The sequence below is a fragment of the Bos indicus genome, chromosome 4 (genome assembly GCF_029378745.1).
Source record: "Bos indicus isolate NIAB-ARS_2022 breed Sahiwal x Tharparkar chromosome 4, NIAB-ARS_B.indTharparkar_mat_pri_1.0, whole genome shotgun sequence".
Taxonomy (NCBI): Eukaryota; Metazoa; Chordata; class Mammalia; order Artiodactyla; family Bovidae; genus Bos; species Bos indicus.
This window is the reverse complement of record NC_091763.1, coordinates 107426905-107498993: the sequence shown is the minus strand read 5'-3', so window position 1 is coordinate 107498993 and position 72089 is coordinate 107426905. Positions and strand designations below refer to the sequence as shown.

Sequence of the window (72089 nt, the reverse complement as noted above, 5' to 3'; positions counted from 1 at the left end):
CCTGTCCTTTTAATTTTTTTTCTACAGGCATATTTCATTTTACTGAGCTTCCCAGATACGCGTTTTTTTAATAAATTTAAGTTTTGTGGCAACCTTGCATCAAGCAAATCTATTGGCACCATTTTTCCAACACCAATTGCTCATGTTGTGTCTCTGTGTCACATTTCACTAATCTTTGTAATATTTTAAATTTTTCATTATTATTATATTTATTATGGGAATCTGTGATCAGTGATCTTTGATGTTATTACTGCAAAAAGATTATGATTCCCTGAAGACTCAGATGGTGGTTAACATCTTTTAAGCAATAAAATTTTTGAATCAAGGGCGGGAAAGCCTTTCTTCTTTGGCTTCCCAAGTGATTCAGTGGTAAAGAATCCTCCTGCCAGTACAGGAGACGCAGGTTCAGTCCTGGAGTTGGGAAGATCCCCTGAAGTAGGAAATGAAAACCCACTCTAGTATTCCTGCCTGAAAAATTCCATGGACAGAGGAGCTTGGTGGGCTACAGTCTATGATGTCTCAAAGAGTTGGACAAAACTGAGCACGTGTGCACACACACACACTTTTTTAAGACATAATGCTATTGCATACTTAATAGACCACAGTATAAGGTAAACATAACTTTTGTGTGTACTGGGAAACCAAAAAATTCATGTTTTGTTTATTTTTTATTTGAATATTCACGTCATTGTGATGGTCTGAAACTGAACATGCAATATCCCCAAGATACACCTGTATTCATTTTGAAAATTTTTGTATTTTCTGTATTTTCTCAATAGAGCAGGGATTTTTGCTTGTTCAGTAATATTTCCCTAGGGCCATAACAGTGAAAGAGTGCAAAAATTAAAACTGTATGTTGTTAGGGTGTATGTGACTGTAAAGGGTTGGAATGTGGAAGCTTTGTACTGATGGAGCAGTTCTGTATCTTGACTGTGGTGATTACACGAATATACACATGTGATAAAAAACAGCACAGAATTATATATACACACACACACAAATGAGTGAATACAGAACTGATGAAGTTGGAACAAGCTCTGTGGATTGTACCAGTGTCTGTTTCCTGGCTGTGATACTGTACTATAACTACTTAAGATATTACCAGTAGGGAAAACTAGGTGAAGAATACACAGAAACTCTCTGTAAATTTTTTTACAACTTCCTGTGAATGTACAGTTACTTCCAAAAACTTACTTTTAATAACTGATTAACTAAGTGCAATTTGCAAATATGTTTTTAAAAAGAGGAGAAGGCAGAAAAATTTTAATGTTAAGAGTAGCTTTCTTTGGATCTCATAATGAGGGAAGATTTCTTTTTATCTTTCTACCCTTAAATTCTTAATGGAAATATTTCACTTTGGGCTTTAATTTGGGGTTCATACCATATTTTTCCTTTAGATATTCTTTGAGTTTCCTTCCACAGAAGGAAGCCTTTAATAATCTTTGAAATTTAAAAATATAAACCCTCTCTCACCCCCAGCCCTAAGCTGAGCCCCAAATTGCACTAACCTGAGAGCCCATGCATAGAACATGGTGAACCATGTGGATAATTAGGGAAACTGCTAATTATAGTCTCTTTAGACAGCCTTTTTCCAACTGCTTTCCTGCCTTCTGCCACTGCAGTCATCACATTCTCTTACTGGCATTTGAAGCTCATTGCAAGAACAGGTTTGATTTTGTGTTAGTATGCCTAAAGGAAATATTTTCTTCTTGCCCCACCCACTGAAACAGTTCTGTGAGCAGGTAGGTGTATGGTGTTCCGAATGCCATTGGGGAGCCCAAGCCCATGACTAAGTCTTTCCATTCCTAGAAGGCAGCTCAATTTTTAAATTGTACTTATTTATGTATTTTAGTGCAAAACCACCTCTTCCTTCTCCTGTGTGCTCCTTTACCTGAAAGCCTGTTGTGATAATTTTCAAAAGCCTGTTGAAACTCACCACCTCCAACTGTGCCGATGACTCTCGTGGTACTTCAATGAGAAAGCCATGTTGGCCTTGATCCTTTAAAAGAAAAAAAAAAAAAAAAAAACACACATTTTAACAACACTAAAATATTTTTTCATAGTTCTGTAATTTCTTTTCACTCAGCTCTATGAGTTTTTAAAGCATAAGGGCCTCATGAGGTGCATCTATAAATCTTCTTGAACCAGAAGTGTCTCCACAGCAAAGCGCCAGCTCCTCAGGCCTCAATGAAGCCCGGCAGGAATGAAAGAGGTTTCTATGGGCAATAATTCTCCTTTTAACTCTCTTTTCCAGACACTGACGTATAGAACAGTCTTTTGGACTCTGTGGGAGAGGGAGAGGGTGGGATGATTTGGGAGAATGGCATTGAAACATGTATAATATCATATATGAAATGAGTCACCAGTCCAGGATCGATGCATGATACTGGATGCTTGGGGCTGGTGCACTGGGACGACCGGAGGGATGGTACAGGGAGGGAGGAGGGAGGAGGGTTCAGGATGGGGAACACATGTATACCTGTGGCGGATTCATGTTGATATATGGCAAAACCAATACAATATTGTAAAGTTAAAAAATAAAAATAAATAACTCTCTTTTCCTACTTTTTAAACCCTGCACTCTTGATCTGTCTCCTCATTGCTTCTCTGACAATGAATCTCCTTCTAAGTACATTCTGAACAGGAACAGAAGCACAGACTGAAACATTTACCTCTAAGAGTTTCAGGAACACAGCAAGTTGTCTAACAGGTGTCAGGAATGAGAGGACAGATGGACAGTTCCTTGGGTGGGGGTGGGGAGGAAGGCAGACAGAACACTTCTGTGGTTGGAATCTCAGATTTTTCTGAATGTGTGGGACGCAGGAAGGTGTGTCCATGGGTTAAAGACTCTGTGAGCCCAAAGCAGGCAAAAGTTTCTTGATCATCTGTTTCTGTTTTACTCTCTTTGTGTTACTCTTGTGCCTTATTTCTCATCTCAGCATCTTGCAGTCCTGAAATATTCCCTTTTTGCTCCACAGCATGAAAACTGAGGTCCAGAGAAGAAAAAGGACAGCATCACATAGGTATTAAGGACAGGGCACGGGCAGAGTTTCCAAGTTCACTCCCTTCCACCTGCTCTCTCTACTTCACAACCTCTGGAGCTGAGTACTCTCACCCACTGGTTATACCTGTTGGAGGACTGGAGATGGTGATCACCACCCAGCACTCATGCATGTGGCATCCAGACCCAGGCACAGTCTCCACTCATGGTGGCAGATGTTGGCACAGCTTTCCCCTCTTGTCTATTCTGGCCATCCCACTTTCTTCCTACTCTCCCATCAACTTTTTCATCTCTTTTGAGAATTAAAATTGCATTTCATATATGATTTCCCAACAACCTATTTTAGACAAATAGTTCTAATACATAAATTCTATTTTGTTTTTATAACAACTAAAAGGATTTTTCTAATTAGTCTTCCTTATAATGGGTTGTGTAAACTTGAAGAAATATACTTTCTGTACATTAATGTGTATGTTCAAAGTGAGATATTGGAAACCAACGTACAGTGTTCCTAGATAGAAGTTAGAGAGAAGTGATACTGTGTATCAAGAAAAAAAGGAAAGTGTTCTGAGTAATCAAATAAAGAAAGCTAACAGGACCTCAAAACTGTGTAAATACAAATAGAACTAGCTCAGGGACCTTAGATATGTCATTGCCACCATATTTGGAAACAATGTTTGTGGGGTTATAAGGTGGAATGAACTAAATTAAAACAGCATTGGAGGATGGTATTGTAAGAGAACCAAATGGATTTCTGCTAAAGAAACAACTTCTCAACTGCTTAGCAGACATCACCTTAATCAAGTAATGAACATAAACATTAGTAAAAGGAAAAATCAAAATCATGGAACATCCAGTAGAATGAAGAGCAGTATCACTTCTGTGATCAGATCAGATCAGATTATATCAGTCGCTCAGTCGTGTCCGACTCTTTGTGACCCCATGAATCACAGCACGCCAGGCCTCCCTGTCCATCACCAACTCCCGGAGTTCACTGAGACTTACGTCCATCGAGTCATTGATGCCATCCAGCCATCTCATCCTCTGTCATCCCCTTCTCCTCCTGCCCCCAATCCCTCCCAGAATCAGAGTCTTTTCCAATGAGTCAACTCTTCCAATGAGGTGGCCAAAGTACTGGAGTTTCAGCTTTAGCATCATTCCTTCCAAAGAAATCCCAGGCTGATCTCCTTCAGAATGGACTGGGTGGATCTCCTTGCAGTCCAAGGGACTCTCAAGAGTCTTCTCCAACACCACAGTTCAAAGGCATCAATACTTCGGCACTCAGCCTTCTTCACAGTCCAACTCTCACATCCATACATGACCACAGGAAAAACCATAGCCTTGACTAGATGAACCTTTGTTGGCAAAGTAATGTCTCTGCTTTTGAATATGCTATTTAGTTGGTCATAACTTTTCTTCCAAGGAGTAAGCGTCTTTTAATTTCATGGCTGCAGTCTGTGATACTCTTGCCAAAATGCAGCACCTGAAACTATCACAAAGAAATAGCAGAGAAAAGCAAATTGAAAATATATAAAATTCCTGGTATAGTCTTCAAAGGTTTCAAGGTCATAATGGGAGAGACTGAAGAACTCTTCTAGACTGAAGAAGACTAAAGGGATAATGACAATTAAAAGCAATGCCTTGTACCATTTTACATATTCCTTTATATTTCTAATAAAATGATAATTGGTGTTTTTTCCCATTTTAAAGGATCCAATATCAAAAGAAACTACCATCTTCTAAGCAGAGGTGTGTAAACTTACCCATCTGAAATATAGGCCTTAATCACCTTGCCATCTTTGTTGAATTTTTCACATATATAGTAACATGAGAAGTTGAATTTTAAATTTAATTTAGAAGTCTAATTGTAGTTACATTTTTCTTCAGATATTGCCCCAAAATTTAACTTTCAATAAAAATTTTAATTGAAATGAAGTTTCTGTTTATATAGAATAAATTTAAGTCAAGGTATGGAGAATAAATTGATCATAAATGAAGCAAGTGTTCATAACAAGAAAAACTCAGAAACTCCCAAATTTGCTTGTAAAGCAACAACCAAGTACTTTATAGGACCTAATTCAGGTAGATTTACACAGAGAGACAGAGATGCATTTCATTTTATCATCAAGATGCATGCAAAACCATTTCTAGCCCTATATTCCAGGTAATGATCTCACTTTAAAAAGCAGGTACTGCCAAATCCTTCAGAGGAGATAATGGAATCCCCAAGGGTCAAGGAAGGTTGGCTGATCAATAATGAATTGGGCAGGACTTTCATTCAAATGCCCAACCTCTATTTGGGCTTCCCTGGTGGCTCAGACAGTAAAGAATCTGCCTGCAATGCAGGAGACCCAGGTTCAATCCCTGAGTTGGGAAGATCCCCTGGAGAAGAGAATGGCTCTTGAGAGTCCCTTGAACTGCAAGGAGATCAAACTAGTCAATCCTAAAGGAAATTAACCCTGAATATTCATTGGAAGGACTGATGCTGAAGCTGAAGCTCCAACACTCTGGTTAACTGAGGTGAAGAGCCAACTCATTGGAAAAGAGCCCGATGCTGGAAAGACTAAGGGCAGGAGGAAAAGGGAGCAACAGAGGATGAGGTGGTTGGATGGCATCACTGACTCAAAAGACATGAGTTTGAGCAAACTCTGGGACATAGTGAAGGACAGGTACACCTGGTGTGCTACAGTCCAAGCGGTCGTAAAGAGCCGGACACAACTTAGCAACTGAACAACAACAAACTTTATTTAGCAAAATCATCCAATGGACTATTAAGATTTTGCTTATCTTCCTGTGAATTCTGCCCAGGAGAGTAAAGTCAGTGATCTCATGCCCATCAGTCTTCATGAAGAATAAATGTTGAGATGGCCTCTCTACCTGCATCCTCTCCTGGCCCAAATGGTGTGTCTTGCCGTCTCAGTCCTCTCTGCCTTTAGAAGCAAAGAGCCACCATCAGTTTAATCTGTCAGTCTGTCAGCTTCAGACAGACTGACATCAAACTCTGGAACTGCACCTTGGGTCCAAGATGCGGCCTCAGCCATTCTATCCTGAGTCTCATATTTCTCCCTGGCTTTGGCTTCCTTCTCTTCCACTTCAATTATACATTAGCAAAAAGAACCCCAGATGGCTTCCAGGCTGGTTATGCCAGCAAGTCATTCAGTTGTGTTTGACTCTAAATGCCTCCTGTCTGTGCCTTGGCTGAATCAGGCCACATTTTTAGGGCGTTTATGATTGGCTACAGAAAATTCGGTATAATTTCATTTCATAATTAGAATTTTTTGCCCATTCACTGATAGTCAGAAATCTGCATATACATTTTCTCAGTCCTTCCTATTTTAGAGATCTGTATTCTGATTTAAGGAGAAGGCAATGGCACCCCACTCCAGTACTCTTGCCTGGCAAATCCCATGGATGGAGGAGCCTGGTAGGCTGCAGTCCATGGAGTCGCTAAGCGTTGGACATGACTGGGCGACTTCCCTTTCACTTTTCACTTTCATGCATTGGAGAAGGAGATGGCAACCCACTCCAGTGTTCTTGCCTGGAGAATCCCAGGGACGGGGGAGCCTGGTGGGCTGCCGTCTATGGGGTCGCACAGAGTCGGACACGACTGAAGCGACTTAGCAGCAGCAGCAGCATTCTGATTTATATACCATCTCATTTCTTTAGCATTTCTTATCTCAGAACACTTCGGTAGAGAGTGGGAATACTGAAATTCTGTTGGATTGTGACTTTGTTTCTGGGAATTTAGAGAGTATTCATAGAATTGTAGATCTTAGTACTGAGGGGCCTTCAGAGACCATGGTCCTGCCCCTGACTTCAGGTAAGATCTCATTATCCCCACTAGAAGCCAAGAGAGCTCAAGAGACCTGCCTAGAGTCTCAGAATAAAGTTTCGGGGCAGTTAGAATTAATCCAATAAAATTAGGCCATTTGATCACTTCCATTGCATGCAAGTATCCATGGTTCTTGTTAAACCCTCAGCTTCCTGAGAACCAAGGGCATTTCTGTACAGGTTAATGCCATTTTCTGATTCTCCTAATGGTTTTCTTTCTAGTTCTGAGAATTGCAAAATGACGGTGAGGGAGGGGATATATCCTAATTAGAAAGGTGACAATGGAAGAGGGAGCCAAAAAAACTCTCACCAGGAAGGAAAAGATAAGTAAAGGACTGAGTGTGCTCCCCAGGTGGTGCTAGCGGTCGAGAATCGCCCCCCCGCCCCGAAATACAGGAGACATGGTGGGTTCTATCCCTGGGTAGGGAAGATCCCCTGGAGGAGGAAATGACACCCTACTCCAGTATTATTGCCTGAAAAATACCATGGACTGAGGAGCCTAGAGGGCTACAGTCCATGGTGTGGCAAAGAGTCTGACAGGACTGAGTGACTAAATACACACACACACACACACACACACACAAAGGACTGAGTAAACTTTGATGCCTCTCTGGACAAATCCCTTCTTTAGTTAGACCAGGCCCATGGGGAGACTGTGGAGAACCTGTCCCAAGGGTGCAAGCTGGAAGGCAGGGGAACGGGGAAGAGTGACCATCATTTTCAACCCAGCTGGAGGGCTGGGGGACACAAAGCCAAGATCTCATGGCAGAACAGAGCAGAAGCAGGAACAGGACACATTAGACACAGAAAATATTAATACCAGTGTGTGGCTGCAATCTCCACTCACTTCATTCTCCTACCAGGATCCTGGCAGCAGAGCAAACAAAAGGCAGCTCTGCTCCTGGGCACCTGCCCTCAGCACCCTCTTCTCTGAGAAAACCGAGTCTGAATCCAAAGCCCCATAAGCCAACTTTGCTTCCACAGAGCCTCTCTGGGGAGACAGAGGCCATAGCTGCAGGCCCCACCACAGCCTCACAAACGCCCCCTTGAAGTATCTGGGCCATTTTTAACCAGTGTTCTGCCCCAGAAGGGTCACTGGTGCAGCCCATTAACAATTTTCAGGCAAAAAATAGAATCTGGTTAATAAGATAAAGCCTAACCTTTTTTCCCCTTTGCGCTGAGTCCAGTTTCACATGCTCACAGGGGGCCACATGTAGAGGTCTTATACTCGGTTCTTCAGACCAGAGTTCCTAGTGTGGAACAGCTACCACCATCAGCTCAGCTCTGTGGCAGTGTGCAGAAGCACTTCACACGACACTGCAATCCAAGATGGCAGCTGGGGACCGTGTGCAAAGAGGCTGTTCACAACACTGCAGTCCAAGATGGCGCCAGGGGCTGTGTGCAGAGACTGCCTTGCCTGGCACTGCCATCTGGAGCCTTGTGTAGCAAGTATGGGGTTGGCCAAAAAGTTCGTTCAGTGAAGGAATACGTTGTTCAACAATGGTCTTGGTTAAAATGAAAAATGTGTCTTTTATTTTTACTTAAAACCCAGCGAACTTTTTGGCTAACCCAATATATGAACTGCAAATCTGATTTTAAGCTAGTAAATCTTCATAACCTCCCCCATGCTGCTGCTGCTGCTGCTAAAGTCGCTTCAGTCGTGTCTGACTCTTAGCGACCCCATGGACTTCAGCCTACCAGGCTCCTCCGTCCATGGGATTCTCCAGGCAAGAGTACTGGAGTGGGGTGCCATTGCCTTCTCTGAACCTCTCCATTCCCTGGTTTATATTAGAAAATATACCTTTCTCTCATTTTAGGCTCTATATGTGTTGGACTCAGAAGAAAAGAAAGGAAAGGAAAGCCTATTAGGCCACACCTGTTTCTATCTGTACCAAAAGGGATCTCAGGTAATATGTAGAAAGCTTATATAAGGTTTAGAAAAGAAGACAGTCCACTGGAAGTCCAGAAGAATACATTTATATTGGGTTGTTGAGAGTATAAATATATAAAATATTTCTAGAGGATAAATTGGTACTAGGTATCAAAAATCTTCTAAATGCCATGTCTTTTGGTTCCTTACTTCTACTGCAAGGAATCCATCCTATAATCAGAAATGCAGATCAAGATGTAAGTAAAACAGATGCTTTTAACAAGATTATTTTGACTAGCAAATTTCTGGAATCACCTAATTTCAAAATGGAAAATAACTAAGTGTAATTTCAATAAGCGGAACTGTTATACAGTTATCGAAAATATATTTAAAGAACATTTAATGTCATGGGGAAATGTCATGGGGAAATTGTGGTGAAAAGAATACAACATAGAACTGCATGCCACACACACAATAATTTGTTTCATAAGTATCTGAACATATATAAATTCAAGATACCTATATAGATATAGATAAATTAAAAGTGATTAGAATGTTAACCACAGTTATCTTTAGTACTGGGAATATATTTAGGTGACTTAAATATTTTTGTTCCCTGATTTTTTTATATTTTCCCAATTTTCTGTAATGAACAGGATAGTTTTATAATCATGAAACATGTTATTTCAATATGATAAACCAAAATATCAACAAAGTTTTATTCGTGTCCAGATTCTAGAAAGTTAACACAGCTCTAGTACTAAGCCTGGCAGACTTAAAACAAGAAAAGCAATCCATAGACCAGTTTGTCCTCGATTGCTATTCCACAGAACTCTGTCCCACACATTTTAATAGGTACACCAGAAATAAAAGTTCCATTTTTAAATAAATATAAACAGCTTATTGAAAATAGAACTTAATACAACAAAGGACATACATTCCACAAACGTAAGAAATTAAAATATGGAAATCTACTGGATCAATTAGAAAAAACAGAACAAATTGAATAAGATGCCTCACTCATTCCGGATTTTATATATTTTAGTATTTGTTGTTTCTGTTCAGTCACTAAGTCATATCTGACTCTTTGCAACCCCATGAGCTGCAGCACACTAGGCTCCTCTGTCCTTCACTATCTCCCGGAGTTTGCTCAAACTCATGTCCCTTGAATCAGTGACGGTATCTAACCATCTCATCCTCTGTTGTCCCCTTCTCCTCCTGCCTTCAATCCTTCCCAGCAGCAGGGTCTTTTCCAATAAGTCGGCCCTTCGCATCTGTGGCCAAAGTACTGGAGTTTCAGCATTAGCATTAGTCCTTGCCCAGGGTTACATGCCTGAAATCTAGGCCTTGAATCTGAGGGAATGAGTACCTGGCTGAAAACTAGTTAGAAGAAACTGAGTGGATCTGGAGTTTCCCACACTCCCAGCCCCTGGTAGTACCATCATCAATAACTTCTATAAGCCAGGACATGTCCAAGAGTGGCTCCCAGGAGAACCCTAGCCTGAACACTGACCAAGAGTGTCAACCTTTTTTTTGGATCCTTCTTTAAAATAGGTAGCTTTTCTTCCCTTAGAAGGATGCTAGGTCATTTTCTCTTTCTCCAAACCACTTTACTTGAATTTCCAAATGGGATTTAGAGAGAGAGAGAGAAGCAAGAGAAAAGAGACTGCAGACTATATATTTGAGTGACTAGGAGAAAAATGACTCATAAGACTTTTTACAGTTAAAGTAAAAAGTGTGATCACTTGAGAATTTTATAAAAGAAAACAGATGTTTTCCAGAAATGTGCTGGTTCACATAAATGCTCACTTCTGTTAGATGGTAACTGGAGGAATTTCCAAGTAAAAATGGCAGAAGCAGGCCAGGTCCCAAAATTCCCTTCCATCAATATTTAATGAAATTAACCTAAAGAAAGGTGTAACAGCACAAAAGAAATATTTCTTAACATACAGCAAAGAAGGAATGGGGCACAACCTCATTTCACAAACTTCTGAAAGTGAACATAATTTAATAACAAATGCATTGCCCTTGCTGTATACCAGGCTCTCTTCAAGTCACGTCTTACATAAAAATGGGTATTTAAAGCCAGGTTCTAGATCCTGCCTCTACAAAAAATTAGATTCTGATTCATCCTGGAATGATGCTTAAATGCTACTCTCACTCACGTTTCCAACAACCCCATCACTGAGAAATTGTACTAAGGAAAGAAGGTGAGTGTACCAAATGCTAAGTATTCTCACTGATATTACCTAGTTCTGAGTCTGTGGAATGACATGGGAGTAGCCTGGGAAAAAGTCAGAGTACAATCTGAGAGGTAGAAACTTCTCTCTACCTCCACCATGGTCTTGGCAAAGAACAAGGAAACTTGTAGCACTCAAGGCCTTCCAAGGTTCAAACATAACATGCTCTGAAGAGAGGACATGCTGAGCCCAGGGAAGGAAATCCTGGTGCAGAACACTTAACAATATTCAGATGTTCTTGTTGTGGTGAAACATTTACCTGAGTAGTTCTTCAGCTTCTTTGTTGAATTCAGTTTAGGCTAAAAATAATACTGTTAGAGAATGAATGTTTGTGTCCCCCAGAATTCATATGTTGAAATCTTAAACACTAATGTGAAGGTATTAGGAGGTAGGGGCTTTGGGAGGTCATTAGGTCATGAGGCTGGAGCCCTCAAGAATGGGATTACTGCCCTAGGAAGGGGATGAAGAAATCTGAGCTTTCTTTGCCATGTGAGGACATCAAGAAGACACTATGAACCAGGATGAGGATTATCACCAGACACCAAATCTACTGGCAACTTGATCTCAGATTGCCCAGCCTCCAGGACTATGAGAAATTTTTGTCATTCAGTTGGTAAATCACGTCCGACTCTTTGCAACCTGGTGGACTGCAGCGCTTCAGGCTTCCCTGTCCTTCACTGTCTCCCTGAGTTTTCTCAGATTCATGTCCATTGAGTTGGTGATGCTATCTAACCATCTCATCCTCTGCCACCCTTTTCTCCTTTTGCCTTCAGTCTTTCCCAGAAATAAATATCTTGCTTAATTCACCCAGTTGATCTTTGTAATAGCAGCCTAAACTACCTAAGACCGATACCTTTTATATTAAAAATACTATGTACAATATGATCCTCTTTATTATTTTTCCTTTATGCCCATCTCTTTATGCAATGCATTGCTTTCATAAAAATAAGGAAGTCATTATCCTAAAAAAGAGATGGCACTTAATATTTCTTAAAAAAAAAAATTCTACAGTTTAATCAGTCTTCCTCCAGTTTTCTCCCATCCTCCCACTGTTCCTAATTTAATTATATTTATTTCTCAGTGAAGTTCTTACTTAAGACTGAGAAAACTTGATTTCAACCCACAGAATATCCCAAGCATAAGCTTTAAATTTTTTCTTCAGTGGTGTTTGTAATAATTCAATTTTAAACATCTATTTCAGTTCCTATAAGATTTCATATGGAAGATCATATGAGGAGATGAGGAAGACAATGGGGAGAGAAGGAAGCAACCATAAAGACTCTCCAGGAGTAGATTTATTTATGAGTTTTATCCCAGACTAGAGTGAAGAGTTACAATCAGTGTACTGAAATCTCCCTTTCTGCTGTACAACATAGATCTCTAAGGGGTGGTGAAGGGGAAAACAGCACAAGGAAACACAGGGAGTAAGACCTGTCTTGAGTTCATTCTTTACTTCCATAAAGAAAAGCCCCTGAGAGGGGCTTGTATTCAGGAGTTCCAGCAACAGAGCCATGTGGAGGCTGGAAGCAGTTGAGGCGGGTACATAGTACTGGACAGCAAGTTCCAGATGAGTAACTCAGGGGAGGGTGGGGCTGTATTAGAGCTCTCCAGAGAAACAGAACCAATAGGACAGACAGGTGAATGGATGGATAGATAGACACATAGATGGATACATAGCTGAAGATTTATTTAATGTTAGGAATTGCTCCCACAATTATGGAGGCTGGCAAGCCTAAAACTCTGTAGGGTGAGTCTGGAAGCTGGAGGCCAAGAGAGTTAATGGTTAATTCCAGTTTGAAAGTCAACAGGCACAACACTCAGGAAGAGCCCACATTTCAGCTGGAGTTTACAGGCAGGACAAAAAGCCACACGTCCCATTTTGAAGGCAGGAAGAATTCCCCTGACTCAGGGCAGGGTCAACCTTTGTGTTTGCATTCACAACCTCTGCTCCCTTCTCCTTTGCCTCCTTTACTGAAAACAGGCAAGACTTTGGCACTTCCCTGCCAAAGTCTGCTCTGGCGTTGAAGGGCAGACAAGGGGGCATGACCTCTCAGAGGTTTCCAGATGTGAGCAACCTCCCTCCCAGGCCCAAAGAGGTAGTTTCTGACTACAGAGTCCTTTGAGGGTAGAAGGAAAAGCCAATGTCTGGGCAGGTATGTGCAGTTGAGAGGTGGGGCTGCTGGGGGACCTGGTGGACGCAGATGGGTGTTGAGAGATTGCAGACTTACCCTTGAGCTTTCTCTCTCATTCTCTCCGCCAAGACAGCTGCATTTCTCTCTTGCCATATCCCTGCTCCTCTCAAAAATGGACAGCACACAGGCAACATGTCTGCTCACCCATACTCTCCCCAGACACACCTGCAGAGTCCACCATTTCCGGTTGGGGTTGTTTTTTCTGTGCAATTGGTCACAGAGTTTCAGAGTTAAAATATATCATCCAATTTCTACCTGTATAAAAAAAAAAAAGGAATACTGAGACACAGGCAACAGAAAGGGTGAGCACGGGTTGGGATAGAGTATGATCACAGGATTTCAGTACAAAATTCCTGAGGCCAAGATCACTGGCCCTCCAGGCTTTAGGGGTGTGTGTGTGTGTGTGTGTGTGTGTGTGTGTGTGTGTGTGTGTGTTGGGGGCTGGCAGGAAACAGCCAGGGAAGCCTGTGAACCTCCTCCAGCTTGCAAAAACACAAGCAGACTACACAGACTTCAGCCAGCAAATTCCTGGCCAACGGGGACCCGGCTGTTCTGCTCAGCTCCTCTCCTCCCCCTGCTGCTGCCCCTCACCCCTCTTCCTCTGACGTCACCAGCATACCCTTTGCTGACTGGCTCTGGGCCTGGGGAGGAAAGGAGGGCGAGGGGAGCTCTGGCGGACTGAGATCTTGTACTGACCGCCCCTAGGAGTTTAGGAAGTCCTTTCTCACATATGTCACGTGTATGTCAACAACTCTGAGCTCCGAGTAGCAGCAGACTTTTGAGTGGAAGAGAACAAGGCAAGTGTTTTGATAACATGTTCTACCTACATAAAAAAAAATTATCTGGGGGACAAAGATGAACAATGCAAAAAGGAGGAGATGAACAGAAAGACCGAAGGGAAATGAGCATAAAAAAGGCAGTAGAATTTAGAATTGAGGGAGACCTTTTGGATCCAGGGCACAAAGGAACTAACAGGTCAAACTTGCTCAGAAATAAATAGAAGAGGAGAAGCAGAGAACAGGATGTGACGACAGAAACAGAGGTCCAAGGGATAAGATTGTTGCCTGATGGAGCAAGGGCCCCAAGCCAAAGAATTTGGGCAGCCTCTCAAAACTGGAAAAGGCAAGGAAATGCATAGTCCGCTAGAGGCTACGGAAGGAACAATGAGCCCTGCCTACACCTTGATGTACCTCGCGAGACGCTCGCTCTCTCTCTGGACTTCTGACCTACAGAGCTACAAGATAACAAACGTGTTGTTTCAAGGCACTGAGTTTGTGGTCACTTGTTAGGGCAGCCATAGGAATGGAATGCACACCAGGCTAGTAAGTAGAAGATGAGGCAGGCACTTCAGAGTCCAGGTTTTCAACAGCCATGTCTTTCTTTCTCTGCCTCATGCCCAGTATCTGTCACCTATCCGTTGGTTAGCAAAAATTTTTCATACCTTCCCTTTTATTTGCTTTATAAGACAACTCGTGACATTTTAAAACTATTCAGTGGTTATGAAGATAAGTATCAATAGTCAACTTCCTCATTCTTATCCCTTCTCTCCATAAAAGCAAAGTGAGATTGATTTCTTCTTATGGAAGAATGTAACTATACCCTCCATTTTAAGGCAACTTTATTCTTTTAATTAAAAATATGCCTAGGACTCATAGACTTAACTTGCCCTTGGAAATAATTGTGCATTATACTTTATGATAATGCATTATCATTTTCAACCTCTCACTAGTTCATAGTCTGACGGATTTACAGCAAATTGCCCTGCTGCACTCCCAGGGCGGGGGCGGGGGTCTCTATCCTGGATGTGAGGCTGCATCTTCCTGCAGAAACTGACACAAAGCGGGACCTCTGCGATTCGGGGCGGTGGGCCAGGCTCCGCCCCCACGGCCGCGGCCGCCAATCAGCTCCCGGGACAGCCTCCTTTGCGTCCCGCCCTGTCCTTTCCACGTCCCTGGACTCGGTCAGCCGCCCAGTCCCTTTTCGCCTGAGGCGCTCTTGCCCCCTGGGAACTGCGGCCGCCCCCTCCTAGCCGGTGCCCTCTGCCCCCAACCCGCGCTGCAGGGAATAACGGGGCTAAGGGTGAGTGTGGGCCCACGATGGGTTCTGGACAAGAGAGGCCTGGCGGTGACACAGGCCACAGCGCGGGTGGCCGCGCGGGGAGACGGGCGTCGTGGGGGGATGCCCGGGACGTGCGTTTGTGTGGGGTCCGGGAGGCGTGGGGACTGCCACGGGGCTTCTGCAGTCTTCGAGGGGAGGGCAGCGGACGAGTCCACCGGGAGTTGCTTGCTGTTTACCTCTCGGCCCCTTCCATGGTGAATCCCAACGGCTCCATCTCAGTCCCCTTCTTGGTGCATTGTTATTCACCCTTGCTTGTCTGGGGATAAGGGACCCCCTGATTTTCTTGTGCTTTTTTTGCGCTCCCGCAAGGAGCCATGGAGATCTGAACCGAAAGGAACCTTGGAGGCGATGCATTTCGCCTCCTGGGGACTTGCTCTTGAATTCTTTGGGGGTAGCTGGCTTCTGCAGAAACCCAAGGTGAAAGTCCTCTCCTCCCTCAAGTGCTCCAGGCGCCATCCGGAGCTGAGTGTGTCTGCGGCAAAGGAGGAAAGGGCGAGGGGCGAGAGAGTGGGTGCGGGGAACCGGGTGGACAGCTTCGCCTGCAATGCGTTGGGCCTGAGGCAGTCAGTGCTGAATTCAGCAGTTCCCAGGTAAACATCCCCCAGCTGGCCACTGAGTTGGCTCATCCTGCAATGGCGAGGCCTTTTGTATAGGAAAAAAAGATTTACGAATCAGATAATCTTGGAAACTTCTTGGAAGAAGTCCCAGTCCCAACTAGACTTAAAAGGGCAGAATGAATCTGTCTAGCTGACCAACCACCCATCCATCCTTCCATTCCTCAAAATATTTATTTGTGAATTATGACTTCACTTCAATACTTTGCTTTCTTTTTTTCTTTGGTTTGATTTTTGTAAACATTAATAAAAGATGTGCTTACATGCTAAGTCGCTTCAGTCATGCCCAGCTCTTTGCGACCCCATGGACTATAGCCCTTCAAGTTCTTCTTTCCATGGGATTCTCCAGGCAAGAATACTGGAGTGGGTTGCCATTTCCTTCTCCAAATAAAAGATATATAAAACATACAAAGTGAATGCCTGACCTTCTCCTAGGTCAAGAAATAGAACATAGCTTAGAAGCTCCTCTGTATCCTCAGTCATGCCCATCCTTCTCTCTTCTCTGAGATATAATATCTATCCTGACTTTTGTATTAATCATGTCCTTGCTTTCCTTGATTGTTTTTTAGTCGCTTAAGTTGTATCCGACTCTTTTTTGCATGGCCTGTACCCCACCAGGCTCTTCTGTTCATGGGATTTCCCAGGCAAGAAGACTGGAGTGGGTTGCCATTTCCTTCTCCATGGGATCTTCCCAACTCAAGGATCAAACCCACTTCTCCTGCATTGACAGGCAGATCTTTACTGCTGAGCCACAAGGGAAGTGTCTAATATATTCCAAAATCATATGTATGTGTTGGCTTTCCCTATTTTTTACTTTCATATTAATGGCATTATACTATGTGTATTCTTGGGTTTTTGAGGTTCACCCCTGGTGATGATTTCTTCATTTTCACTGCTTATAGTTTGAGTAGCATCACCAGCTCAATGGACATGAATTTGAGCAAAGTCTGGGAGATAGCGAAGGACAGGGAAGCCTGGCATGCTACAGTCCATGGGGTTGCAAAGAGTTGGACACAACTTGGCATTGAACAGCAACATACTTTATCCATTCTACATTTATTGGCTATTGCTCATTTGGGATTTGTATTATTAATAACTATCTATTGCTATATAACAAATTACACCAACACTTAGCAGCTTAAAACAGCAAAACAAACAGAAATGCTATATCTCACAGTTTCAATGGGTCAAGAATTCAGGAGGAGCTATGCTGGGAGTATGACTCACTGTCTCACTGGCTATAAGCAAGATGTTGGCTGGGGCTATAGTCATCTCAAAGCTGGCTGAAGGAAATCCCCTTCAAGCTCACCTAATATGAGTGTTGGCAGACCTCTTGGCCTCACTGGCTTTGGTTGGACACATCAGTCCTTTGCCACATGGGCCTCTGCATAAGACCTGGTCATACCATGGCAGTTTGCTTCCACCAGTGTGAAGCTTCCAGACACAAAGACAAGACAGAGTCTATTTGTAATCTAAATTCAAAAGTGACATACCATCATTTTTGCCATCTTCTTTTTATTGGAAGTGAGTCACTAGTTCCAGCCCAAACTCAAAGTGAGAAGGTTACACAAGACCTCATGAATATCTGGAGGCAGGGATTGTTAGGTCTCATTTTCCATAGTGGCTCAGAGAGTAAAGCATCTACCTTCAATGCAGGAGATTGGGGCTCAATCCCTGGGTCGAGAAGATCCCTAGAGAAAGAAATGGCAACCCACTCTAGTATTCTTACCTGGGAAACCCTATGGACAGAAGAGCCTGGTGGGCTACTGTCCATGGGGTCACAAAGAGTGGGACACAATTGAGAGACTAACATATACACACACACATACACTACAAGGGATATTAATAAATAATGCCCTCTAACTATCTTGTACGTGCCTTCTGGTTCACTCTTGTTCCCTAGAGTGTACACTTAGGTTATACTACTAGGTTATAAGATTTCTTTATATTCAACTTTATTAGGTGATTGATAAACTGTTTCCAAAGTGTTAGGCCAGCTTGCACTCTCCAGCAACAGATGAGAGTTCCTCTATTTACACATATTTGTCACAATTTGGCATTATCAAATTTCATTTTTAGCCAGTTTAATAGGCATGAAATAGCATTCTATTTTTATTTTAATTAGCATTTCTCTGATAACTAATGAAACTGACCATATTTTTATATAATGATGAGCTATTGTGCTTTCTCTCTGGGAAATTCTGCTTCCTGCCTTTTATTCATTTTCATATAGGGTTGTTTTTCTTATTGTCTTATTGGAATGCTTTCTTTATACAATCTGGATGTTAATCAATACCTAGTTAACTGTACATGCTGCAAATATCTGCTTTTAGTTGGTGCTTAGCTTTTCTTTCTTTGTATGTCTTTCTATCTCTGCCAGTGAATTAAATTTGAATTTTAATTTCAATTTTACTTTACTTTTCTCCAAAAACTTTTAAAGTTTTGAATTTGGTAATGTCCTAATCCACCTGAAAGTTTCTTGTTATACTATTTACTCCATATGAACAATCAACTGTCCCAGCACCAGTGATCTATATGAATCACGTTTTTCATATATGCATGAGTTTCTTTTAAACTGCCTACTCTCGTTCTTTATCTATTTGTCTAACTACCAATACAAAATTGCTTTTAACTACAGTAGTCTTATAATAAATCTTTAAATCTGGTAGGAAATATTTTCCTACATCCTTCTTCTGGTTCAAGGAATTTTTTAAAAATCAATTATTGGAGCTTTGACCTTCCATATAAATATTTAAACAAACTTGTCATGTTCTTCAAAACAGGAAACAAGCAAGGAGTTTGAATTTTTATTGATATTGCATTAATTCTATGTATCAATTTGGGGAGAAATGGCCTCTTCAAGGTGAAGTTTTCCATCTATGAACTTGGTATATAATGCCATTTATTTAGCTTATCACTATTTTTTTTTAGTGTTTTGTATGTTTTTTAATATTTTTCATTGTTCCCTTTTGCTCACTTCTGTTAACTTTATTTCTAAGTACATTATATTCTCACTGCTATTATAAATATTTTGCTTTATAAAGATTATATTTTGTAGCCCATTGTTTGTTTCTGGTGTATAGAAATCCAATTGCCTTTTATATGTTGTTTATGTATCAAACATGATAACCTGCATTAATAATTCTGAATTTACCTATAGCATCACATTTGCTACAAAAGCAGTCATATGTTCTGAAAATAATAACAGTTTTGTTTTTTCTTTTCTAATCCTTACACTTTCAGTTCCTTTTTCTTGTCCTATTACATTGGCTAAGACTTCCAGTGTAATGTTAAATAAAAGTAGGGAGGGGCATCTTGTTTTATCCTTAAGATAATAAAGTAAAAGATGTCACTGTATCAGCCTTAAATATTGCATTCAGGATGGTTATTTTGTAAATGCTTTGTCCAATGATAAGAAAGTTCAGTTCTTCTTTTGGTAAGCATTTTTATTGTGAGTAAAATGTTTTGTTGAATGCTTCTACTATGGGTATTGATTTTCTCATATTAATTTTTTCTCTAAGTATGTTATTTTGGTGAGGTTCAGTATTCAATTTTTAATATTAAATCAACTTTACATTCCTGGAATAAACTATGCTAAATATGTGATAACTTTTATATGTAGATATAATGATAAACATTAGATATTCGCATCTATATGTGGAAATTGAGATTAGCCTGTAAATATTCTTTATGGTACTAACCTTACCTGTTGTCAATATCTTTTCATAAAATAAGATGAGTAGTATTCTCACTGTTGCTGTTTTCTGGGAGAATTTGTGCAAGATTGGAATTATCTGGTCAAATATTGCTTCAAATCACCAGCAAAACACTCAAGGTTTGGAATTTAGTTTGTCAGAGGTCATTAAACTTGTTCATCCAATTACTTGAAGGATTATAGGACTATTTAGGTTTTCTTATGGAGTCAGTTTTCATGAATTGTATTTTCCAAAATATTTAACCAAAATTAATGCAACAGATTTTATATATTTCCTTTCTCTTTTTGGTTTGATTAATTTTGCCAGAACTTGGAATACTTTGTTCACATACACATACATCTGTTCACATACACATACAAAAAAAAACCCTGTCTGTTCTCTTAATTATTATCTATTTTATTACTTCTTCCTGCTTTCTTTTAATTTCTCTGTTATGTCTTTTCTGAGCTTTTAAGGTGTATGCTTAGCTCGTTAATTTTGAGCTGTTGTTCTTACATAAGCTCTTCAGGCTATAAATTTGTGTCACTGCTGTTTAGCTATATCTCACAAGATTTGATATGAATATTTTGCTATCATGCTTTAAATATTTATCATTTCCATTATGGCTTCTTGTTTGAGCCATGCATTTTTTAAAATGTGTATTTTAGTTTACAATCTCTTCAGAAAGAATATTTTATCATCTTCTAGTAAATGTTGTCTAGCTAATTTATAATTAATTCAGAGAATTATGATACCAATTCCTTTGGACTATTGAAGTTAGCTTTATAACCTAGCAAATTGTCAGTTTTATTTGCTTGAAAATAATGTGTGGCCTCTAATTATATAATGTCTTATATATTCCTTTAAAACAAGTGTTTTAATTATGCAATCCATATGTGCCATACCTTCACCAATTTTTTATCTGCCTGAATTATCAATTACAAAAACAGATACATTAAAATCTTTCACTGCTATGGTGAATTTTAAAATTTCTCATTGTAGATCTGTTTATCAAAAGTTCTTGCACAACATAGGAAACCATAAATAGAATGAAAAACAAACCCACAGAATGAGAGAAAATATTTGCAAAACATGCTACCGACAAGGGATTACTTTCCAAAACACAAACAGCTCATTCAGCTTAATATAAAAAAAACAATCTATTCAAAAAATGGACAGAATATCTAAATAGATGTTTCTCCAAAGAAGACATACAGATGACCAACAGGCACATGAAAAGAAGCTCAACATCACTAATTATTAGAGAAATGCAAATCAAAGATACTATGAGATAGCACCTAACACCATTCAGAATGGCCATAATCAAAAAGTCCACAAACAATAAATGGTGGAGAAAGTGTGGAGAAAATGGAACCCTTGATTGTAAAAAGCACTGCAATGAACACAGGGGTGCCTGTATCCTGTCAAACCATGGTTTTCTCTGGATATATGCCCAGGAGTGTGATTGCTGGATCATATGTTAGCTCTATTTTAGCTTTTTTAAGGAACCACCATACTGCTCTCAGTAGTGGCTATACCAATTTACATTCCCAGCAACAGTGCTAATATAGTTTACCATTTTCTTTTGGTGAGAACAATTAAGATCTACTGTCTTAGCAAATTTCAACTATGTTATACAATATTGTTAATTAATAGTCATTGTGCTATACATTTGATCTCCAGAACTTACTCAACCGGAATATCTGAAATTTTGCAATCTTTAATCAATATTTCCTCATTTCCAACCTCTCCCCAGCTCCTAGTAATCACCATGCTACTCTCTGCTTTTCTGTAAGTTCAACTGTTTTATATTCCACATGTAAATGAAGTTGGTACAGTATTTGTCATTCTGTGCCTGCATTATTTCAAAATTTAACAAAATGCCTTCAAGGTTCATCCATTTGTCACAGATAGCAAGATTTCCTTTTTTAAAATAGCTAAATTAATTCCATTGTGTATATATACCACAGTTTCTCTATCCATTAATCCATGTGATAGACACTTATCAGATGGATTAATGAATAAAGTTGTTTCCATATCTTGGCTACTGTGAATAAAGCTGCAATGAATGTGGCAGTGTGGATATTATTTCCAGATACTGGTTTTATTTTCCTTTGAATATACACCCAGAACTAGGCTTGTTAATAAGATGGTAGTTCTATTTTTAATTTTTTGACAAGTCTCTATGCTGTTTTCCACAATTACTGAACCAATTACACTCACACCAGCAGTGCACAAGCTGTCCCCTTCCTGCTTACCCACACCAACCCTTGTCATCTCTTGTCTTTCTGATAGTAACGCTTCTTACAGGTGTGAAGTGGTATCTTGTGGTTTAGCGTTATACCTCCACGATGATTAGTGGATTTGAGTACTTTTCCATATATCTGTTGGCCATTTGTATATCTTCTTTTGAGAAATGTCTATTCAGGTCCTTCGTTTATTTTTCATTGAACTACTTATCTTCCTGGCACTGAACTGTTTGAATTGCGTATGTATTCTGGATATCATTAACTCCTTATTGGATATATGGTTTGCAAATATTGTCTCCTGTTCTGTTGGTTGTCCCTCTACTCTGTTGCTTCCCACCCTGTACAGACACTTTTTAGTTTGACATAGTCCCACTTGTTTACTTTTGCTTTTATTTCCTGTGCTTTTGGGGTCATATCCAAAAATTTATTGTGCAGCCCAGTGTTAAGCTTTTTCCTATGTTTTCTTCTAGTAACTTTACAGTTTGGGATCTCATGTTTGAGTTTGTAATGCATTTCGAGTTGCTTTTTGTATTTGGTATGAGGGAAGCATTCAACTTTGTTTTTCTGCATGTGAATATCCAATTATTCCAACACCGTTTATTGAAGAGACTATCTTTTCTACACCGTGTGTGCTTTGCACATTTGTTGAAGGTCAGTTGACTATATGGTTACAGGATACAAAATCAACTTAGAAAAATCGGTTGTGTTTCTCTGCATTAACAGCAATTTAGCAATTTCCTGAAAGGGAAATTTTAAAAAGAATCCCATTTATAATAGCATCAAATCAGTAAATATTTGGGAACCACTTTAACCAAAGGCAAGTAGGTGGCCCCGTGGTAAAGAATCTGCCTGCCAATGCAGGAGATGCAGGAGATACAAGTTCGATCCCTGGGTAGGGAAGATCCCTTGGAGTAGGAAATGACAACCCAGTTCAATATTCTTGCTTGGAAAATTCCATGGATAGAGGAGCTTGGTGGGCTACAGTCCATGGGGTCTCACAGAGTCAGACATGATTGAGCACACACCCAACAACAACAGTTTAACCAAGAAGGTAAAAGATCTCTACAATGAAAACTATAAAATGCTGATGAAAGTAATTGAAGACACAGATAAAAAGATATTCTGTTTATGGATTGGAAGAATTAATAATGCTGGATTGTCTCTGATTGCAAATTTATATATAGAAAAGCTTAATAAATGAATTTAGTCATCTGCAAACAGACATATCTATAGATAAAAATAATTTAGCTTCTTTCCATTTTGGATGGCATATGTTTTTCTTACCTTGTTTCTCTGGCTAGAACTTCGAGTACTATATTGGGAAAAAAAATGAGGGACCCCTTATCTTGTCCCTGATCCTGGAGGAGAAACTTTCAATCTTTTACTCTTGAGTATGATAACTATAGGCTTGTTATATATGGCTTTTATTATGTCGATGTATATTCCTTCTATATCCAGTTGGTTCACAATTTTTGTCAAGGAGGGTTGTCACCCTCCGCCTGGGTGACAAAGTCAAATGCTCTTTCTGCATCTGCTGAGATGATTTTATATTTCATTTTGTTAGTTGAAATGATTTCCAGATATTGAAAAATCCTTGCATACCTCTAGTAAATCCTGACTGATGATGGTGTATGATTTTTTTAATGTACTGTTGGATTCACTATGGTAATGTTTTATCGAGGATTTTTACATCTATATTCATCAAGGATGTTGGCCTGTAATATTCCTTTCTTGTAGTCTTGTCTGACTTTGGTATCAGGGTATGTATAAGGCTCAACGCACAAATTCCAGTGTATCTTGCAGCTGTGCTACTGTTATTGTATATTTTTATGCTTTTATATCCCATAAAATGCTTTTGTTTATTTAAATAGTCAATATTGACTTACATTTGCCTATGTATTTACTCTTTCCAGGATTCTTGATTCCTTTCTATTGTTATGTACTTCCATCTGGGGTCATTTTTCTTAATCTTGAAGAACTGCTTTTTATATTGTATTGCTAGCAAATTCTCTCAGCTTTTGTTTATCTAAAATTGTCTTTATTTTGCCTTCACTTTTTGAGGGATATCTTTGCTATGCATGGAGTTTTAGGTTGGCAGATTACCTTTTTTCGTTTTTTAAAGCAATACCACTGTGTTCTGGGTTTCTATCATTTCATTTGAAAAGCCATATGCATTATTGTTCCTCTAAATGGAAATCATCCTTTATTTCTCACTAACTTACAGATTTCCTCTCTAAGATTGGTTTTTAGCATTTGATTATAATCTGCCTAGGTGTCGTTTTCTCTTTATTTATTCTGCTTATGGAATGAGGAGAGTTTTCTCAATCTGAGTTTTGATGTTTTTCAGCCCTTTGGGGAACTTTCCGTCATTAATCATCAGTATATTGCTTCTGTTTCATTCTATCTCCTTTTCTTCGGGGAGCCTAATTACACGTCATCACCTTTTACTTTGTCTCATAATTCTTATTATATTCTTTCTATATCTTTTCATCTCCTTATGCATCATCCTTTCTTTCCTCTGTGTGTTATTTTTGAATAGTTTCTACTGATTCCTGTTGCAGTTCACCAATTCTTTGGTCATGTGTATTTGAATTCCTGATTTCAATGATTATTTTTATTTCTAAAATTTCTATTTTAACATTTTATCAGTTTTAATTCTATACTGGAATTCTCCAGCCTGTTTCTCTTATTTTTGAACACATTCCATTAATCACAGTTATTTTAAATTCAGTTCCTGTCTAAGAACTCAAATGCCTAAACCACTTGTAAGTCTGTTTCTATGTTTTGTTGTTTCTCTTGAGTTCTTTACAATTCATCCTTATTTTTAGCCTCCTTCTAAATTTTTGATTAGACACAGACATCACGAATGAAAAATCAGGAAGTTCTAGTTGATGTTATTTTTTTCCAAAGAGGATTTTATTTTATTTTTTTGAGGTGGGAGACAGATAAAGTAACAGAAGATTACTTTGATAGTATCAAAGGTTAGTTTATGCTTTCTTAGAACTGATCCATTTCAGATTTTTCTTCTACCCAAGAGCATAGACCTTACGTCTTATGCATTATTCTTAATCATATGCCTTGCTTTTTCTCACCTCTTAACTGAAAGCAGAGTGTTGGTAAGAATCACTTTGATGGGGCTTGATCTCCAGATTTCCATAAGACTAGAACTACTGAAATGACTGCTCAGTTGATTGGCATTTTAGCCACTATTTTCTGCAAGTTTTTTGGGTCTCTCCCTGTGCATGCATAGCTTAGAAATCAGTCAGTGACTTAGGGAAATTTGTACATAGATTTTTAGATTTACATCTCTGAGATTTCTTCTTGTCTGAAATTTTACCTTTTGAGTTCCAGTTCATTTGGTAATCTTGAACCAGTAAGACTGACACTTCCTGCTTGGCCTCAATTATCCTGCATTGTGAACTGGAAAATGCTCTAAAAAAAAAAAGCCATAGCAAGTATACAGTTCATATCCTGTGTTTTCCTTGCTTCAGGATTGTAGCGTCTCAAGTTCTGTTTATATTGTTTGCTCTTCAAAGTCTTCCCTTGTTTCCTATATTTTACCCAACTTTTATTGCTGTTTTTAATGGAAGGGTTGTTCCAAAACAAGGAATTTTCTCAATGATAGAACAGAAAGTCTCTCATCATTTTGTCTTAACATCTCAGATTATTTAGCTAAGATTATTTTATCACTTCTTGAGATATATCCTTTAGGATTTCTTTTAAAGCAGACCTTTTGATGATAAATTCTCAATATTTGTTGGTCTGAAAACATATTTAAGACTCTTATAATAGAAGATAGTGACAGGCTGGCGGTAGGCGTGAGAAAGCAGGGAAGGGTAGGTTTTGGGTAGCTTCCAGGATGGTATGGTGCTACTTTGAACATTCTAGTACATGTCTTTTGGTGGCATATTTATGCATTTCTGCTGGATATATACGTTGAGTGGTTTTACTAAACAGTCTTATTTTTTTTACTTCAAAGTATTTTTTTAACGTTTAAAAAATATAAAATTTCTAGAGGAAAAAATGGCACCCCACTCCAGTACTCTTGCCTGGAAAATCCCATGGATGGAGGAGCCTGGTGGGCTGCAGTCCATGGGGTCGCTGAGGGTTGGACACGACTGAGCGACTTCACTTTCACTTTTCACTTTCATTCATTGGAGAAGGAAATGGCAACCCACTCCGGTGTTCTTGCCTGAAGAATCCCACGGACGGGGGAGCCTGGTGGGCTGCCGTCTCTGGGGTCGCACAGAGTCGGACACGACTGAAGAGACTTAGCAGCAGCAGCAGAGGAAAAAAAACTACCGGTCAACCCTTCCCACTTTCTAAGGTAGCCAAATATATCCTTATTTTTCCTGTTAGAAAAACAGAAACATACTAAAGTAGGATCATTAATGTTTCACTGAAACAGCTTTATTATTTTATATAAAGATCTATCATTATTTATTAACCAACTCGCTGGCTGGTAAACAGTCTCATGGATTTCTTTTTTGACAAATTGCCCTGCCTCCCTGCCAGGACTGGGGCAAGGGTCTCCATCCTGGATCAGCGGCGGCATCTTCGCGCAGAAACACACAAAGCGGGGCCTCTGCGGTTTGAGGGGCGGGGGGATGTCGGCCAGGCTCCGCCCCAACCGTTGCGTCCACCAATCAGCTACCGGGACGGCCTCCTTCTCCCTCCCCCATTCCCACTGCGGCCCACCTTCACCCGCAGGTTCCACCGCCGTCTCCCCCAGTTATCAAATCCTGGACTGTGTGCCCCCTCTTCGTGTCACACCTCTGCAGAGGCGCCCCCTCCCCCTCTGAAGTAGCGGGTGTGGATATTGCTGGACAACGGGTGAGTCTTGTACAGATAAAGTTTCTGGCCACGGAGCACAGACGGAGGTCCCTGCGGCTGGGCTGGGCTGGGAAAGGGAAGCGGCCGGGGGCGTGGGACAGTGAGTCCAGCGGGGCTAAGAAAGCGATCGGGTGTTCGGCCTGAGACCACTTGGGCCTAATAAGCCAGACATCTTTCAAAGAGGATTCCCTGAGGTTTCCGCATGTCTGTTTCTGGCTTTTGTTTTTTTCCTCCTACTATTCTGGCCCTTATTTCTTTAGTGCTGTATTTCTCGTCCAGGAAGGTAGCCATCGAGAGTCTAATGCATCCTTGCCCTTTCCAAACATTTTTCATAATAGACTCTCAAAACAACAGATAAGCACAGAAAACAGCACAGCAGATTTATCAGATCACCTTTCCTTCAGCTCCCTCTTTCCCTCTCAACGTCAATCCCTCGTTCCCTCTGTGTATCTCTTTTTAAGAAACAATATGAGGTTTAAAGCCTTTTCCCCACCAACTCTCACACCGCCATCCTCAGAGGTAAGTTAGGTTGTATCCCTCCCATGTATAGTTTTGTCCTTCTATTATTTATTTGTATGTAAGTAATATATGCATTCTTGTTTTGAATTTTACATTTTTTATGAAACTCGGTGTTTGGGGGTTTTATATTGGTGCTACTAATCTTGGTATTTCAGACCCAAAACGGTCTTAGCAAACAAGTCAGCCACCCTCCCTGTTTAGCTGAGAACCCTGGCCCCTGGAGAAGGTAAAAGACTTCCTTGCCATCACCCCTCCACTGAGCAGGATCCTGAATTTGTGATCCCTTGATTTCTGGTGTTACCTCTATGTAAATCCTGCCAGTGAGCTCACCTAACATACATGATCCTATTGAATATTGTTCATACAATTCAATTTAGGAAAAGGGGGTTGAAGGGAGATGGGGAGAGAAAAAATGACTTGGATTTGGACCAAAATCTTACTCAAGGTTAAAAGGTATGCATTTTCCTGAAACATTGTATGCTATCAAATGTTAGGATGACCAGAGTATTTATTTTATTTAACAAGCATTCATAGTCTTACTGTTTGCCAGACATTGATCTAAGAACTTTCTGGTATTCACTCACAGATTTAAGCCTTGGACTGTAACATAGGTACCAATTTTATCATCCCCATTTTATAGGTCATGACACTGAGGCACAGAGAATTAAGTAACTTGTGCAAAGTCACCCAGCCCGTAAACTATAGCACTAAGATGGATTCCGGATCATCTGGTGACAGTCTGAATTCCTAACCATTGTATAGTACCACCTGAGCTCGGCGAAGTCACCACACAAAGTAGGAACTTGCAGTTCTGAGAAGGGACAAGCAACTGTCAGCTGGTCATCAGAAAGGACTTCAAGAAAGAGAGAGGATTTGAAAGGTACACAATAAATTTCAGCCAATTTTGGTAGCTTGACATATAATATATTCTTATTTTTAATTTACAAAAGTAACACATAACCGTGCATATGATGCAGAAGTATGTAAAAATTGCTCTTCGATATTCCTCAGATTAAACAATATTAGCAGGGAGAGATGAATCTGTCCTTTCACGCACCATAATACAAATATACGCAAGACTGCTTTTTATTATAAAAACGAGAGCCTATTGAACAATTTCTACCACTTTTATTTTTCCCTAGGCAATGCGTCCAGTACTTTCCTCCTACGAATTGGAGATCTAAGCTTTTCATAAGCATTGAATAATATTCTGTAGGCTGTATCCTATGGTTTGTTCAGCCTTTTCCTCTACTAATGAATAGTCAGAGAAGTATATGTCTTTATTAAAACGGCCACCCCCACTGTCCGGATGGGAGCCACCGCAATGCCAAGCCCACTGGGCCGGCGACACAAAGAAGTGCTGTCCCCTGCCAAGCGTCGCCCCTAGGGCTCGCGGCCCCGCCCAGGAGGAAGCGGGTTGGGGGGGGTGGGCGGCGGGGAGGAGACTGGTCGGGAGCCCCTCCCCTTCTCCCCCTCGGGCTCCGCCCAGCTCGCTCGCCCAGAGCTGTTTGCGAGGACGTGCCTTCCCCGCAGAACCAAGGGCCCCTCTGTGCACGCATCCTTGCTTGCTCCAGCTGCCTCCGTGGAAGCTGCAGGGGCGACCTGGTGAGTGGCCCTCTCCTAACACCTCGCAGGCCGGACCAGGGGCGGGTGGCCGTGCGCTGAGATCGGTAGGGGGAGGCAGGCGCCGGAGGCCGAGAGGCGCGGGCCCGGCGGGGGACAAGGTTGCGGGTACCTAAAAAGAGGGGCGGACCCCCTCGCTGTTGCGTCCCCCTTCCTGTGATTGTTTTCGGCTCTCGGGCTCTGCGTCCCTCCTGCCGCATTGCTTCTCTCCGGGTTCTGACATCTGATGTTTGTTTAATTGCTTTGTGTGGTCGAGTTACGCGCAGGCCTGGCCTAAGAGAAACAAACAGCCTCTCATCCGCAGCTTTATCGGCTGAGCCTGCCGTAGCCCCTGGGTGGTGGCAGGGCTTGCTCGGGAACACACCGGGAGCTGGGGATGGAACATCACTTCTGTCCTCCTGCCCTTTGATCTTTGCAAACACCGTCTCTGGGTCTGAGATCCCTCGCCCACTCTCATTGCCCCTTCCCCTCCCTCCCCCGAGACTGGTTGGGGTGTGTGTGTGTGTGTGTGTGTGTGTGTGTGTCTAACAGGGGCGGATGATCTGTGTCCCTCCAGCCCACCCTAAGCTCCCTGCCCTCAGGCCTGAGAATTCCATGCCAATGCACGCGAGCTTTCCGTGGTCTCCCCTCCCCTCACCCCTCCGCCCCCTGCTTCCCCCGTCTCAACCCCCTCTCCACTCCTCTGACGTCACCGACATGCTCTTTGCTGACTGGCTCCGGGCCTAGGGAAGAAAATCTGGCCGACCTAGAGCCTGGAAGGGGAAAGTGGGAGAGGGATCCCACACCAGAACTTTAGTGCTGACAGCCGCCGCAGAGCTGACTGACCTCTCCCACACTGTCCATGTGATAGACACCTTGGAAAGCAGGCTGATCAATAGTAAGAAGCGGCAGGTAGATTTAAAAACAAAAAACTCAGGTCTCATTCCTGGGCCCATACTCTTCCATTACTCGATTTTCCTGGGAATTACCGAGTGAGAAAAGTGGGCAAATATGAGTGAGAGAAAGACGAGAGCCCCCGGAGGGAACTTGGGGATTAAGAAAAGATTGCATTAAGGTTGAACTGGAAGAATAGAAAAAGCAAAGTCTTGAATGCCTACATTTATGGAGATGGGGAAGGAATTGATTCTGGAAGGCCACAAGAGTGCCTTGAAAGATATTAATAACGGTCTGTCTTTTAGGCTAGGTGATTGGTATATGGAAGTTTAATTTTGTGTATTGTTCTATGATTATTTTAACATCGTATTCTAACATGTGCATTAGTGTGTGTGTGTTCAGTGGTGTCAGACTCTTTGTGACCCTTCTAACGATAGCTCGCCAGGCTTCTCTGTCCATGGGGCTTTCAGGCAAGAATACTGGAGTGGATTGCCATTCCCTTCTCCAGGGGATCTTCTTGACCCGAGGATCAAACCCACGTCTCCTGCATCTCCTACACTGGCAGGCAGATTCTTTACTACTAATACCATCTGGGAAGCCCTCTATGTGCATTACATATTCTTTTAAATGTTTGGATTAAACCATTTTAAGTGAAAATCAAATCAATAGATTGAACTGGTAATATCTAAAAGAGAATGTGAAAGGTGTTGAACCCACCCTGATTATGGCTACTATTAGCAGAAGATGGTGGACACTGGAAAAGATATTAGACATGTAAAGAAAAAGAAACAAGAGGTTGCTGGTAAAAATGGACCAGGACCTGTAGAGTTGGTGTCTGTGATATGAATCATTTTTCAAGGCCAGAGTAGCTATATGCTGTAGAAGTGATCCCAAGTTTGCCCTTCATACTCACATCCATCATTCAGTCATTCATCTATGGAGTACCTGTTCATTCCTGGGGGTGGAATCCAACTATATAAAACATGTCCCCTGACCTCAGATACTTATTCTACTTTGGGGACTTAAAATCAAGCTATAATGTAGGTGTGATACAGTATCCAAAGCTAGCCCTCTACCTTCTCTCTCTTACAGATACAGCTCTTAAAAGGAAACCCTGTGCATGTACCATGGGGCCTCTTTGTAGTAGAGGCAAGGGACTTATAAAGCTCTATCCCCTAAGTTACAAATTGTGCCCGAGATACCTTCTGCTTTAGAAGTACCTTGGGTTTCATTAGCTAGTGGGCCTGGAGAAAGCAGGGAAAGCAGGATCCATAAGGAGAACCAAAGATGAACTTAACGGGAGAAATAAGGATTCCCCCAGGCTGTGTCCATCTGTGCTCATAAAGCTAGGAGGGCAGACAGGAATTCAAACACAAGAAGGAAGCGTTTGGTTTAAAAATCAAGCGTTGGGGTCACTGTTAGCTGGTTAAAGCGGGGATAGAATTAGCTGCAAAGTTCAAGGAACCTCCACAGAGGAGGAAATCAGATTTATTGGTGGACAAATGCATAACTTATCGGGAGATGAAGAAAGATGTTTTAGGATGAGTGAAATAGAATCAGTTGATGAATCTAATCATTTATATATTCAATTGTTTAATGGGTTTACTTGACTGAATTTGTATTATCTGTGCTATTCTGGGGCTTTTCAGGTGGCACTCGTGGTAAAGAACCCGCCTGCCAATGCAGGAAACATAATGAGACTTGGGTTTGATCCCTGGGTTTGAAGATCCCCTGGAGGAGGACATGGAAACCCACTCCAGTATTCTTGCCTGAGAATCCCATGGACAGAGGAGCCTGGTGGGCTGTGGTCCATAGGGTTGCAAAGAGTTGGACACAACTGAAGTGACTTAGTGTGTATGTACATGCTATTTTTAATTATTATAGTAATACATACAACAATTCAAAGGAAGTAGATGCTTACTCCTCAGAAGAAAAGCTATGACAAACCTAGAAAGCATATTAAAAAAGCAGAGACATCACTTTGTTGACAAAGATCCATATAGTCAAAGCTATTGTTTTGCCAGTAATCATGTATGGATGTGAGAGTTGGACCATAAAAAGGGCTGAGTGGTAAAGAATTGATGCTTTCAAATTGAGGTGCTGGAGAAGACTCTTGAGAATCCCTTGGACAACAGGGAGATTAAACCACTCAGTTCTAAAGGAAATCAATATTCATTGGAAGGACTGATGCTGAAGCTCCAATACTTTGGCCACCTGATGCAAAGAACTGACTCACTGGAAAAGACCCTGAAGCTGGGAAAGACTGAAGGCAAAAGAAGGGGGCAGCAGAGGAAGAAATGGTTGGATGGCATCACTGATTCAATGGACAAGAGTCTGACCAAATTCCAGGAGATACAAAGCCAGTGCTCTAGGACAACCCAGAGGGATGGGGCAGGGAGTGGGGTTCAGGATGGGGAGACACATGTGCACCCATGGGTGATTCATTTTGATGTATAGCAAAACCCACCACAGTATTATAAAGTAATTATCCTCCAATTAAAATAGATAAATTAATTTTTTAAAAAAACCTCCAGGAAATAGTGGAGGACAGACGAGCCTGGTGTGCTACAGTCCATGGGGTCGCAAAGAGTCAGGCATGACTTAGTGACTGAACAACAACAGACTTATATAAGGAGAACGAATACTGTTCACCTCTTCCTTTCCTATGCAGTCAGTGTTAGCTTGTTGAAATGTGGCCTCCATAGATTTTCAGGATGAGAAACCCAAGTAAGTCTGTAGGTGTTGCGAGAGGGCATCAGAGGGCAGACACACTGAAACCATAATCACAGAAAACTAGCCAATCTGATCACACAGAACACAGCCTTGTCTAACTCAGTGAAACTAAGCCATGCATGTGGGGCCACCCAAGACAGATGGGCCATGGTGGAGAGCTCTGACAGAATGTGGTCCACTAGAGAAGAGAATGGCAAACCACTTCAGTATTCTTGCCTTGAGAACCCCATGAACAGTATGAAAAGGCAAAATGATAGGATACTGAAAGAGGAACTCCCCAGGTCGGTAGGTGCCCAATATGCTACTGGAGATCAGTGGAGATGTAACTCCAGAAAGATGAAGGGATGGAGCCAAAGCAAAAACAATACCCAGTTGTGGATGTGACTGGTGATAGAAGCAAGGTCCAATGCTATAAAGAGCGATATTGCATAGGAACCTGGAATGTCAGGTCCATGAATCAAGGCAAATTGGAAGTGGTCAAACAGGAGATGGCAAGAGTGAACGTCGACATTCTAGGAATCAGCGAACTAAAATGGACTGGAATGGGTGAGTTTAACTCAGATGACCATTATATCTACTACTGAGGGCAGGAATCCCTTAGAAGAAATGGAGTAGCCATCATGGTCAACAAAAGAGTCTGAAATGCAGTACTTGAACGCAATTTCAAAAACAACAAAATAATCTCTGTTCATTTCCAAGGCAAACCATTCAATATCACAGTAATCCAAACCTATGTCCCAACCAGTAACGTTGAAGAAGCTGAAGTTGAACGGTTCTATGAAGACCTACAAGACCTTTTAGAACTAACACCCAAAAAAGATGTCCTTTTCATTATAGGGGACTGGAATGCAAAAGTAGGAAGTCAAAAAACACCTGGAGTAACAGGCAAATTTGGCCTTGGAGTACGGAATGAAGCAGGGCAAAGACTAATAGAGTTTTGCCAAGAGAACACACTGGTCATAGCAAACACCCTCTTCCAACAACACAAGAGAAGTTTCTACACATGGACATCACCAGATGGTCAACACTGAAATCAGATTGATTATATTCTTTGCAGCCAAAGATGGAGAAGTTCTATACAGTCAACAAAAACAAGACCGGGAGCTGACTGTGGCTCAGATCATGAACTCCTTATTGTCAAATTCAGACTTAAATTGATGAAAGTAGAGAAAACCACTAGACCATTCAGGTATGACCTAAATCAAATCCCTTATGATTATACAGTGGAAGTGAGAAATAGATTTAAAGGACTAGATCTGATAGACAGGGTGCCTGATGAACTATGGAATAAGGTTCGTGACATTGTACAGGAGACAGGGATCAAGACCATCCCCGAGAAAAAGAAATGCAAAAAAGCAAAATGGCTGTCTGGGGAGGCCTTACAAATAGCTGTGAAAAGAAGAGAAGTGAAAAGCACAGGAGAAAAGGAAAGATATAAGCATCTGAATGCAGAATTCCAAAGAATAGCAAGGAGAGATAAAAAAAGCGTTCCTCAGTGATCAGTGCAAAGAATTAGAGGAAAACAACAGAATGGAAAAGACTAGAGATCTCTTCAAGAAAATTAGAGCTACCAAGGGAATATTTCATGCAAAGATGAGCTAGATAAAGGACAGAAATGGTATGGACCTAACAGAAGCAGAAGATAGTAAGCAGAGGTGGCAAGAATACACAGAAGAACTGTACAGAAAAGATCTTCATGACCAAGATAATCACGATGGTGTGATCACTGACCTAGAGCCAGACATCCTGGAATGTGAAGTCAAGTGGGCCTTAGAAAGCATCACTACGAACAAAGCTAGTGGAGGTGATGGAATTCCAGTTGAGCTATTTCAAACCCTGAAAGATGATGCTGTGAAAGTGCTGCACTCAATAGGCCAACAAATTTGGAAAACTCAGCAGTGGCCACAGGACTGGAAAAGGTCAGTTTTCATTCCAATCCCAAGGAAAGGCAATGCCAAAGAATGCTCAAACTACCGCAAAATTGCACTCATCTCACATGGTAGTAAAGTAATGCTCAAAATTCTCCAAGCCAGGCTTCAGCAATACGTGAACCGTGAACTTCCAGATGTTCAAGCTGGTTTTAGAAAAGGCAGAGGAACCAGAGATCAAATTGCCAGCATCCACTGGATCATCGAAAAAGCAAGAGATTTCCAGAAAAACATCTATTTCTGCTTTATTGACTATGCCAAAGCCTTTGACTGTGTAGCTCAAACAAACTGGAAAATTCTGAAAGAGATGGGAATACCAGACCACCTAACCTGCCTCTTGAAAAACCTATACGCAGGTCAGGAAGCAACAGTTAGAACTGGACATGGTACAACAGACTGGTTCCAAACAGGAAAAGGAGGACGTCAAGGCTGTATATTGTCACCCTGCTTGTTTAACTTATATGCAGAGTACATCATGAGAAATGTGGGGTGGAAAGAAGCACAAGCTGGAATCAAGATTGCCGGGAGAAATACCAATAACCTCAGATATGCAGATGACACCACCCTTATGGCAGAAAATGAAGAGGAACTAAAGAGCTTCTTGATGAAAGTGAAAGAGGAGAGTGAAAAAGTTGGCTTAAAGCTCAAGATTCAGAAAATGAAGATCATGGCATCTGGTCCCATCACTTCATGGGAAATAGATGGGGAAACAGTGGAAACAGTGTCAGACTTTGTTTTGGCGGGCTCCAAAATCACTGCAGATGGTGATTGCAGCCATGAAATTAAAAGACGCTTACTCCTTGGAAGGAAAGTTATGACCAACCTAGATAGCATATTCAAAAGCAGAGACATTACTTTGCCAACAAATGTACGTCTAGTCAAAGCTATGGTTTTTCCAGTGGTCATGTATGGATGTGAGAGTTGGACAGTGAAGAAAGCTGAGCACTGAAGAATTGATGTTTTTGCACTGTGGTGTTGGAGAAGACTCTTGAGAGTCCCTTGGACTGCAAGGAGATCCAACCAGTCCATTCTAAAGTAGATCAGTCCTGGGTGTTCATTGGAAGGATTGATGCTAAAGCTGAAACTCCAATACTTTGGCCACCTCATGCGAAGAGTTGACTCATTGGAAAAGACTCTGATGCTGGGAGGGATTGGGGCCAGGAGGAGAAGGGGACGACAGAGGATGAGGTGGCTGGATGGCATGACCGACTCGATGGACATGAGTCTGAGTGAACTCCGGGAGTTGGTGATGGACAGTGAGGCCTGGTGTGCTGCGATTCATGGGTCGCAAAGAGTCAGACACGACTGAGCGACTGAACTGAACTGATAGTCAAAGCTATGGTTTTTCCAGTTGTCATGTATGGCTGTGAGAGTTGGACCATAAAGTAGGCTGAGCACCGAAGAATTGATGCTTTCGAACTACGGTGCTGGAGAAGACTCTTGACAGTCCCTTGGTCAGCAAAGAGATCAAACCAGTCAATCCCAAAGAAAATCAATCCTGAATATTCACTGGAAGGACTGATGCTGAGGCTTAAGCTCCAATACTTTGGCCAGCTGATGTAAAGATCCAAGTCATTGGAAAAGACACCAATGCTGGGAGAGATTGAGGGCAGGAGAAGAAGGGGACAACAGAGGGTGAGATGGTTGGATGGCATCACCGACTTGATGGACATGAGTTTGAGCAACTTAGAATACAGTGAAGGACAGGGAGGCCTGGTGGGCTGCAGTCTGTGGGGTCTCAAAGAGTCAGACATGACTGAGCAACTGTGCAACAACAGTAAAATTCCGAGTAACAGACTTATGTGTTTCTGGTACTTAAGAACATGGACTGCAATACTAGACTTCCTGGGTTTGAATGGTTAATCGATCTCTTACCACTTATGTGACTTAACCAAGTAGCAAATCCTCTGGCCATCAAGTTTTCTGGGTTTTTTTTTGTTGTTGTTGTTTGGTTTCGGCTATTTTTAAAATTGGAATAGTGATAGCACATACCTCAGTGGTTTATTGTCAGAATTAAATAATGTATATAAAGCATTTATAATGATGCTTGGAGCCTGGTAAGCACTATATCGTTACTACTCCTAAAATTACTATTATTAGTTTCTCTATCCATATAAAAGTGGGTTTGTGTCCTACATATTGCAGTGATTTGATATTTTTACTTCAGATGTATCTGGGACATTCTTCTAGGTATCAAAACTGGATTTAACTCTACTCTTTGTAATAGCTTTGTAATACTGATTATCATACTTTACTCGAACATTTCTCCCTCTCAAAACTTGTCTTGCCACATTCACAGCATTGCTATCAGATCAGGGCTGACACAGTAGCCTCACTCACAGTGCAGGAAAGGGGAAAACTGATGTAGAGGGCGTACACCGGTGTTTCTTCCCAAACCCCACTCCCCTCAGGCCACCACCCCTCTAGCCCAGGAACCAACTCAGCAGGAAATCACCCCTCTTCTCCCTTGTTCCCTACTTTTCAAACCTCCAGGCCACCTGTCCATGCCTTTGGTCACTTCTCCACAGATATTTCTTCTCCCATGAACCAGCTTAGAGTACAGCTAGAGAGAGAAAATTACGAGTCCCCTGCTCTAGGCGACTTCAGAGTATCAACACTACCGACAGTATGGCAGCTGTTGCAGAGTGTGTATGGGTGGTGGGTAGGGGCTGCACCCCAGGGTCTCATGGTGGACACCATGGCCTGTCTGGGGGTATGGGGAAGTTGGATCAGCGATCCTGCACCCTCGGGAGTCAAAAACTGGTTCTGGGGAGCCTTCCTTGTCATCTGTCCATCTCCACGTCTCGGTTTGTCGTGTATCTATCTATATTTGTAGTTTTGTGTAGTGGTGAGCAACATTGTATGTGTGTCTTTCATACTGCTGCTCTGATTTTTGTAAGAAAGGTTATTAGCTTTGCTGGTCTGAGGATGGGCACACCTTTGAAACTGAGTTGCCCCTGTCATATTGCTTTCAGATTCTCAGGCCTTTCACAGACCATGCTAGTGTTTCCAAAGCCTCTGGGACATTGGGATGTCAATTATCTTCATCTTCTCCTCCTCCTCTTCCTCTTTCTTCTTTGCCCCCTTCCCCACTTCTTTTCATATAAGCTTATGGAAAAACATATATGTTATTTCAATTTCCTGTGAGATTGATCATATTTCCATTGATTAATTGGCTATTTAAGTTTCCTCTTGTGGACGGCAAAGCGTTTGTCTACAATGCGGGAGACCCGGGTTCCATCCCTGGGTCGGGAAGATCCCCTGGAGAAGGAAATGGCAATCCACTCCAGTACTATTGCCTGGAAAGTCCCATGGACAGAGGAGCCTGGTAGGCTACAGTCCATGGGGTCGCAAAGAGCCAGACACGACTGAGCGACTTCACTTCCGACTTCACTTTCTGTGACCAGCTTCTCTTAGAAGGAGAGGATTTTGGTGGCTTGAAAGATGTGGGAGTGGGAACCAGAAGAAAGAGAATGGAAAGAGAATCTCAAGTTAAAGCAGAGCAGGCCCAGGAAGGCCAAGTATCCTGGAAGCTGCTGGAGACACGCTGGAAAGTGAGGAGCAACCAGACCTGGAGGCCTTAAACCCCAGGAGGAAGCTCAGATTTTCCCCTGTGGGCAAAGATGAAGCTCTGGGTCTTCTTTTCTGGGAAATAATACAATCTGTGACTGTAGAAGAATAAAGGTGAGAACAGATACTGATGACGTAGAAGCCAGATGCTTTTGTCCAGGCATGAATTACTGAGGACCTAAACTAGGTTAGCGGAAGCGTGTGTTGGAAACCATGATGGACAACGCTATGGCCAGCTGGATGTGGAGCAGGAGGGAGAGGAGACACAACTGTGACTCCTTGTGCTTGCTGTCCCGGCTGTTTGTGGACCCCAGGAGGAGCAGGGGCAGGACAAGCCCTCATTAACCAACTCTCTGCTGATTGTATCTTCTCTGTGGGGTGCAGATTACTCTTTAACAACTAGGGACCTCGAGCTTATGGAATTTACCCAAGAGGAGCTAATTTGGAGGGGGAAAAGTTAAGACTTTGTAGTTTTGAGACAGTTACAAATGGCAGAATGTACTTTCAGTAGGGCTCTTGCATTTATTAGTTATGTCAGGACCAGGGCTTTTGCATCCGTGGCTTGGGGAAGGCACAGACAAGGGCTATGCCAAGGATTTTTTCAAGAACCCATCAAAATATTTAACTAAAGATAATCAGTAGTGTTAGTATTGGCTCTAAAATATGAACTCTATAAAAATCAAAGTCAATAAATACTTAATCCAGTGTTGGTAAAAATCTAACATTAGATTTTTTTCACTTTATAAGAGTTTCCTATTATCAGATCAGATCAGATCAGATCAGTCACTCAGTCGTGTCCGACTCTTTGAGACCCCATGAATCGCAGCACGCCAGGCCTCCCTGTCCATCACCAACTCCCGGAGTTCACTCAGACTCACGTCCATCGAGTCAGTGGTGCCATCCAGCCATCTCATCCTCTGTTGTCCCTTTCTCCTCTTGCCCCCAATCCCTCCCAGCATCAGAGTCTTTTCCAATGAGTCAACTCTTCGCATGAGGTGGCCAAAGTACTGGAGTTTCAATACACATACTTAAATAGTTACTCTTAATCAAGTAATTTTAAGCAAAGATATATATACACACACACACACACACACATATATATATGTATAATAAGTAATTGATACTCATATACATATAAATATATATATATTTATATATATATGGGCTTCCCTGGTGGCTCAGACTGTAAAGAATCCACCTGCAATGCACGAGACGAGGGTTCTATCCCTGGGCCAGGAAGATCCCCTGGAGAAGGGAATGGCAACCCATTCCAGTATTTTTGCCTGGAGAATCTCATGGACAGAGAAGCCAGGGGAGCTACAGTCCATGGGGTCGCAAAGAGTCTGGGTGACTAAGCACACACGCATGCATTTATATGCATTTTATATATATAGTAGTTTGTTGTTTAGTTGCTAAGTTACATCTGACTGTTTTGCAACCCCATGGACTATAGCCCACACAGTGTGTGTGTGTGTGTGTGTGTGTGTGTATAAAATTACTCTTAATCTAGTAATTTTAAGCAAAGATATATATACACATATATCTGTGTGTGTATATATATATATATATATAATATACTTTAGATCAAGTAATTTTAGGCAATAAAATAAATAATGGAAGGGCACTTAACCAATGCTATTCCTTTCATCTTCAAAACAATCCTGTGTGGTAGATGCCATTTTTCCTACTTAATGAATGAGGAAACCAAGTCTGAGAAGTGTTGCCTGATCTCAGTTAATAAACAGCAGAGCTGAGATTCAAACCCAGACAGCCTAACTCCAGAGCCTAAGCGTGTATTAATAATTGCTTTGCCATCATACCTTGAGTGAGACAAGGAAAAAGAGGTAAGGGCCAAAGATAAACACCTAAGGAATCTCTGCATTTTCAGAAGAGGGAAGGAGAGGCCAGGAAGGAAGCGGTTCAAGAGGTTGCAGACCATGAGCCTGGCCATAAGTTTAGAGGTGGTAAGAGCCTCGGGGACCAGGGAGCAGCATTGTCCAGAGCCACTGAGTGGTCAGGGAGGATGGTGAGGACTGGTTGTCCTGACTGTTAAACAGTCTGTCCATGAGGGAAGTGCTTCAGTAACGGGCACATAGAGGAGGTCAGAGTGCAGAGTGACCTTAAGCAGGGAGCTAAAGGTGAAGAAGCAGAGGGTTTTTGTGACTGCACATCCATCGACATATACACCTTTTGCGGCTATGTCTGGGTGCAAGTAATAATCTGCTATCAATTCATAATGTATTACTTTCTGCTTTTGGTTTTCTGGGCCCACGCTGAGATTAATATGATCAGTGTGAGCGCCGAGTGGGGTGGAGCGGGGGTGGGGAGACAGCGCGCTGCACCACTGTGTTGCTTTCCTGTGGTTGCTGCAGTAAAGTGCCACGAACTGAGTACCTTAAAACAACAGAAATGTATTCTGTAGCAGTTCTAGAGGCTTAGATGTTTGAAATCCAAGTGTTGACAGGTTTGGTTCTTTCTGGAAGTTCTGAAGGAGAGTCTGTTTCATGTGTCTCGCCTACCTCTGGTGTTCACCGGCAGTCTTTGGCATTCCTTGGCTCATTGAGACATCACAGAGACCCTGATACCTGCCTACATGTTCTCATAGCCTGTGTATCTCTCCCTGGGTACCTGTGTCCCAATTTCCTCTTCTTTTAAAGGCTCCAGTCATTAAACTGTGTGCTTAGCCACTCAGGCATGTCTGACACTTTGCGACCCTTTGGACTGTAGCCCACCAGGCTTCTCGGTCCATGGGATTTTTCAGGCAAGAATCTGCAAAGACTCTATTTCCAAATAAGGTCATACAGGTACTGGGAGTTAGTACTTGAACGTATGTCTTTGGAGACACAGTTCTGCCTTTGTTCTTAACTCCTGTTTGTTTCCTTCTGTGACGGAAATGCGTGGAGCTCACTTAGTTTGACAGTAAGAGTGTTAATGGACAGGGCACAACAGGGTCTCCTGGGTTGGAGACACCGACAGCCTTGAGTGCTTGAGTGCTTGAGTCTGTTCACAGCATCGGTCTCATCTGCTCAGTGGGAAGAGCTGCCCCAGCTAGGGAAGAGTGAACTGCTTGGCTCGTTTGTTTGTTTACCGATTCTTCACCAGGCTGAGTCTTTGCTTTCCTCTCTGCAGAAGCCGGTCCAGCCATGGCGACTCCGTCTGCTGCCTTCGAGGCCCTTATGAATGGAGTGACAAGCTGGGATGTCCCCGAAGACGCCGTCCCGTGTGAACTGCTTCTTATCGGAGAAGCCTCCTTCCCGGTGATGGTGAATGACATGGGCCAGGTCCTCATCGCGGCCTCCTCCTATGGCCGAGGCCGCCTGGTGGTGGTGTCCCACGAGGACTACTTGGTGGAGGCCCAGCTCACTCCCTTTCTCCTCAACGCAGTGGGTTGGCTTTGCTCTTCCCCCGGGGCTCCCGTGGGTGTGCACCCCTCCCTGGCACCTCTGGCCAAAATCCTGGAGGGCTCTGGAGTGGAGGCAAAGGTTGAGCCCGAAGTGAAAGACTCCCTGGGCGTTTACTGCATTGATGCCTACAATGAAACCATGACTGAGAAGTTAGTCAAGTTCATGAAACGTGGAGGAGGCTTGCTTATTGGAGGCCAAGCCTGGGATTGGGCCAACCAGGGCGATGATGAAAGGGTTCTGTTCACGTTCCCAGGGAACCTCGTGACCAGCGTGGCCGGTGTGTACTTCACCGACAACAAAGGCGACACGAGCTTCTTTAAAGTCTCTAAGAAGATGCCCAAGATCCCAGTCTTGGTGAGGTGAGTGCATTAGCCCACGGGACGTTGGTCCCAGATTAAAAAGCAGACGCATGGCTTCTGTCTTCAGGCTACTCCAAGGCTAACAGAAGAGAATTTGGCATTCAAACATAGATTCATCATAAGTCAACCAGAGTGTTAAAATACCCTGAGACACAGGAAGGGCAGGGTCCCTTGTTGCTGCTACATTTTCAGACCAGATTACTTAGCTCTTGGATGGGAGAAACTCCTTAGTAACCATTGTGTCCCCCAGCATCTAGCTTATAAAATGTATAGTGTAGTGTAGTAGTGTTACTCGCTCAGTCATGTCCCACGCTCTGCGATCCCACAGACTGTAGCCCGCCAGGCTCCTCTGTCCATTGGATTCTCCAGGCAAGAGTACTGGAGTGGATTGCCATTCCCTTCTCCACAGGATCTTCCTGACCCAGGGATCGAACCCGGGCCTTCTGTGTTGCAGGCAGATTCTTTACCATTTAGCTACAGGGAAGACCTAGTAAAATGTATATATTGCTGAATCTCAGGGTTGGCATGACTGATCCAGGAAGGTCATAGGTCAAGGTTGCTTGCAAATGAAATATAAGGAAAAGGAAAACAAATAAAGTCTAGAGAGCTTTCAGAAAAGTTTTGAAATATCCAACCAGATGGGATTAGGATGGAAGTAAGAGCTAGAGAGTGTTGGAGAAGACTCTTGAGAGTCCCTTGGACTGCAAGGAGATCCAACCAGTCCATTCTGAAGGAGATCAGCCCTGGGATTTCTTTGGAGGGAATGATGCTGAAGCTGAAACTCCAGTACTTTGGCCATCTCATGCGAAGAGTTGACTCATTGGAAAAGACTCTGATTCTGGGAGGGACTGGGGGCAGGAAGAGAAGGGGAAGACAGAGAATGAGATGGCTGGATGGCATCACTGACTCGATGGACGTGAGTCTGAGTGAATTCCGGGAGTTGGTGATGGACAGGGAGGCCTGGCATGCTGCGATTCATGGGGTCGCAAAGAGTCGGACACGACTGAGCGACTGAACTGACTGAACTGAAGAGCTAGAGAATTCAAAAGCTGAGATACAGAAAGGTGGCACATCTTTAACCTTAGAGATGACTTTATCTCTGGGAGCAAAAGACATGATGATGGAGAATGAAGGAGGCAGGTGATAGATTCAGGGACAGGCTTCATGGAAAGTTCTTTGAGGACATCACCCAACCTGTTCCATTCACATTGTCCTCCAGCACCTCATACAGTATTGAACATGGTTAGTAGGTGCTCAGTAAACACGTATTAGATGGATGATTGGATGGATGAAGAAAGAGATGAGAAGCTGGAGTAGTCCTAGCAGTAGAAAAATCACACCAGGCCATGCCTTATATTGTACATGAAAACTCTCAGCATCCTTGGAGCAAAAAGCATAGGTATTTCTGATGGGTGCAGAGTGAGGTGAGGGTGGACTGGGTGAGGAGGGCACACCAGGTTTAGTATAGAGACTTTGGGGAAGATCTGTGGCCTCTCCTTGGCATGGCACTCCTGGAACACCCCACAGCTCCATACTCACATGTGCAGTGAGAAAAGAGTTATTCAGAGACACAGAGATTGATCAGGTTGATCAAACTTCTGCTTACAAAGATCTCCATTCTAAGGAACAGCAAGGTAAAACCTGAGCCTCATTCCATTAACAGCATAATCCCCTTTAGTTAAGTTAGTTTCCTTAAAAGATGTTTTTCTCTATCAAAATCATACCTGTTTTTTCTTTGGTTATGCCTGTATCTCTCTGAATCTGAAATTTTTTCCTTTGTGGTTAAATCATGTGTGTGTGTGCAAAGAAGTGGACCCACACATTTCAAACCTGTGTTGTTCAAAGGCCAGCTGTATTTTTGAATTATGATTATTCTTCATGGCATACTATTTTAAACTACTTTTTCAATATTGCTGGATCCCTTACTTTCTAATTTTTATTTTAAAATTATTAAATCATAAACCCACAATGTAACTGTTTTCATCTCTTTCCTATTCATTCATAATTTTATACCCTTGTCATCTTAATATACATGCTGTTTTGAATTCTGCTCATACACATTTTTCATTCTGTGTAATTATTAAAATTATAAAATAGATTACATTTTATGTAATCTTTAAAAATATAAAAACAATTATATATAATTACATTCTGTGTAATCTTTAAAATTGGCATTTATGTGAATGCCAATATATACCTCATTTATTTAATCATTTGGTTTCTATTGAAGCTTTGGATCTTTCATCAGTCATCTTGTAACTATGTAATACTGTATTACATATCGTCAGTTCATTTTAGAAGTATCAGACAACACTAGACACCAACATGCTTCTATTAGAATTCAGTAACAGAGGTTCTTTCCATCACTGGCCATCAAGTTCACATTGAAAGTCCCTGTGGATTTAGTTACTCTGCCCAAATGTCTTGCTATTTATTTTTAAACCCACATTTGAACATGCAAGTGTGAATTAAGATAGCTTTGACTTTGTTACTTGTACATTTCTTATTAAAATACATTCTAAATAAGATCTTAGGGTAAACTTTCTAAGAGTAAACTGTCCACAGGCCTTATCAAAATGAATCAAATTTTCAACAGAAGAAATTACTACTTTTATGATCATAAAAATAAAACCCTAAGTGATAAAGCCTTATGATCCACTTTTAGCCTGGTAAGAACACCCACAGATGTCAGGACACAAGCCTCAGAGTCACTGCCCTTACTTCCTGCCTAGAAAGCACCATGGTCTCCTTGTAGGGTACTAGCCACCACGTGGCAGGAGGAGAAAGGGACAACAGAAGATGAGATGGTTGGATTGCATCACCATCTCAATGGACATGAGTTTGAGTAAGTTCTACGAGCTGGTGATAGACAGGGAAGCCTGGTGTGCTGCAGTCCATGGGGTTGCAAAGAGTCGGATACGACTGAGCAACTGAACTGGACTGAAGCCACCGTGTTGCTGGTATGACCACACCCCCAGACTCTGTTCGATGAGCAATGTCTACTCTTCCTTCTACTTATCCTCACTGGCCTCCACTCTGCCTCCAGCTCTGAAGGCAGTGGCTGTTGTACTTTGTGTGCAGAGCCACCTTTCTATTATGCATTCATTCAAACAAATACTGGGTCCACTGTCATAAACACAGCCTCATTTCAAGACTCAGGATTCTAGTAAGAGATTTCATATCTACTTGGAAAAGCACCGTTTTAGTGGAGGCCAGCTTTTGGTTCAGTTCAATTTAGTCACTCAGTCATGTGTGACTCTTTGCGACCCCATGAATTGCAGCACGCCAGGCCTCCCTGTCCATCACCAACTCCCGGAGTTCACCCAAACCCACGTCCATTGAGTCAGTGATGCCATCCACCATTTCATCCTCTGTCGTCCCCTTCTCCTCCTGCCCCCCATCCCTCCCAGCATCAGGGTTTTTTCCAGTGAGTCAGCTCTTCACATCAGGTGGCCAAAGGATTGGAGTTTCAGCTTCAACATCAGTCCTTCCAATGAACACCCAGGACTGATCTCCTTTAGGATGGACTGGTTGGATCTCCTTGCAGTCCAAGGGACTCTCAAGAGTCTTCTCCAACACCACAGTTCAAAAGCATCAATTCATTGGTGCCCAGCTTTCTTTATAGTCCAACTCTCACATTTGGTGGCTCAGATGGTAAAGTGTCTGCCTACAATGCGGGAGACCCAGGTTCGATCCCTGGGTCGGGAAGATCCCCTGGAGAAGGAAATGGCAATCCACTCCAGTACTCTTGCCTGGAAAATTCCATGGACAGAGGAGCCTGGTAAGCTACAGTCCATGGGGTTGCAAAGAGTCGGACATGACTGAGTGACTTCAATTTCTTTCTTTCTTTCACTTTCACTCACATCCATACACGACTACTGGAAAAACCATAGCCTTGACTAGACGGACCTTTGTTGGCAAAGTAATATCTCTGCTTTTTAATATGCTACCTAGGTTGGTCATAACTTTCCTTCCAAGGAGTAAGCATCTTTTAATTTCATGGCTACAATCACCATCTGCAGTGATTTTGGAGCCCCCCAAAATAAAGTCAGCCACTGTTTCCCCATCTATTTGCCATGAAGTAATGGGACGGGATGCCAGGATCTTACTTTTCTGAATGTTGAGCTTTAAGCCAACTTTTTCAATCTCCTCTTTCAGTTTCATCAAGAGGCTCTTTAGTTCTTCTTCACTTTCTGCCATAAGGGTGGTGTCATCTGCATATCTGAGGTTAATAAGTTCCTAGATAATGTCTGTTGCTTGCTCTAAAACCTTGAGCAACAGGTAAGTCTCATCTTTAAAGCAGGATTAATAATGACTACCTTTAAGAGTGGTTGTAAGAATTCAGTGAATTAAGAAACATGTTCAAAGTACCTGCTGCTGCTACTGCTAAGTCACTTCAGTCGTGTCCGACTCTGTGCGACCCCAGAGATGGCAGCCCACCAGGCTCCCCCGTCCCTGGGATTCTCCAAGCAAGAACACTGGAGTGGGTTGCCATTTCCTTCTCCAATGCATGAAAGTGAAAAAGCGAAAGTGAAGTCGCTCAGTCGTGTCCGACTCTTAGCAACCCCATGGACTGCAGCCTACCAGGCTCGTCCACCCCTGGGATTTTCCAGGCAAGAGTACTGGAGTGGGTTGCCATTGCCTTCTCCTCAAAGTATCTAAAATGCTTTGTTTTGACATTAGCCTTCATGTTATGGTATATAAGCATATGAGGTCATGAATATCGTTTCCAACCATTGAGATATACCTGGCATCCATCGTTATGCTGCTTTGCCCCAAGTCATGTGTTCTACTCCAGTTGTATAAGCTATTGATATTTTAACTGATACTTTTCCTATTTCCTCCATCAAACTGAGGCAGCAGCAGCAGGACCAGCTGCCATGTTTTATCCTCTTTATGCATTTAACCAAGCAAGGGCTAGACATGGAATTGGCATTACCAATAAAGAGACTTATGCTGATTAAACATATCATTAGATAATCAGTCTAAGGGAGGTTCTGGGAGACTCAACCACAATAGTTTGCTCTATTTTTGGATAAGAAGGCCCTTGTCCCATTTTAACACAAATCTCAGGCTTCTGTTAAGAGTTCTTGTTCTGTGTTTGTTCATTCATCCATTCATTTAGGCCAGCATTTTTGTTGAGTATATGCTGTAATCTCAGGCATTATTTCTTATTTCAAGAAAATTATTTCCAGAGATCTGAGAATCAGAAGTGCAGAAACATCTCCAATAACCAGCTTGGAGGAAATACAAAAAACAAGTACCTGTTGTAGGAAGAAGTCTGTGATATCTAGGTTCAGTAGAACTCAGAAACCTGAGGTTGCAGCTAGCAATTTACGCACCGTGACTTAGCGTGTGCTTTCCACTCTCTTTCTCTCTTTAAATGGAAAGTACTTGAGTATAATAGAAGGTCCTTGACCTCATTTCAGCTATTACTCCATTGAGAATGGTTTTCAGTCTTCAGTGATCTGTGTATATTCACAATCATTAGAGATACAGAGAAAAGAATGTAGAACAACAGTCATGCTTTGAAATGTCCACATGCTCCAAATTCCTTGGCTTGAAAACACTCCTATGAAACCTGAACTGGCAGACATTAGAAATTGATGCCCAGAGAAGGCAATGGCACCCCACTCCAGTACTGTTGCCTGAAAAATCCCATGGACGGAGGAGCCTGGTGGGCTGCAGTCCATGGGGTCGATAAGAGTCGGACACGACTGAGCGACTTCACTTTCACTTTTCACTTTCATGCACTGGAGAAGGAAATGGGAACCCACTCCAGTGTTCTTGCCTGGAGAATCCCGGGGACGGGGGAGCCTGGTGGGCTGCCGTCTATAGGGTCACACAGAGTTGGACACAACTGAGGCGATTCAGCAGCAGCAGCAGCAGCAGAAGTTGATACCATATATAGATAGATAGATAATCTCCACTTCATTTTGAAAGATAGTCAAGGGATATTGTATATAAAACAGTCTTTTGAATTCCAGATTAAGAAGATTTCAGAATTTTGAAACTTGACTATCTACGTGAAATAAGTAACCTGCCAAATTACTGAAGATAATCAACATGAATATGAGTCCCCAAGTAGTTCTGAAAATAATTGAACTCAGGTCTCCTGCATTGCAGGCAGATAAAATATCTGAACAGATATTAATAAACTTATTTGTAACAAGGATCCACAAGTCCTTGGAAGTCATTGCTAGGATAGATAGAATGCTAACTGCCAACGTTAAGTCAGGTCATGACCCAGCAAGGTGGGGTGAACATACATACCTACCAAACCTTGTGCTTCTTACTACATTCCTAGCCATTTATAATAAAATTGTATTAACTGGTTCTCACAAAACTAGAAGTTTTTAGAGAGTGAATTCAAGTGGGAAGATGTGCCACTTTAGAAAAGAAATTGCTAAATCACAATTGAGTTTTCTTTTCCTTTTTGTAAACATTTTCCCTTCTGCAATTTCAAAATAAATGCTTACTGGGAAAAAAAGAAATAGTCCCAAAGGATGAAAAGTAAAAAGTGAAAGACCTTCGTCCCCCACCTCTGCCTCCTACTAATTCTTCTGTCCAGAGGTAATCACTGCTTATAGTTTGCACTGTGTCTTTTTTGATACTAACTCTATATGAACTCTTTCAGAAATAAGAGGAGAGGAAAGTTTTTGTAGTTTGATTTATTAAACCAGTATTTCTCTGATATTAAAGCCAAAGAAAGACATTGTAAGACAAGAAAACTCAGAGCAATGTCCCTCATGAACATAGATGCAAAAATTCTTAATAAAATATTGTAAATAGATGATGATATGTAAAAAGGATAATCAGTTCAGTTCAGTTCAGTTGCTCAGTCATGTCCGACTCTTTGCGACCCCATGAATTGCAGCACGCCAGGCCTCCCTGTCCATCACCATCTCCCGGAGTTCACTCAGACTCACGTCCATCGAGTCAGTGATGCCATCCAGCCATCTCATCCTCTGTCGTCCCCTTCTCCTCCTGCCCCCAATCCCTCCCAGCATCAGAGTCTTTTCCAATGAGTCAACTCTTCACATGAGGTGGCCAAAGTACTGGAGTTTCAGCTTCAGCATCAGTCCTTCCAAAGAACACCCAGGGCTGATCTCCTTCAGAATGCACTGGTTGGATCTCCTTCCAGTCCAAGGGACTCTCAAGAGTCTTCTCCAACACCACAGTTCAAAAGCATCAATTCTTCGGCGCTCAGCCTTCTTCACAGTCCAACTCTCACATCCATACATGACCACAGGAAAAACCAAAGCCTTGACTAGATGGACCTTTGTTGGCAAAGTAATGTCTCTGCTTTTGAATATGCTCTCTAGGTTGCTCATAACTTTCCTTCCAAAAAGGATAAGACATCATGACAAATAAGGCTTGTTCTAGGACTGCTTGGCTGGTTTAACATTCAGATATCAAATTAATTCACAGTTTATTTTCTTAATGCAAAATAAATGAGAAACATCATATAATTCAATAGTTGCACACAGACAGAAAAAAAGAACTGACAAAATTCAATATCAAATCATGATAAAATTTCCACAAAGCAGAAATAAAAGGAAACTGCTCAGTGTGATGAGTCCTCTTTGAAAAGCGGATAGCCAAGAGCATACTTTCTGGTGAAATACCCTCAGATTGAGAACAAAGCCAGGAAGGATATTTTTATATAACATTGTACTTAAGTTTCTAGCCAGTGCAGTAAGGCAAGTAAAAAAGCATAGAGATTAAATTTAAGAAGCACACCTATGTTTATTTGCAGAAAACATGATTTTCTATGTAAAATATTCTTAAAACTGCAAAAAAAAAAAAAAAAAAAGCCACTGTAATAATTGAGTTTAGCAAGGTTTCAGGATACAAAGTCAATATACAAAAATAAATTGTATTTTTATATAGTAGTAATTGATCATTGAAATTAAAAATACAATATCTGTTAAGACAGGGTCCCACATCATGAAATACTAGCAAATAAATTTAACAAAATGTGTCACACAACATGTATGCTGAAAATCAAAAAACATCACTGGGAGAAATTAAATAAAACCTAAAGAAATAGTGAAATACACCATGTTGATGGATCAGGACACTCAGTATTTTTAAGATGTCAATTTTTCCCCAAATTAGCTATTCAGTCCAATCCCAACCAAAGTTCAAACTGGTTCTAAAATTAAATGCAAGTGAAAATAACTAACATAATTTCCAAATTTACTGGGAAGCTTAAGTGATCAAAACACTGTATAATAATTGTCAATCTTCTGTTATCACCTCTGATTGGAGGTCATAATTAGAATGCTTTCGTCACCCCTAGAGAGTAAAAGAACAGGGAAACCCGGCATGCTGCAGTCCACGGGGTCGCTAAGAGCTGGGCACGACTGAACAATGGACAACAGAGATAATGAAAGATTCCACTCTTGGTTTCTTTCAGTGCATGTGTGGTTTCATTTGTAAAATTTATATCTCTGATACATTTGAAAATTTTACTATGTATTTGGGTGACGTATAGGTCCAGTTCCTCTTTTCCCAGTAATATAAAATGCCACCTTTTATTATACATTAATACCCATGTTTACCATGTTGCCTTTAATTTTTTAACAAATGTACATTTTTCTGTCTGAGTTGACAATTAACTTGTTTTTATAATCTACCTTTTCACTCAAAACAAGAATTCCATTTCTCCCATCCTTACACTTTTCTGTGCTCACTCCTTACTACCCAAGTTTTGAAATCATCTGGTTTTCTGGTTGTAATTTGGTTTTGCCTTAGCTTTGTTTCTTTGTTCGCTTTGTTTTTAATATTGTGTCTCCTATTAATTCAGAGTGATTTCTTGCCAATCACATAAAATATCACAAGAACTTTATCAGCAGTTTTTCAGCATTAGTTATACAGTACATGGGCACTTTTGCCCATCACTGCTTCGTGTAGACAATCTGTTCCTATATTGTATTCATTTTTGTTTTTCTAGACCTACAGCGTAACCTCAAGTCACTTCTCTGAAAACCTTTAGTGAGTGGTGAGTTTCAGTAATCCTTTTGACACTTTCAGTATTCCCTATGCAGTGAAGAGTCTTGCTGCAGAATATTTTCATTGCACTGAAATACTATTTTTAGGGCACTGATTTCACTTTTTTCTTTGTAGTAGTTTGGTTTTTGCTTTCCCTTGTCCTTTGAAGCTCATAAACTTGCTATGAATTGACCAGACCTTCTCTATTTCATTTATACGGATTTGCATTCATATAATCAGTTCAATTCAGTTGCTCAGTCATGTCCAACTCTTGGTGACCCTATGGACTGCAGCACACCAGGCTTCCCTGTCCATCACCAACTCCCAAAGCCTTCTCAAACTCATGTCCATAGAGTCGGTAATGTCATTTCATTCTAAAAACTCAGATCTTTTTTTCAGCACAAAGAAATTTTCATCAAATTAAATGTTTATTTCTTCTTTGTTCTTTGCTTTTAGAACTTCTTGCTAGCCATTAGTCTTCTTATCTATCCTTCATTTTCTCTTAATGAATCACTTCACTCAACCTGCCTATTGGTTTATTCATAGTCTTCAGCTATATCAATACTTATTTTTCTGCCCTTGTATTAAATAGGATTGTCTGTTTGGCAGTTATATTTTTATTCTGATTATTAACTTTTTATAGCAGCCTGTCTCCTTTTTTTTCCTGCAGAGAGATAATGTATCTCAAAACTTTCCAATGATATACAATATTTATTTAGGACCTTCTCCAGTTATCACTTATTTTGGAGGGAGTTGGTTTTCCCTTTGTTTAGATTGGTGCTTATATTTCATGCTATTAATTTTCATCAAATATTTTTGATTTCTGTTTAAGTGTTAAATGGCATTGAATTTCTAGATTGGTCATTATTGGTTACTGAAGTACATTTTCTCAGGACAAATGATAACCCCTGTTGTTTTTGTTTTCTTGATCTTCTCTTTCACTTATGTGCAGTTCCAGATTCTTCTTTTCTCTTAGGTTTCTGATCAATCTGATTTTGTTTGGTTTATCTTTCCTATTAATACCTCCTGTCCCAGTTTGCTGACTGCACCCTTCTTGAAATCTAGTACTATCATGGTTTTATTCTTTTTTATGTAACTTTTGTTTCATTTCAAAACAGAGAGGAACAGGAAAAGTCAAAATCCACTTCAGGTTTTTTAATGAAACAATCATTTGTCTTCCCCTGCACATAAGTTGTGGCTGTTGGAAATAACAGACGAAATGACGATGTCCCAGCCTCATCGGTGAGCAGGACCTCACCTAGGGTCCTGCTGATGAAGCCTACTATTGACACAGTGTCTGGGTCTCAACTTGGCACATTCAGTGTTTCTCATTTTGCTGTAACAAGCTAGTGTATAAACCTTAATGCCAGTGTAGATCACCTTTTCACTGACTACACTTGTAAGACAGTTAATTGCTTGAAATTATGAGCAGAACTCATTATAAGAACTAAAACACTTTGTACTTAATTTTGTATGTATAATCTTTGTATATATTTAATTTGCTGATTTTATTATATATGTATTATTAATATATATTAATATTAATTGGGTTTCCCTGGTATCTTAGATGGTAAAGAATCCTCCTGCAATGTGGAAGACCTGGGCTCAATCCCTGGGTTGGGAAGATCCCCTGGAGGAAGGCATGACAACCCACTCCAGTATTCTTGCATGGAGAATCCCCATGGACAGAAGAGCCTGGTGGGCTACAGTCCATGGAGTCACAAAGAGTCAGACACAACTGAGTGACTAAGCACAAATTATTATTAATTATATACAATAATAATTTTATTTATTAATAGACAATATTATATACAATATAATACAATTATACATTGTATTATATATTGTATTGTATTTTATATATTGTAGATTATATATGCAAATATATTCTATACAATGCAAGTATCTATATACAATAATTATATTATTATTAATATATATAATAAAATCAGCAAATTAAAGATATACTAAGATGTTGCTGGAGAAATATAAATGCCACAAAAAATAGACCACCCTGGCTGCTCTATAAAGAAAGAATGACTTCTTTCTTTAGGCAAATGATCACTAGAAGCAATATTGTAATCACAAGGTTGTCTGGTGATTTTGGAATCAGAGCAAAAACAGCTGGATGAGTGGTTTTAATGTTAGTGCTTCAAGGAGCTGGAGAGCCATCTTGTAGGGTGATGCCTTTATCTTCAGGAAAGGTTTGGGCCTGCTAAGAGGACTGTAGTTTCCCCATCAGTTAATTACAGCTCTGCCAACCACAGAGAGTACAACACAAATACTACAGACATGCCACTACCTGACTCCCCTTTTTCAGTGTTTCCTTACAGCTGCCTCTGACCATACAGTCACACAATCAGTGAGAGGGGCTTAACTAGCTCTGGGATCTCAAGCTTATAGAGAGAGATCACTCTACCTCGTCACCTTCATAATCCCACTGTCTGGGGCTGAATCCCCATTTTGGGGTTATAGGCGTCCTGAAGCCTTATAGGAGTTTGTTACCCTTAGATTAGAAACAGTTGAGGTTTCCCCAGTGGCTCAGCAGGTAAAGAATCTGCCTGCAATGCAGGAGATGCAGGTTCAATCCCTGGGTCAGAAACATCCCCTGGAGGAGGAAACGGCAACCCACTCCAATATTCGTGCCTGGAGAATCCCATGGACAGAGGAGCCTAGTGGGCTCCATCCAAAGGGTTGCAAAGAGTCAAACACAGCTGAGCATGCACACACACAGAGACAGAAGCAGTTGGTGATGAGAAGAGCCTTATAGCATGGATATGTGTCACTTCTGTTGGGCCAGAATGAATGTATGGAATTCTGGGTGTAGACAGTCAGTCCTCTTGTGTTCAAGTAACAAGAGGGTCCTATAAGAGTTGAGGCCAGTCAGCTCCTTGCCCAGCCTTTTGGGATACTAGTGGTTCTTCACTCGAGCCACTAACGAGAACTCAGCTGTTTGCTTTATTTGCAGAAAGCTAGTGGCATGAAATTATAAATAAGCCCCCTTAGCAGAATGAAACCATGATTTCTCCTTCAGTTCTTCATATAGTGCTTAAAAGACTGAACAGACACTTAAATCCAGACTATTTAAGATACAATATTGAGTAAACCCAGCAGGACTGCTTTCAAGATTTTCTTTGGCAGGTTAATACACAGAGAAGGATAGAGCAGGATCAATCTGTGGAGGCCCTCTGTCTTCCCTCCAACAAGTCTCCGCACCCAGGGAGCTCAGGTCTGTCCTAGCTCTCTCGCAAGAGCTAAAGATGATATTAGTAAGTCTGCCGCTTGCTACATGCTGGGTGCTGTGCTGAGCGCTTTGTAACAGAGAACACGTGTGTCTTTTGCAGTTGTGAGGATGATCTCTCCGAGGACAGAGATGAGCTCCTGCACGGGATTTCTGAGCTGGACATCACCAATTCGGACTGTTTCCCATCCCAGCTGCTAGTGCACGGGGCCTTAGCCTTTCCCCTGGGGCTAGATTCCTACCACGGCTGTGTCATAGCGGCTGCCCGCTACGGCCGGGGCAGGGTGGTCGTGACCGGCCACAAGGTCCTATTCACCGTGGGTAAACTGGGCCCCTTCTTGCTCAACGCCGTCCGCTGGCTGGACGCGGGCCGCAGAGGCAAGATCGTGGTGCAGACGGAGCTGAGGACTCTGAGTGGGCTGCTCGCCGTGGGGGGCATAGACACCAGCATTGAGCCCAATCTGACCAGCGATGCCAGTGTCTACTGCTTTGAGCCCGTGAGTGATGTAGGAGTCAAGGAGCTGCAGGAGTTTGTAGCCGAAGGCGGGGGCCTGTTTGTCGGAGCCCAGGCCTGGTGGTGGGCCTTCAAGAACCCAGGCGTATCCCCTTTGGCGCGGTTCCCAGGAAACCTCCTCCTCAACCCCTTTGGCATTAGCATCACCAGCCAAAGCCTCAACCCGGGGCCCTTTCGTACTCCCAAGGCGGGGATAAGGACCTACCATTTCCGCTCCACCCTGGCTGAGTTCCAGGTTATCATGGGCAGGAAGAGAGGGAACGTGGAGAAGGGCTGGTTGGCCAAGCTGGGTCCGGACGGCGCGGCTTTTCTGCAAATCCCCGCGGAGGAGATCCCCGCCTACATGTCGGTGCACCGGCTTCTAAGGAAGCTGCTGAGTCGCTATCGGCTCCCGGTGGCGACCCGTGAGAATCCCGTCATCAACGACTGCTGCCGGGGTGCCATGCTCTCCCTGGCCACGGGGCTGGCTCACTCGGGAAGCGACCTGTCTCTATTAGTCCCCGAAATTGAAGACATGTACAGCAGCCCCTATCTGCGCCCCTCGGAATCTCCCATCACCGTGGAGGTCAACTGCAACAACCCAGGTGAGGAAGGAGGGGTAGATGGGAGCGGGGCAGGTGGGAACGTGGGGGGATGACTTCCGCAGCTCAGCTGAGGTCTCGTCACCTCCGGGGCCATCTCCAGCCTCTGCCGTGCAAATCTCAATGAGGACGAGGTTGGGGTTTTAGGGAATGCTTGGAAAATGAGAGCCAGGGAGGCAGAGCTGCTGGAGGGACTCTGGGAGCAGGCTTCAGATGGAATTGTGTCGGGTAGGATAACGCCTGCTCTTCCCTGACTCTTGGCAGGCACCAGGTACTGCTGGATGAGCACCGGGCTCTACATACCCGGAAGGCAAATTATTGAGGTCTCCCTGCCTGAAGCTGCCGCCTCTGCTGACCTGAAGGTAAGGCATGCCCCATCCCCCCACATAACACAGAAGCCAGATGCTCCTGCTTTCATAGTCGGCATCTTATTCAATCCTCCTACACACCCTACTGGCAATGTTGTCGTTTAGTCTCTCAGTCGTGTCCGACTCTTTGCGACCCCATGGACTGTAGCCCACCAGGCGCCTCTGTCTATGGAATTTTCCAGGAAAGATGACTGGAGTGGGTTGCATTTTCCTCCCCAGTTGGCAATAGAGGGCATGTACTTCTGCCCCTTTAGTTGCTTAGGATGAAACAGCTAAGGGGCAGAACATCTAACTGATTGGTTTAAATGTATGGATTTGATACATTTCAGAGCCCCAGGGCTCAGCCCTGACCAACTTCTGGCTCAAGTCTTGTGCTTTTAGCTTAAATGTCACAGGTGGGAAGAAGAAAGATACCAGATGGATGGTGCCCTAAAATACAGTGGCATCTAGTAAATCTCAGTTCACATTTCATCCCGTGTACATCTCACACGGAAGCATGAGGTGCTACACACTCAGGCTTCTTCCCTGGGACGTCACACACTTGCCCCGTCCGCTCCGGCTCTGTCACTTTCACACACACACACACACACACACACACATCCTATTTGCAAAATTCAGATACCGTCCTGCTCTGTCCCCCTTGAGGGTCATTGTGATGGTTAGCATCTATTTTGTGCCTGTATGTATCCTGGAACTTGTTTAGCATAAACCCTGGAAAACAGTCCCAGGAAACCTCTGAGGACAGGGGTCACTCCACTGGCCCAGGAACAGGGGCCTTGGAGAATAGGAAGAATGGAATCAATCCTTCACTGCATCAGCCCGTCACACTGCTTCCTCCTGGGCCTTCTCTCTGGTCAGAAGGCAGGATGCCCTCTTCCCATTCCCAAAGCCAGATTCACTCCCAGGGAACAGCCAGCCTAGGATTCTCTGTTACAGAGACACCAAGGGACTCTGTATGGGAGTGGCTCTCCCCACAATTAGCATCTGCGTCATACCTGGTGCCCCTCTGGTCTGCGTCTCAGCAGGACCCTTAATAGAGCTGTTTGACCCCTTGCCAGTAGATTAACAGAGTCTGTTCCATACAACCTTGAGGGTGGTACAATTTCATGGGTTTCGAACACAGGGCTTACAAATGGTGGGATGCTTGGACTTAGCTGGGGTTCCTGGACCCATGACCCTTCCTGTCCCCCTGTCCTGGGCACTTTCCCCTTCTGCCCACACGTGCCCCAGGGTCACACTCCTCGGGGATCTCTCTGCTCCAGATACAGATTGGCTGCCACACCGATGACCTGACCAGGGCCAGCAAGCTGTTCCGAGGCCCCCTGGTGATTAACCGCTGCTGCCTGGACAAACCCACCAAGTCCATCACCTGCCTCTGGGGGGGCCTCCTGTACATCATCGTGCCTCAGAGCAGCAAGCTGGGCACCGTGCCTGTCACCATTAAGGGAGCTGTGCGTGCTCCCTACTACAAGCTAGGTGAGTGGATGCCTTGGAGCGAACCCCAAAGCACAGGGAGAGCTGGGGGTGAGGAGGCCCTCTGGGGCTGCCTGGTGTAGGAAGAGAGAGAGGTTTGGACTGGCAGAGGGAAGGGAGGTCTGCTTCCTTAGATTTGAGGCCAAGGAGATAAAGACCAAACCACATCACATCCCTGGGGCCTTTGTAGAAGAAGGTTAGAGGGGTATGTGGTTATTGATGGCCTTGGTGTTCTCCTCCTGGAGGGGTTCAGGCGGTATGCATTCATGGGAGGGACTTGGGAAAGTGAGTTTCAAGCCCTGTGGCCTGTCTTCCAGGGGAGACAACCCAGGAGGAGTGGAAGCGGCAGATCCAGGAGAACCCAGGTCCCTGGGGAGAGCTGGCCACAGACAACATCATCCTGACGGTGCCGACCGCGAACCTCCGCACCCTGGAGAACCCCGAGCCGCTGCTTCGCCTCTGGGATGAGGTGATGCAGGCCGTGGCCCGATTGGGGGCCGAGCCCTTCCCACTGCGTCTGCCTCAGAGGATCGTTGCAGATGTGCAGATCTCAGTTGGTGAGTGCCTGGGGCAAACCTCTGTGCATGCTGCCCCTCGGGGCCTTGCTTTATCAGGTGGCACTGGTGGGACAGAACCAGCCTGCCAGTGCAGGAGACGCAAGAGACGCGGGTTTGATCCCTGGGTTGGGAAGATTCCCCTAGAGGAGGAAAAGGCAATCTGCTCCAATATTCTTGCCTGGAAAATTTCATGGACAGAAGAGCCTGGTGGGCTACAGTCCATGGGGTCGCAAAGAGTTGGACATGACGGAGGTGACTTAGCACATGCGATGTAATCCTTGCTATTTAAATAGAAAGGGAAAAAATACATTAAAAAGGAGACTTGGCTGTCTCCCCCAGCAAAACATCAGAAACCCCCTAAGTGTCCAACAGTTACAGGATGGTTAAGTAATGTACTTTCGATGGACGCTAGGAAGACATTTAAAGAGATATTTTGATGGCATAGGAAAATATGATGAGATTAGTTAGTGAAAGTCGCTCAGTTGTATTCAACTCTTTGTGACCCCATGGACTGTAGTCTAGCAGGCTCCTCTGTCCGTGGGATTCTCCAGGCAAGAATACTGGAGTGGGTAACCTATCCCTTCTCCAGGGGATCTTCTCAACCCAGGGATCGAACCCAGGTGTCTAGCATTGCAGGCGGATTCTTTACTGTCTGAGCCACCAGGGAAGCGTTATGTGGCACATAAAAAGCAGGCCCTAGAACCATATGTACATGAGTCTGAGCAAACTCCGGGAGATGGTGAAGGACAGGGAAGCCTGGCATGCTGCAGCCCATGGGGTCACAAAGAGTCGGACACGACTGAGTGACTGAACAACACACAACTGTATGTACACAGTATGTTAAAATGTGTAACAGTTTTAGTCAGCATGTCAAGAGATCTTATCCAACAGTGGAAATGGTGCAGACCATAAGGGCTGGGCTTTCACAGGCATTCGTCAGGGGACTTTAGGGAGTGGAGAAAGATAGCAGAGGGCCTCTTCCTGGGTCACAGGGGTTGGGAGAAAGCATTGAATAAAGGGCTATTTGCCAGTGGGTCAGGAGGCCTGAAAAATGAAGAGCGTGTGAAAATTAAAGAACCACGGAAATCGCCTCTGGACTCTAGTGCCCTTGGCGTACTCAGATGATCACTGTAAAGAGGTGCCAGCCTGGACAGCTCCACATGTAAATATTGAAAAGGGGAACCACTAGTTCTTAATTTTGAGGAGAAGAGTATAATGACGGGTCCACGTGGACAGGGCACTCTCAGAGAAGCAGAAAAAAATTGAATAGTAACGTGAACAGTGATCCCAAACCTGCCTCCATATCTATAGCCAGTCAGAGTGAGGACGAAAGCACTCTTACAGAATGAGGAGATAAGGAGAAAAGCCTGGAAGGGTCTGGGTTTGCCTTTCTGAGCATTCTGGGTGTTTGGGGAGACACAGTACAGAGGAGAATTAGGTGGGTGGGGAGCGCCCTGACCCTCTCCTCCCCCTCCTGCCTTTCCCAGGTTGGATGCACGCAGGCTACCCCATCATGTGCCACCTGGAGTCGGTGCAGGAGCTCATCAATGAGAAACTCATCAGAACCAAGGGGCTCTGGGGCCCCGTGCACGAGCTGGGCCGCAACCAGCAGCGGCAGGAGTGGGAGTTCCCCCCGCACACCACCGAGGCCACCTGCAACCTGTGGTGTGTCTACGTGCACGAGACGGTCCTGGGCATCCCTCGAGGACGAGCCAACATTGCTCTGTGGCCCCCGGTTCGGGAGAAAAGAGTCCGAATTTACCTGGGCAAGGGTCCCAATGTGAAAAACTGGAATGCGTGGACGGCCCTGGAGACGTACTTACAGGTACTGGGCCAGCATCGGGGGAGTGCGGTGGGAGCCCCACTGGTGGGGGGACCCTGGGCAGACAGTATCATGGTGCCCGGGGGTCACCTCTCACTAATCTGCCCCTCACCCGCAGGCTGCGGGAGGCTCTGACAAAGTCCAGGGTTGAAGGTCCTGGTGGATGATACCCCCAGAGCATCCCTTTGCACCACCCGAAAGCGGACGTAATTGGATCAGCCGCACCATTCACCCTGGGATTGTGAAGAGATTTATGAGAGTAGGTAGCAAGCTCTGGGAGATAGTGAAGGACAGGGAAGCCTGGCATGCTGCACTCCATGGGGTCGCAAAGAGTCGGACACAAGTGAGCGACTGAACAGTAACAGAAAGTGGTAAGAAAAGTTAAAAACGGTAGAGGCAAAGGTAATACTACAAATACAGCTACTGTCATGGCTCTAAACCCAGGCATACCTGAGACTGCAACCAAACTGCTGTCTGAATAGCTCCGTGAAGCCAGCCACACTTCCGTGGGCATACATACGCATGCACAATGTGTGGGATAGGAGCTGTTTTTTTTTTTTCCCTAGGTGGGTAAACTGTCTTCTCATTATGACTCGTCTGTGCCTCAGTTTCCATGTTATAAGCAAGCCATGATTCCTCACTGGACTGGACGTGGGGGTGGCCCCTGCCTTTCAGTTATCACCCAGCACCCAGTTCCAGCCCCTCAGTCCCTGGATCCGGTCCCAGCTCACTAAGGAGGGTTTTATCACCTTGGATCCTGGAACTCAGCCTCAGGCCAACGCACCCTCTTCTGGTCCCTGCACCTGCTCGAGTTCTCACTGTTGACCCCCTCCACCACGAAAATGACAGGGAGGCTGCCAAGAGACTGCTGTAACCCTGTGTTTGGAGAGAACTTCCTCCTCGGTGAAGTTGAGTTGAGGTTGGAACTGCTAATGTCCCTCTGAGCTCTAATGGCGGTTCCAATGGCACCGAGATGGCAGTCTTTACCTAAAATTCTGCCTTACTCTTAACTCTAGAGACCCAGACTATAGATGGTTCAGCAGGTTAAGAATCCGCCTGCAGTGCAGGGGACACAGGAGATGTGGGTTTACTCCTTGAATTGGGAAGATCCCCTGCAGAAGGAAATGGAAACTCCCTCCAAGTATTCTTGCCTGGGAAATCCCATGGACAGAGGAGCCTGGCAGGCTACAGTCCACGGGGTCACAAAGAGTCGGACACAACTGAACACAGGACACACACAGACTATATATTGTCCTCTGCTTCTCCTGGACTCACTGTTTTTCCTAAAGACCATTTGGTCACCTTGCAAATTGATAGAGACCTCCTGTTAGTGCAGATTATGTCAGGGTTGCGGTGGCAGTCCCCAGGTTGTGGGGGTTTAACTTTACAACTGTGAGAGACAATGGATTTTTGCACTTCAGCCAATTTCAAATCTTCATGTAATAGCCTATTACTACTTTCATAGTCTAGTGAGACAGATGAATAATGATGTTGGTGGTAAATCCTGATATTAGTCAGTGCAGTTTTGACCACTGGACTGTCATTCATTGAGGATCTGCTTTGTTTTGAGCCCTGTGCTGGCTCAGACACCCTTCTCATCATCAGAATACGAAAGTAGCCCACGAGGCGAGCAGGTGAAAGAGGAGAGGGTCAGTGATGGGTGTGAAGCTGAGGTTTAAGGGGTTAAAGGCATTCATTCACTCAGAGTGTTCGGTGGGTCTTTTGCCGATCAGATGTCTCAACCTGCTTGCTCCTTGTCTTTCCAGCTCCAGGAGGCCTTTGGGTGGGAGCCGTTCATCCGTCTCTTCACCGAGTACAGGAACCAGACCAACTTGCCCACAGACAACGTCGACAAGATGAATCTGTGGGTGAAAATGTTCTCCCACCAAGTGCAGAAGAATCTGGCTCCGTTCTTTGAGGCCTGGGCCTGGCCGATCCAGAAGGAAGTGGCAACCAGCCTGGCCTATCTGCCTGAATGGAAGGAAAATATAATGAAATTGTACCTCCTCACACAGATGTAAGGAGTGCCCAGCGAGGTGGCAGGTAGAGAGGTTTGGGGAGGTAGGCAGAGATGGGGATTCACTCCTCGACCTCTGTCTCTTAGTTCTAGCCTTGCCCTCTCAGCTCATTGCCCCTGGATCCTAGTAGCATCTCCGGGGTTGGGTTAAGGACATAAAGTGGAATCAGAAATCCTCAGGAGCGTGGCCTTCCATTTATGAGCTCGTTCCTCTGCTCTCGGCTATCAGAGTCCCTCCTGACCCTGTGCTGGGCCAGTGCTGAGAGCTTTGGCCTCTGTTTCTGTGGGTCACTATCACCCTGAGGACTCCCTGGGACTTGATTTGTTTTTATCGTTTTCCCCCAAACCTGACCATAGAACTCAATGGAAACACTAATTGACCATGATATTCAGACAGCTCCCTGAGAACTCATATATTTTGTATCTTGAGTAGTTTTCCAAAAGCTTTGAAAAGCCATCTAGTGCCATTTGAAGAGCCCATATAACCAGGGTTAGCTCTTGGGAAAGTCGTTTTATCTCTGAACTCCCATTTCGTTGCGTGTGGGGTGAGGGTAAAGATCCCTGCCTCACGGGGTTGCAAGGAAGACCTAGGCGGGTGACTCTGAGGAGTGTGGACACTGGGCATGCACTCGAAGGGGTGGTTTTCTTTCGTGCTGGTCCACATTCGCTGCCCGCAGCCCAGGAGTTAGGATTGTCTCTCACAGCTGGCCCCCTGCACCCAAGTCCTGGGTCTTTCACCAGTTAGTTATAAGACTTTGGGCAAGCTCCTCAACTTCTCTGTGACTCAATTTCCCCTTCTACAAAGTGGGATCTATTTCATAGGACTATTGTGAGGATTAAATTTTAGTACCTCTAAAAGTGACTGTACCTGGCAGTTAGTAGGCGCTGAGAAAATGCCAGCAGCCACTGTTCGTATCAGTTAACTCCCATCAGTTTAGACCAGGGCTTCACTTTGCGATGGCATTTTTACAAATGCAATGAATTAATCCTGCTCCACCCTACCCTCTACGCAGACTCAGAGGATTCTGGTACACTGCCCTATGCTCTAAAGGCAGGTCTCTGTATTCACGATGGGGATTTTCAAAGCTGCCTGGGGTTCGGTCTCCTTCAATTCCATCTCTCCAGTACAATCCCTTCTTTGATTAAGCATGGAAATCACTTGAAAAGCCAGAACGAGACCGTGAGGATGTTTGTGCTTAGCAAACAAGGAGCAGTGGTGGTGTTTGTGTTTCCGTAGTGACACAGGTTCTTCCTATTGCTGTTTGGCAGACAAAGTCTGTGTGCAAATAGAAATCTTTACTCTGGAATAAGATAACTGGATGTGGCTGACCCAGATTTTATTTAATTATAATGCATTCAGAGATTTTCTTAACTTTTCTTCCAATCTTTCTGAGAACCTCAAAATTCTTTGTAGTTTCAGCTAGAGCTGGGGCTTCAGGATAAAAGCTGTGTGCATCCAGCCAGTTTTCCTTCCTTCGTCTTTTGATTTAGTTGCTTTAAGACACTGTTTTATTTGCTTTATTAGGAACTGGGTGGAAGCACAGACAACAGGATTTGACATAGATGGTATTTTTCTTTGGATTCTTTTATTGTGTCATTTCTCAATACTAGAATTATTTTCCCTTCTCAAATATCTATCATATGGATTCTTTAAACATAGATGCTGAATATTCATTCAGCACTTAAAGTAACTGCTGTCAATTAGTGGGCTGTTGTGTATGTGCCAAGGATAGGTTGTTTCATTTAATCCTCACAATAATCTTATGGAATGGAAATTTACAGCCCCCATTTTACAAATGCATGAACTAGACTTTATGGAGATTGAGTACATTGCCTAAGTCTTTATTGCGAGTCAGTGATAGATTTGGGATTTGAACCCAGGCATTCTGATTACAGAATGAGTGTTAGTAACTACAGTGCTTTGAACAAGCAAATAGATGAGTAAATGAAGAAATGAAGCAGCAAATAGAAGGACCTTTATGTCCTTACTTGCCAGCACTTTGGCTGCATGTACTTGCTTCCCAATGGACAGTGCTGGGACGATCCTTTTAATATCAGCCCAGTCATCTGGGTTCTGGGATCGTCAGGTTTCAGTCCACCCTAGGGCACCATGAAAGTGCTCTACTAGCTTATTGGATTTTCAGTGACTGGCTATTGTGGGGTAAAGCATCTTGACTCCCAAGTGTCCCAGACCTGCTGTGTTCTCAGAAAGAAAATTAGATCCTCAGTCATTCAGAATTATTTTTATATTGATTCTTACCCTCTTTAATCCATTCTCAGCAGTATAGCCCCGGGGACCTTTTTACAAATGGCAAGTTGTCCATGTCACTGCCCAGTCTAAAAGCTTCCGGCGGGACTTTGAGTTTAAGATGATGAACTGAACATGTAAGTTTACTTCCCTCCCTCCCCAGGCCCCACTGAAACTGAAGTCAAGAAACATAAAAGAGAATTGACTCATCTCAGCAAAGAAAACTGAAGGAATTTGGTTGTAAGTGAAGAAGATCTCAGCACATTCCTGGAAGAGAGAAAGTGGAAGGCACAATAATGAAAGAGCACAGCTCCTTGCAGGCAGAATACAAGCTGATCTGGACACATAACCCCAAAGAGACTTGGGTACCTGAAAAGTCTATTTACTAAAGAATTATGTCAGTTGTGAAATTGACTCCCCTCCCATTCTACCCCAACCTGTGTGCACAGAACACAGGCAACCCACCATTGGTTTCAAGTCTGTTGTTATTGTGGTTGTTCTGTTGGTGTTGTTTGTGTAAAGGAATTGAAGAAACTGCTTGAGGAGAGGTAGGAGTTGGTGCTCCAAAGTAAATTTCTCTTTTATGGAAATAAATGAGCCCCTAGCCTATTAGCTAATTCTCTGCTGACAGCCAAGATCCCTACTCAAGTAACCAAGTGCTTTCAGTCACAGAAAGACATCCTGCAGAAGCAGACAGACCACACAACTGCAGAGGGAGCCCAAGCAACTCTATAAAAAACTGTCATATTGATTCTTCAGTGAAAATAGTCGGCTAGGAATTCCCAGACATTGAGCCTTAGGGGGAGTGGTTGGGGAAGGGACCAGGAAAGCAGCATGGATTCAAGAGATTTGAAAAATATAACAAATTCTGGGGGAAACAGAGTTAACTTGGGAAAAATGATTTAAAATATCTGTATCTTTGGAGAGATGTGAGGTGCATCTGTAAGGTTAAAAACAGGATGCTACAAAGGGAAAACCTTGAAAAGAAGAAGAAACCCTTAAACTGAAATAAGGCTGCCAAAAATATTTAGTAGACAGACTCTAAGATAAAATTGAGGGAATCTTCCCAGATGTGGAGCAAAAGGAAATAGGAAATATAAAGAGAGGGGGGAAAAAAGACATAGACAATCAGTATCTAACTGTTAGGAGTGTCTAGAAGAGAGAACATAGAAAATGTTGTGAAGATAAAAACAATTGAACAGAAATAACTAAGTCTCCAAATTGAGAAGACTCCCATACAACCTACATCTAGACACAATCTTGTGAAATTTTGGAATGTTAAGGATGGAGCAAAGATATTGGAAGTGCCAAGAGAAAAGATAAAGTTAGGTCATCATGATTAGCTCAACGAAAAAGGGATGAGAAATAGATTGGGAGATTTTTCACCAGCAACACAATGATATAGGCCAATAGAGGAACGTCTTCACATACAGAAGATCTCTGTACCCAAAATTCCATAGCAAGCCAAATGAAGGAAATTTTCTGACATGCAAGTTTTCAGAACATCTACCTTCTTTGCACTTGGAAAGGAAGTTCTCTCTCACCTGCTAAGGAAGATCTGCAGCAAAATGAAGATGAAAATCAGGAAAGAGGAAGAAATGGAAACCAGAAGACAGTGAATCTCACCCAGGATGTCTCACTCCAGAGTGACCATTATTCAACAGGAAGACTCACTGTAGAGTGACCATTAGCCAACAGGAAGACTCACTCTAGAGTGACCATTAGCCAACGGGAAGACTCACTCTAGAGTGACCATTAGCCAAGAGACCCATTTCAGATGAGAGTGCATGGTCTCAGACTCTCTGATTCTGTGCCATAGACATTATCCTTGAGAAGTTGGAATGTTTAAGAAATGGAGGAGATGCATTCTTTAATAAACACAAAGGAAAACAAAACAAAAACATGTTAAATTCAAGTCCAATTATGAGATAATGATAACAAAAATTACTCATGAAATGTAAGAAGAGACTGGATTTGTCATTGGCGGTAGGTATATTTCATTTCAAGTGACATAGGAATCATGACATTGGATATGTTTGGAAGAAAATATCCTAGCTTCTACTTTGTTGTTGTTTAGTCGGTAAGTCGAGTACAACTCTTTGTGACCCCGTGGACTGTAGCCCGCCAGGCCCCTCTGTCCATGGGATTTCCCAGGCAAGAATATTGGGGTGGGTTTCCATTTCCTTCTCCAGGGGATCTTCCCAATCCTGGGATCAAACCCAGGTCTCCTGCAGTGGCAGGCAGATTCTTTACTGCTGAGCCACCAACTCTCAGTAAACAGTATTTACAAAGCCAAAATAATGTAGATACTATTTATTGGTATTCAGTGCTCTGATCAGCCTATAAACAAAACATGAGAGGCCTAATCTTTTATCCAGAAATGAAACTGAAAGTAACCTATCTTATAAAGGGAAAAAGAAAGCAGAAAGAGGTTGAGAATTCATTGAGGGAAGAGTGGTGGAGAGAAGTGTAGAATTACTTGTCCATTCAAAATGGGGGTGAAAAGTCTACAGTTAATGGGACAAGGACTAAAGGATTAGTTACTGTTCAAAATTATAAATTAAACCAATAGAAGCATTAAAAGTGCATCTATCAAAAAATTGGGAAAGGATAGGCAGATGAAAGGTGGGAATAGCATAAGTTAAATCCTTATCTTTTGTAATGGGGAATTATTAAAGATGGTCTAAAGTTAATAAGTCAAGAAATTATTGTTCAAACATATTATTTAATGTTAGGAAGTTAGTTAACAGAATATCTAAAAATAGAAATTGTTAAATGCATCACCTCTAGGGTATGGGACTAGTATTAAAAGGGTGGAGTGGGAAACTGTGTTTTTCATTTTAAGTCCTTCTGTACTATTTAATTTTTTACCTTGTGCATGTATTACTCTGAGAAATTTTTAATAAACTCAAATAAAAATCCTTCCATGGCTACATATTGACTAAGATACAATCCAATCAAAACCCTTAAAATGGCTTATAAGGCCCTCAAGTAACTGGATCCATCCAAGGTGTCCAAGCTCATCACGTCTGCCCATCACTCTCTAGTTCTAACCACACTAAGTAACCTCCAACTATTCAGACACACTTCCTCTTGCCTTGCTTCTACAGGTGTTCTACAGAAAACAAAGCCTGTCCCTGACTCACCGTGTGTCTGCTGATTAAGTACCTGTTAAGTGAATGAATGTTCAACAGGGTGCTCATGAAAATCGCCAACATGTGTTCTTTCTCAAGAAGGTACATGATGTTTGTCTCTTAATCTAGGAGCATTTCAAGACCCTGATGTAAGCTTTCCTGAACTATCGTTTGATGGTTTTGATAAGTTTTAGTTGTATATGAGACCAGATGATATCAGAGGATTTCTATTCATCTGTCAGTCTCCTTGGCATGTTCTTTGCCTTGTTGCCTCAACATTACAATTGATTTTCAGCTGTTTTTTCTCTGTTCAGTTCAGTCGCTCAGTCATGTCTGACTCTTTGCAACCCCATGGACTGCAGCATGCCAGGCTTCCCTGTCCATCACCAACTCCTGGAGCTTACTCAAACTCAGTTCCATTGAGTTGGTGATGCCATCCAACCATCTCATCCTCTTTCGTCCCCTTCCAGCCCTCAATCTCTCCCAGCATCAGGATCTTTTCAAATGAGTCAGCTCTTCGCATCAGGTGGCCAAAGTATTGGAGCTTTTAGCATCAGCATTAGTCCTTCCAATGAATATTCAGGACTGATTTCCTTTAGGATGGACTGGTTGGATCTCCTTGCTGTTCAAGGGACTCTCAAGAGTCTTCTCCAACACCACAGTTCAAAAGCATCAATTATTTGGCATTCAGCTTTCTTTATGGTCCAACTCTTACATCCATACGTGACTACTGGATCCCCGAAGTTGAGAGAAACAGTCAACCATCCAGTGGACACCTTTGGGCTCCCAAGTTTCATGTCTACTGCCATGCCTAGTCTCTTGGTGGCTCTTCCTTCTTCATCGTTAACTTTCTTCTACCATCTACCTTCTATGGCCAACTGGAGCACTCTAATGAGTACTGACCTTAGTGCCAGTCTTCAGCAGCTGCATGTATTGGAAATCCTTCTTATTCATATTTCCTCTTCATAATATCACTCTCTGATTTACCTACTCACTAAACCAATGTCCCCACTCAAGGTCACAGCCTCCCTAATGTACATACTTAAGAGGCCAATAAGTAATCAAATACTGCCCTGAGTGCGTGCTATCCCTTCAGTCGTGTCCGACTCTGCGACCCTGTGGACTGTAGTCCACCAGGCTCCTCTGTCCACGGGATTCTCCAGGAAAGAATACTGGAGTGGGTTGCCATGGCCTCCCTCAGGAAATCTCCTAGACCCAGGGATTGAACTTGCATCTCCTGCCTTGGCAGATGGGTTCTTTACCAGTAGCACCACCTTGCTGACAAAAGTAACACTTTCGGGACTCGTTCATGCCTGTGTTCTTTACTCCTCCAAAGATTTTGGACCCCTGCTTGGCTTCCATTTTGAAACAGATTTCTTTCACTGACACACATGATTGGAGTCAGTCTTCCAAGTGCTGTCGAGAAGGGGTGGGGTGATCCTAAACTTCTCAGACATCTAGCTACACAAACACAATTCCACTTCTAATTCCAGAGAGTTATAGAAATGTCACTTATTTGGATTCTTGTGATTTCAATGCTATGAAGAGAAGCATTTCTTTGAAAGGAAATCTTGGGCAGTATAAGTTATTTCCAATGTTCAAGTGTCAGGTTAGGTGGTTGGCTTCATAGGTCTCATTATATCAGAAATAAATAAGTAAAATACAAATAAGGTATGCATTGACCAGTGATGACAGTGTCAGGAGCTAAGGATTGTGTTAATACAAGTATGTATACCTGGCAGCCATCAGAAAGTTAACTCCATTCATCTGCACTATATAGGAACTCATATATAATTATTTAAGAAATATGTGCATGAAGGCATTAAACATTTCTTTGTATGAACTGCCTAAATTTGGACATGAAATGCACTTTCACAGATTGCTAAAGCATTTAGAATAATTTGAGAACTGAGACAGTGCTGACAGGGTGGAAAGGAAGGCAAAATGATCAAGGTGGCAGTATAAAAACATTCAAATTAAGAAGAGGACCCAGAGAAATAGAAGATCCTCTCCTCCTCATCAACAATATAGCAGCCTGTACCTGTGCCCACTCCTACTATCTGTGAAGTCTCTGTGATTTAAACAGGAGCCAATATAAGCCCATATGAATTTCACAAATAGACCAAAGAGAATATGAAAACCTTTATAGCTCTGAGTTCAGGCTGGCCACCTGTCAAGATGGCCAGCAAACTCTAGCTTCATTGCTTTAAATAAATTGTTGAGTACAGCTAGACAAAAGTGCGGTGTGGCAAAAAAATGAGAAACACTCAAGAAAGTTACAGCAGGGATCAGGGGACCAACGCCACGACAGGGTGAAGACGCCCAAACTGATCTCAAGTCTGCTTTATTATGCTTTCTGAGACTTGCTTGTATGTGTTTACGTGAGCATAGCAGGACAGGTGGCCTTCAATGATAAGCCTGTGCAGTTAACATTTAACATTTTCATATCCCTGTTTTTCTGCCTCAAGGACAAAGACCCAGTAAATCTCTATGTGCCTCCCAGCCGCCACAGCTAGGAACCGTCTGTTGATGGCTTTCCATCCCCAGGCCCACGTCCTGCTTTCAAGATGTTTTTTGTTCCTTCTTGGATTCCTTCAGGAGTTGCATACTGAGCCATGTCCTCTCAGCAAGATTGTTTAATTCTTTTGTCATGCCTTTTAGTAGGCCGGTCTCCTACAATAAATATGCAGGAAGAAACTTGCCCTTGGAAATAGACCATGCTGTAATTTGAATGTGTGCATACTCAAGTCACTCAGTCTGAGCAACCCTATGGATTGTAGCCATAGGGTCCTATGGACTATAACCCACCAGGCTCCTCTGTCCATGGGATTTTCCAAGCAAGACTACTGGAATGGGTAGCCATTTCCTCCTCCAGGAGATCTTCTCAATCCAGGGATCGAACGTGAGTCTCCTGCATAGCAGGCAGATTCTTTACCTTTGAGCCACCAGGGAAGCCCCATAATTTGAATAGAAGTTATCATACATTTACTACAGAAAGAAAAATGTAGTGGATGAGTCTTTCTTAAATACTCTCAAGCTGATGACTTTGCCCTTTACTCAGAATACAACACAATTTTAATAAATAAACGAGCATTTTAATGTTAGGAGATACAACCACTTCTATTAGCCTGGGTCCTCCAAGAGGCAGAAGCCAGATAAGGTCAGGTGTACAGGAGGTTTATTAAGGTTTATTCATGGAAACACTTGTGAGAGAAAATAGAGAGGGAGCCAGAGGAGACTGGAAGGGCCATCAGACTGTGATGTCCTTGTAACCTCAGTGAAGGAGAAAGTCAAAGAAGGAAGGACTTACATTGCAGTGCAGGTCTCAGAAAGCTTTGTCAAGGCCTCTGGAGAGTCCTTGAGCAAAAGTCACCCGCCAAATAACGCCCCATGTCTCCTTAGTGTGCACGCTCAGTTGCTAAATTGTATCAGGCAGATCTTTTACCCCTGAGCTACCTGGGAAGCCCCTCTCCTTAGTATCCCCACCATAATTAATCACTGGCCAGCAGAAGCTCCTGGGCAGTGTGGCCTTGGCGCCAAGGATTCTAGAACACATCAGCTGGAGCCGTCTGTCAACTGCATACCCGCTCCCTGCAGTTGGAGAGCTGAGCCATGCGTTTTCACGGCCATCAAAGCACTTGTTCTTAAAACAGCCATGGACACCTGTTCTGGATCATTTCATTGACTTAATTAACCTCCCCAGTGACTCATACCAGTAAATGCACATAGGTGGATTCATCCATCTTTCTTCTTAAATTAGAGTGTGCCTAATCCTTCCCAAATCCTTGAGGCCCTTCAGGGAAAGAATACATGGGACCATGTTAAATTTAACTCATAACCAAAAATAATCGAAGCAGGAGGCCAGCGACTATTAATGCTAGCCCGTAGTTGGAAAGCACATGCGGGAAACTGGAATTACTGCGAAGATTTTTTTCCTCTCTTTGACAGAAATGGACTGACGTGCCACTAGTAACAATGACAATGCTGATTTGTGTACAGTTACTGTATATGCTAGACAATGTGTACAATTACTGTATATGCTAGGCAATGAAGTATTATATTACTTATAACCCACAAACAGCCAGTCGCTGCAGTGCAAAGGGTATGTACTAGCATGCTTGGCTTGAGTTAATTCATATCTAACCTTGGAACTGGAACTAGCTTCATATCCCCCTGAATCTCATAGGGAAGAGGTGGATTATCTGAATAAATTTGGAATTGGGTTAGAAAGGACAAGAGAGGTGAAGTAGGAGATAGATGTTGAGGAGGAAACCTCAGTGTTTCCTACATGACATTTCTTAAAAACCTTTTCCTAGAAACTGGAAACTACAATCCAAACCCATTATCATACCAGCCCAAATCGCTTAAAACCTGGCCCAGCTCTGGAGAGCTACCACTTTGGATATGTCTTGTTAACAAGCTTCCCTCACCATGAACATTTTCTCTTTTTCAAACTAAGCTTTCCACACTCATACCTTCATGCTGTGGATTATGACAGCTTCACATTGTAATGCACATTTTTCCAAAGCTAAGTTTTAGTGTTACCTCTGTAAGTTCTTTTCTGATACCCTGATTAGAAATAATTGCTTCTTCCTTTCTGTTCCCTTGCACTTAATTTGCAGCCAATTCAGCACCTAGATAAATCCATCTGATACCGTAGTTTCCTGTCTTCTCCCCTCTCTAGATTTACTGACCACAGCATCCTCTCCATCTCCTAGAGTGTGCCACAGAATATGTGCCCAGTGAGAATATGCTGACTTTCATGGACCAGTTTCTGTGTTCTCCTGGGTGGGAGGAAGGGCCTGAGGGTCCTCACCTTCACATGACCTAGTTGGACCCACGCTGGTCACGATCTTTCATTTCCCAGTTTTTTAAACGGACCCTTATGTTCTTCCCGTGTCACTTCGTTTCCATTCTTCAGGCAGCCTTGCTCCCAAATGGTAGATGGTGGGCCTGCTTCTTCTGCTCTCTGACCCTGGAAAACCACCTTTGTTTGAAACCCTTTAATCTTCTCATTTGTCCTTAAGAACAATATGGCAAAAAATATTAATAAATATTACTTCACCATAAAGACTGAGGCTGCTGTAAGTAGAAACTAGTTAAAACTTAAGAGAACAAACTCACAAAAGAGACCTTGAACTCAGCACTGACATGAAACTTGCCTGACCACCCTCAGTGTCCAATTCCCACTTTGCTTCCCAAAGCCCAGTTGTTTCCCGGTATGAGATCAAGAGCTCAACTAACCCCGCTTTACATCTGGTTTCCACTCTGAAATATTCAGAAATTCCCATCTGTCTTATCTGATCATCTTCCTTGTATAGGCTTCTGCATGTTCTTTCTTTCTGAAACCTGATTGCATTTGGTTCTCTGCCAAATAGGTTTCTCCTAGTGACAAAAGACTTATTTACTCACTAATTCATCAGACATTTCTTGAACATTCACTATATACATGTTTACTCAACATACACTTATATATACATTAAGA

General features: G+C 42.8%; 1 protein-coding gene across 4 annotated transcripts; it reads left to right on the top strand.

The window, feature by feature from the left end:
- Nucleotides 1–15066: 15066 nt before the first annotated feature.
- On the top strand, nucleotides 15067–66392 carry TCAF1 (TRPM8 channel associated factor 1). Of its 4 annotated transcripts, XM_019959236.2 has the most exons (10): nucleotides 15073–15213; nucleotides 26521–26643; nucleotides 41019–41652; nucleotides 53994–54988; nucleotides 55250–55347; nucleotides 56616–56829; nucleotides 57144–57383; nucleotides 58871–59208; nucleotides 60972–61222; nucleotides 63634–66392. In XM_019959236.2, the coding sequence occupies exons 3-10, from the start codon at nucleotides 41033–41035 to the stop codon at nucleotides 63641–63643; spliced, it is 2766 nt and encodes a 921-aa protein (XP_019814795.2). In that variant the 5' UTR covers nucleotides 15073–15213; nucleotides 26521–26643; nucleotides 41019–41032; the 3' UTR covers nucleotides 63644–66392. The 4 variants fall into 4 exon arrangements, with proteins under 4 accessions (XP_019814794.2, XP_019814795.2, XP_019814793.2 ...); XM_019959235.2 differs by lacking the exon at nucleotides 26521–26643 and having other exon boundaries at nucleotides 15067–15213; XM_019959234.2 differs by lacking the exons at nucleotides 15073–15213; nucleotides 26521–26643 and adding an exon at nucleotides 28628–28767.
- Nucleotides 66393–72089: the final 5697 nt, after the last annotated feature.

What these genes read in the sequence shown, in the direction of transcription:
- TCAF1 (XM_019959235.2), top strand. Translation starts at nt 41,033, where the DNA reads ATGGCGACTCCGTCTGCTGCCTTCGAGGCCCTTATGAATGGAGTGACA. An exon ending in CCGCCTCTGCTGACCTGAAG is followed by an intron (nt 55,348 to 56,615) that starts GTAAGGCATGCC and finishes TCTCTGCTCCAG; the next exon opens with ATACAGATTGGCTGCCACAC. An exon ending in CCCTGGAGACGTACTTACAG is followed by an intron (nt 59,209 to 60,971) that starts GTACTGGGCCAG and finishes TTGTCTTTCCAG; the next exon opens with CTCCAGGAGGCCTTTGGGTG.